This window comes from Beta vulgaris, chromosome 7 (assembly GCF_026745355.1).
Source record: "Beta vulgaris subsp. vulgaris cultivar EL10 chromosome 7, EL10.2, whole genome shotgun sequence".
In the NCBI taxonomy this organism is placed as follows: domain Eukaryota; kingdom Viridiplantae; phylum Streptophyta; class Magnoliopsida; order Caryophyllales; family Amaranthaceae; genus Beta; species Beta vulgaris.
In genome coordinates, this window is record NC_079208.1 from 58,276,096 (window position 1) to 58,348,184 (window position 72,089).

Consider the following 72,089-nt stretch of genomic DNA (forward strand, 5'->3'; position numbering starts at 1 on the left):
AGCGAAATTAATTCCGAAACAGGGGAGGCGAGGCCACAATCATGGAAGGCATGTAGAATATTTTCCTAGAAGGAGTCACATAAATTACAATTCGAGTTACACACAATCTTCTGATAGAAGAGCAGGTTTTGGGTGGGGATTCTGCCATGCTGTAGGAGCCAAAGGAAGAATTTCAGCTTTGGGTGATGGTGTGTAACACCCCGCAATTTCGCTCCTAAATTTTCGAGTTATTTTACCCTTCATTATTATTTTATGTTAAAATTAGAATGTTTTTGCTTAAAAAATATTTTATTGTATGCATTATTTGTTTTTCAACTTTAAATTGTTATATTTATATTATTTACTTTGATTAGAGATTATAGATTTTCTAGTATTTAGAAATACGCGTTGGAGCAAGTAATTTTATTTGTCGATTTTAACACGTTTAGACAGTGCACACTACTTTTTAATGTGACGTTTTGAGCTCCTAAAAGCTGTCCGCAAAATCATAATATCGGAAGCAATGGAGATGCTTTTGAACAACTTGTAACCCCAACTTTAATTCCAAATTTAAGAGCTCGTTTGGCTACCGTTGGAACTTAATTTCCATGGGAAGTCTTATTTTATGGGAATGGGAAGTCTTATTTTATGGGAAGTAAATTCCTTTGTCTATTTCCTAGGAAATGACTTTTGGTGTTTGGTTGAGCATAAGAATTTGTAATTGACACATAAATTTCTAATCACCAAGGAGGGGTTGGTGATTAATTTCCTACACTTCATAAGAATTTTCATTTCCTTGAAAATTCTATTTCCCATGAATTTCCTATTTCATGCATACCAATAACCAAACAACTATCCTATTTTGTACTTCCTAGGAAATCCAAATTCGAGTGAAAGTTGAGGTGAACCAAACGACCTCTAAGTCACATTACTGTAGCTCTTTTAGCCTCCTTTTATAACCTATTTGCTGCTGGAAAACTAATCAGAAAAATTAGTCCAACTCTATATTCTATTCTACCATTTGAAGAGAGAAAGGGAGAGGAAAGCTCATCCCGATTTTTCCTGCCTCACTTTCACAGAAATGACGAAATATGGAGATCTAATTGTTGGATCGTCCTGAAATTTGGACAACACGTTGAGGACGTATGGAATGTTACTTGGACTGGAACGATTTGGCATCCGAGTTTCAAATCTTCGGGAATCGTGGTCAGAACGGAACAATACATAATTGGAATGCAAGCAATTGGAGGTCTTCAAAGATAACTAAAGATATATTTTTCTCCATTTTAAAATCCTTCTTTCTAAGAGCATTTATAATGGTACATGACTCTCCAGCTAGCTCTCTGCTCTTTCTCATCTCTTCTCTCTCTTCAAGCTACTCTCAGTCTCTCATGAGCTATATCTAAAAATACCTAATAATAATAAAATTCTTTAAAGAGCTCTACATTCAACTTTTCATTGTTTGGTGGTCCTCGTATCAATAATAAATATTATTTAATATCAAAATCAAAGTTATATAAATAAAGTTATTCATGTAAATTAAATATAATTACAAAAAATTATCTTTTTCATAATTTATGTAATGTGGAATTTTTTTAAAAAAATATTTAACTTTTGAATGCTAATTTTTAACTTCATAAACTAAAAAAATAGTAGATTTTGTATATGACATATATTCACTATTAGGTTCATTTTATAGATAAAGAAAAATTATAATTGTTGGGATAATAATTATTAGCATCTTGTTTAAGAAAAGATCATTAAATTGCTGCAAGAAGAAAAGAAAACTTAAGTAATTGCAATAGTATGTGGGCCCCACACAATAGAGACTCATCTCGTTCAACTCAATGGTATCTCACCCAAGAGTCACTTTACAAAGTGTTTCCATGGAAAAACACCAAAAACACACCCAAAAGCCCCATTGTTGGATAAGAGATGGCTCTTCATTTTCTCTATCTTTGAAGAGTTAATTAGATAGCCCCATTATACCTGCTCTGAGACTATGTTTCTACAAGACATAGAAAATCATTTGACATGAGGGTTTACTTTTAAAATTTTAAAGTAATATACTTTATTACTTTTTTGTTAAGAACTTGAGTTAATAAATTTTGATTTACTTGAAATCATTTGTCACTTCTGATGTCTTAAAGTAAATTATGGCTAATTATGAAGGTTGTATTAAAGTCAACTTCTCCACTAATCTCTTCTGGTATGATATGAAAGGGGTGGGGTCCTCCAGAACTTCGGCTTTGGCACAGGCGCGCAGTTAAGGGTAAGTTTATTGCAAGACTTTAAGAATATATTCAGACTTTGTCACATTAGATTTTCACTAACTTAGACCCATTTCAAATTCTCTTTACTTTAAGGGGTCGTTTGGTTCAAAATAAGGAATGGAAAGAAAATGGAATGGGATGAAAGGATGGAATGGAAATAGAATGTGTTACTTTAGACACTTGTTTGTTTTGATGTAGGAATGGAATCATTGGCCTAATGACTCCCTTACTTTTTGTTTCCTATGGTGTGAGGAGGGTTTCAAGATGGGGGAATCAAAATTGGGCTAGTAAGGGAGTGAAAAAAATGGATAACCCAACCAAACATAAAATAAGGGAGTGTGTTACCTCAATCCGTTTCCAAGCCTAAAATATTTCCAACCAAACGGACCCTAATACTTTATCCTTATTCCCTCCCTAGACTATTATCAAGACTCACTTTTTTTTTTTTTACTAATCAGATTTTTTTTAATTTGGGCTAATATTTAAAAAAAACAATTCCAATAGAATTGAGACATGTGACAAGGGGAGTCTTGAGTTGAGTTTGGAAATCAAAACTCACTTTAAAACTCTATGGAGCCTTAAAATTGTTTATTGCACAAGATCCACAAAAGTCTCAAGTCAAGACTTACAATAAACTTACCCTAAAGTTTGGATTAGGAACTAGGAAGAAGGGGCAATTCAAGCAAAAATGTATAAGTTTTGTTCTATTACCTTCAAGTTTATATAATAAAATCTTAACTATTAAATTAAATGATATTTGATGATAGCAGTTTAAAGTAAATTAATAATAATAATAATAATTATAAGTATTCGGAGAATAACCCGATTCTACAAACTAATTGTGCATTAGTAATTTAGTATGACGTGAAAATCAAATGATGCAATTGGCTGTGCGTGAAAAGAATAATGGTTTTTTGTTTTTGTATTAGTCCTGCAAAAATGGGCCATGAGAATCGGCAGCATGGACATATCTTATGTGGCATATCACGTCTGGACACAAGGTCACGTAAGCAGCCACATTTGTGGGCTGGACATGATCTGCTAAGTGGGTTGACATGCTTTAGAGCAATCCTCGCAGTAACAATTTGGCATGGAATATTTTTGGGCTGGATTTATCTCTCTTATTCTGCAAAGCACAAATAAGTCATTTGTAGGAATCTTGTTATAAATAGTGGGATTGTATCAGCAAAATTAGATAAATTTTGGCATGAATAATTAAGGATTATTGTTAGCATTGGAGCAAGTAGTATTGTTAACAATAGATAATTAGATATATACTTTCTTCATTTAGAAATAGTTGCACCGTTTTATGTTTTCACGCTTGCAGATGCATGATTTTAAAAGTTAATATTTTCAATCATCAATGAGTCAAAATTATAAAAAGTTAATATTAAGAAAATATACATTGAGACGAATTTAACAATATCTCATATGACTATATTTTTCCTAAAATATAAATCACCAATAATAAAAGTGTAAGATTTGAATAGTAAACACTATGCAAATGGTGCAACTATTTCTAATCGGAGTAAGTATATGCTATGGCCTATGGGCTATGGGGAGAATAATAGATTTAGAGAAATTTGTGGAGTCATGATATAACTTGTTAATGTTGAACTCGGGTAAAGGCCCTAAACAATTATTATAGTATTTATTTTGGCGTCTTATTTTTACTTCAATAACAATAGGTTTAATTTAGATGAGTTCAATACATCCAGCTTAAGAGAATGAACTATTATTATGCAAATTGTAACCTTATCAATATAGCATTAATCATTGACAAGTATGAGAACTCTTATCCTCAATTCCTCATCCTCCCCTCCCTATTCATTTTCTTATCTTTCCTTAATTTTTGCGTAATTTGCTTACCTTAAGTTCAACATGAGGCATAACAAGTATATTATGATTACATCACAAGTTGTTTGGATCTAACCAATAGTAGTGATGCACTTGAACTTTCCCCAAATGTGCATCATTTGAATTTGGAACTACTTTCATGGATCTTTTTCTGTTTTGCATGTCTTGATTTTCCTAACTAATGAATAGAAAAAATTCTAACCTAGAATGCAAACATGAGAAAAAGGAGGTAAATAAAAATAGTTTACGCTAAAGCTCATCAATCATAGGATAAATGAAATCTGATATATATTTTTTTGGTTACAAAATTATTTTTAGACTTTTTCAGCTCAGCTAGACTCAATTGTATCCACTTCGATAGTAATTTTCGATTCAAGTTTATAAATTGGCTCAATCCAACGCTTTATATAAATCATTTCTTTGCTGAACCCCAACTCATATAACCAACTCTAATTTTTATATTTTGTTGTTTGATGCAATTACTAGGCAGTTGACATGATCAAGTGAATTAGTTCTCAAACAAATCTTATGAAGATTAGTTGGGTAAGGGTCTGTTCTCCCCAACTTATTTTCAGTTCAGTTCAATTCAATTCAATCCAGTTCTGTTCAGCTCTAGACAATACTTTTGCTCTCACATATCACTATTCAGTTTAGTTAAATTCAGTTCAATGCCCTAAGTAACTGAATCCCTATGCTAAGTTCTCATGGTCCAACTGTCCAACACCCCAAGTCACTCCAATTCTTTGTACATTACATAGCAAATTATCCCTCAATTGATGTTTTGCTTGACAAAATCTTGACTAGTAGAAAAACTCCCAAGTTCCAACCCCGCCACTCAAAAAAAGAACTTAATTTTCCACTGAAAGTTATCGGCAGGCCTTATTCTATGTTTGGTAGAGCACCATTATTTAGCCTTTGTTCTTCTCATGTGATGATGATGTTTTTGCACTTGAAGACATTTTCTGGTGGAAAAATATTTTTAGTAGCTTCTTGCTCTAATTTAGCACGGGTGTGTCTTTAACATGGACTTTTTTAACCATATCTATACATATTTTTATCCTTTTGTGATCAAACATGCCTATGAAAACCTTATGACAAGACACCATAACATAATATCTATTATCCCATTAATTATTATACTAGATAGTGGTAAACCATTGTGATATCATCTTAGCAAAAAAAATTATACTATACATATATTAATCTTGCTTTTATGATCAAATCTTATTAAGTTTTTTTTACCGTACATATATTATGATAATCTTATAAAATATTTCTCAATATCCAAAAATAGATTATTAATTCAACAAGTCATGACATGCTATAATTTTTCGCATATCTAAATTTAGTCACTTGTAACCATTAAATACTACCAAGAATAACAGATTCATCCATTCATCTTTTCATTTTGCAACAAAAACATAGAATTTATTTATTTAGGATCCGTTCGATATTATTGTGGTTGGCTATTATTTGGTTTTCTTATTTTCAAAGTCATAATGATATATGTCATGTAATGAAAAAAAATTAGTCAAATTTATTGAGAATATGATGATTTTGAAAATTGACAACTGAAAAGTGAAAACCACTTCTTTTGGTTTTTAGTTTTTGGTTTTCAAAAAAACAGAAATCTGAAAACAAAAAACAATAACAAACGAGCACTTAGAAACTGATTTTGATTTGGAGCGATGGATGGGACATTCTGGCTAGATGTTCCGTCCTTTAAAAAAAATTGACAATTTTGGGACCATAAGCCGAACATCCTGGCCAGGACGTTCTGCCCATCAATTAAAAATTTTATGGTAGGTGGTGGTAAGGTGGGGATAAAGGAGGTGGTAGTTTAGGAAAAGAAAAAAGAGAAAAGATAAAATTGAAAATGTTTAATAAAATTGAGGTGATTCTAAAAAAATTTCAGGTGATATTTAACATTTCAATATATGCTCAAATTCCTGATCCAAGTATGATAAAGTGGGGTTGGCCTTCTTGAAATGATTGAATTGAATTAGCTTGCTTGTTGGGCCTAGATTGACGTTTTATCGTTCAAAACTTCAAATACATTTTTATAATGTGTTCAACGCTTTCCATGTAATTCCAATCAATTACGATACTTATTCTTCTACGTACACATGTGAATTTAAAATATGAGAGAATAATCAAAGTGAAAGTATTGGGTCAGACCGTCTGACCTAACATTTTCCGTCGGACGAAGCCGCGAGAACGGCACCGCTGCTCCTTCTTCATCTTCTTCCTCCGTCGCCGCCGGTGAAAAACCATTATTCCATATTTGTGTATAGAGGGAGTGAAAATTTGATACAGACGTAAAAATACGGCACTTGTGAATGTCGGGAGTATATTTTGGGAAGACGACACATTTTGAGTTTTTTTTTTTGGCCGATTGTTTTGGTGCAGATTATAAACTTATGAGTGAGCTTGAGATAACCATTATTCCATATGCTTTACTGTGCTATCAACCAATCCATTAATTTTAATATGTCCATCCGCAGGTTACTTATAATTGTAGGTGTGATTCTGTTGGTGAGCTCAACAAAGTTGGTGCGTTTCCTTCCAGGGAAAGCGAAGCGTTCTGGGCGAGGTGGGTTGGACAAGAGCACAACCATTCATCATCATCCATTTTCATTCATCTTCCATCACACTCAAAATTCTTACACATACATACATACAATTTTTCCATAAAATATAAACTTCATTTAGGAGAGAGAAAAAACAATGCCATGGTTGTTTTTATCAATTCGAAGGATGGTTGTTTTCAGGTTAGTTTTCTTTTCAATTGAATTTTCTTTTCTTTCAGTTGGACTTTGTTTTCTTTCAGTTAGACTTTGTGTTCTTTTAGTTGGACTTTCTTTTCTTTCAGTTGAACTTTCTTTTCTTTCAGTTGGACTTTGTTTTCTTTCAGTTAGACTTTGTGTTCTTTCAGTTGGACTTTCTTTTCTTTCAGTTGGACTTTCTTTTCTTTCAGTTAGACTTTCTTTTCTTTCAGTTAGACCAACTGAAAGAAATAATGGGCCAACTGAAAGAAATAATGGACTAACTGAAACAAAATGAAGACTACCTGAAGAAAAATATAGACTACCTGAAAAAGAATAAAGACCAACTGAAACCCAAGTAAATCTAACTGAAGCACAAAAACCCACTGAAAAACAAAGAAGACTAACTGAAAAAAAATGAAGACTACCTGAAAAAAAATTGGAACCACCTGAAAAAAAATGAAGACTACCTGAAAAAAAATTGGAACCACCTGAAAGTCGTCCGACCAAGATTATGGTCGGACGAGTCCGACACAATACGTTCTCTTAATCAAAAGGTTTGACCCCGAAATTGAGCTCTAGAAAACTTGAGCGTAAATATAATTTTTCGTCAAATGATGCTATATTATCTAGAAACAAAACTTCCTCCAATCAGAAATTAAGTATAGATCACGATTTTCAACTTGAAATTGACTTATCAGCTAAATACACCTATAATAAGAAAACAGTTTAGCTATTAAGCTACTCATTTAGAAAGGTGACCGAAAAAACGAAAGAGGATTACTATCTTGTCTCTTGCAGTGAAATGAATATTACTTTCTTTGTTGTTCATACTTTACTTATTTTAATTAATCAAATAAGATGATGTCAATGTGGATGTGATAACCTTATACTTCCTTTTTTTTATTACTTCTAACATTAGAATATGGCACAATAATTTAGGAGATAAGAGAGTAAAACGAAGGATTACTTGTGTCGGGAAAGAGAAAGAAAGAGTATATTTCAAATGAAAAAACTCGTATGAACCTAGTGCATACTAATTAGTGTGTACCCAGTAGAAGTTATATAAGTTGTAATGATTAGAACTTCTATTATTTTGTTTTTCTCTCTTCTTAGATTTCCTTGCCTTTTCTGTTTCTCTCTCATAAGTACTTCATTTTCTCCCTCTTCAAGTCCTTACTCTTTCAGTTTTTGTGATATATTTGATTGTACAATTGAACCCGTTATAGAAGATCGGGATTATATTGTCGGTTTTGATATAGTGTGTTTCTTTATCCGATAGTGTATTTATTTGTGATAGTGTTTCTTTGTGTTATAGTATGTTTTTGTGATATAGTGTATTTCTTTTTTATATAGTGTATCTGTTAGTGATATAGTGTGTTTCCGTGTATTATAGTTGATTGTATAATTGAACATGTTATACAAGATTAGGATAATATTGTCAGTTTCGATATAGTGTGTTAATATGTGGTATAGTGTGCTTTTCTGTGTTATTAGTGTTTTTTTTTTTTTTGCAAGAGCCATAGTTTTTTTTTGTGTTATAGTGTATTTGTTTGTGATAAAATGTATTTAATTCTATCTTTTATAGGTATTTGTCCGTGATATGAAAATCTGTGTTATAGTAATGTGTGTCCCAATTCACGTGCGTGTGCTTGGTGCACACTAATTTTACTGTAAACCAAGTCCACCCAAGTCGGATTATATTCCAAAAAATATGAAATTTCCTATACTGAGAAATGTTGCAAATAAAAAAATGGACGGAAATATTTGAAAGATAATTTGACATTTTAAAACCGTCTAATCTATTTATATATTTGAAACCGTTTCAATAGTAGAAATGTCTACTCAAAATATAGTCAATTTATGAGTAAATATTTCGAATTCTCAATATATATATAGAGAGATTATTCAAGCAAATCAATAGATCTTAATTATGAGATCATTTATATTTACAACAAAATTTATAATAATTATGGTGACATTATGATGACTTTTTTTTGTTTTTTTTTTGTTTGAAGTGAGTTTACTGATTTTGTTTTTTAATAAGTGACTCATCTAAAATTTACTTTACTATTGTTTATTTTAGGGAGAAAAAAAAAACAGAACTAAAGTGGTTGGGTGTGTATGTAAAATGACAAATGGTGGCTAACTGGCCTATGGTTTAGCCGTATGAGATATGACCTTTTATTTTCGGTCAAAAGTCAAAACTACGAAAGATTGAATGTTTACTCAGTGGCTGACAATTTGGCATTCTTAGACCACATATACAAATTATCTTAGAGACTTCTTCCCAACTTTGCACCCTCTTTAATCTGATTACAGGTTTTTCCTTTAATTAGTCAATCATTATTATCACCTTCATGGCAAGCATGTGTATATAATATTTTTTTTGCCATTTCCATATTCCTTGTTCGATACGTAATTTTGGTCAAATTTTCCAACTTACCACCCTTGAAAAAAAAAAAATCTATACTTACTCTATTCTTTAAAGGTTGCAATAGTTTCACTTGTGTACTACTTATTAGACCCGGATTCTGCCCCGAAATAAGAAAAAATTTCATTTATTAATATAATACTTTATGATAATAGCACTAAATACAACTTAGTCTAGTGATTAGAACTTTAGTATATGTACTTGAGGTCTTGGGGTCAAACCATATACTATGCAATTTCTCAATTTTTTTTATTGAACATGGATTGCATGAACTAAAACTCCCTAGGGAGAGTACCACGTGGCACAGTTTCTTGTTTTCGCATGCCTTTTAATATATTTGTATAGATTACTTATATATTAGCATTTAATCGGGATATTTTGTCCAATATACACAATATTAATAAAATTAAATATGTAAAATATTGTTGGATTTGTTTTAATACATAAACATTTATATAAGTAGTCAAATTAATATTTATGATATTGATGGTTAGTATAATACATGAACGTTGGCAAGCATGGTTTGGTTGTAATGGGAATTATTTTCACACAATAATTTACAATTTGTGGGAATTAATTGGGAGATTTCTAGGTTTTAATCTAAATTATTTGGTATTTTTGAGAAAAGTTGTTCTTCATAGGGTTTTACGTAGGAATAATTGTAAGTGAGCAAGGGGAAGGTAGGTAAATGAATTCCTACATTTTGTGGGAATTTCAAAATTACATGAATTTTCATTGCCTCTATTTTTCCCACTTCCTGTCAATAACTACCCAAATAAGAAAATCATTAAAATTTAATTTCTAGTGCCTACATAATTTCCTTTATAAGTCAAAATATCATAACCTTTAAATAATAGAAGAACTATCTTTGTATAATTTTTACTACTATGCATGATTGCATGGTTTGAACATTATACACCTTATTATCATGCATATATAAATAAATAAAAATTATGCCATTATTTATCTTTTTCAATTTTTGAAATTTTTGAAGGTTTGTATCTATAAAGAGAAATGTCATAATCCGACCACCTTAGAGTGCGTTCTCTTCAACTTATTGGTCCTGAACTGAATTTATTGAACCTGAATTGAACTTATTGAAACTTATTAAACCTGATTAGACCTGATTCAACTTATTGGACCTGATTGAAACTTATTGGACTTGATTGAAACTTATTGACCTTATTGGACTTGGTTGAAACTTATTAGACCTTATTAACTTTTAGCAATTGGAACTTATTGGACCTTATTAACTTTTAGCAATTTGACCTTATTAGACCTGATTGGAACTTATTGCATCTGATTGGAACTTATTAGACCTGATTGGACCTGATTGCAACTAGTCTGAACTTATTTGACCTAAAACTTAATTTTTTAAGTTGAAGAGAACGCACCCTTAATAGACAAAGCCTTTTAGCCTTTTAGGAGTAAAGGAGAAAACAAAGGAAATCTTCACTAAAGTGACCAATTTAAAGAGCACATTGTTGCATTATTGAATGAACTCTAAATATAGATGATGCCATACTTTTTTTTACTGAAAACTTTGTAAATGATTGTTCCTAAATGTTATTTTAGATTATCATATCTAATTACCTAAGCTATTTATATGCTTTCACACGCATTACACGCAAATAAGGCTAGGTTGAACTTATTGAAACTTATAGTAATATGTTCTTACTTTATCGATCTCCTTTCTTTTCTTTGGTCATCATTTTCCTTTTTGTTTCCATCATTTTCTTTCTTTTCTCTTTCTGTTTTTTAGCTGTTTAATTTTATTGGAACATATTTGCAATTATTTATCTAAAATTATCTGAAATTATTAAATTTGAAATTTTATCTTTTTTAAGAAAAAAAACATTCTCCATCTCATCAACATCAAACCTTAGTAAACCAAACTTTGTTTGGTAAGTCACCCTTTTACATATTGTGCTGCAAAGAGTGGAGGGAATCTGGATCTGATCTGCAGACACAAATAACAATATGCTAACGGCCATTATTCATTCAAAATATTTTGCAAGTCAATAAATCCAAATATTTTAATGTCAGTAAATAAATCCAAAGATTTTGCAAGTTGCTTACAAGTCGCATGATGTCTTTCCTTTAATCCTCTAAAAAGGTTCTTTTCAACAATTGACATTAGTGATTAGTCTATATACTCCATTGTTAACTTTAAAACAGGAGGCATTTATTCTCTTCAATTAATGAATTTTGGATATAAAATATAGATTCAATAATTCAAGCTAAGTTTACAAACTTTAGTATGAAATAAATAAGTTATTGCCACTTGCTGTGCATGCGTTCTTCTAATACATATATGAAGGAACTTGTTCTATTTTGCAATTGCATTATTGAAAGTTTCTTCCTTTCACCTAAACTAAGTAAATTTATATCTAGATTTTTCAAATTTTATCCGATCAACTTTTTTTTTTTTTAATTCACAAAAAATACTCCTATAATAAGTAATGAGCTTCTATACGAACTTTGAACTATTTTAAACTTGTAAAATTGAAGATGAGACTTTAATGAAAGATAACAGCCTAATATGTAATTCTTGACTGAAAGAAAGGACACAATAAACATTTATTATTATAACTCTTAAACTATGCCTTGAATTATTTATATGGCGTTAGGATTAACCTATCACTTTTCGGTATATGTTATTTAATATATTGGATTTGTTTTGGTTTCGGGTTCATGCCCACATATTTAGGTTAATTAGTAGGTACTATATAAACCCTATTATTAATCTCTGCCTCAAAACTATTCTCCAATACGTACACTCTCCTAAACCTAATATTGTTTATCCCCTGCATGTGGACGTAACTAACACATTGTTACTGAACCACGTTAATTATTGTGTCGATTGTTCATTACTATTTGTTTCGTTAATTGCATCCGTCACAACAATAACACCACTGACTACATAATCTAAGTAATTAATCTTGTGATGGATGGAATACATCCATTGTTCCTGTATCATATTTTCTTAAGTAGGTAAGTTCAAATTTTCTATAAGTATCGAGAATATATCTTATAAAAGGTGAGACTCGATCCTAAAACATATCAAAAGTAACATCAATGCCATTAGATCGTCGCCTGTTGTTCCCTCTCATACCGTACATATATAACCGAGCAAAAATGAGAGAAAACCACATTATATAAAGTTCTTTGTTTGACTTTACTGGGCTTTGGTGATAAATTATGAAAAGGATATTAAGCCAAGATGCATTGACCGTATAAAGATCAGATCTGTGAACAAAAAAGCTGATAAATAATATTATAAGATAACATATGCATTCACGTGACATGGATATATGATGGAATCGATTCCACCTAAAATTTTTGGGAGGACATAATTATAAATATAGTGCTGTATGTATATATAAAGGTTTTCAATTGTCATTTGTGATTATCGATTTTGCTTGAGGGAAAGATGCTCTATTCTTTTAAATAGATATTTATATGCACTAATGAACATGTCAACTGATAAATGTAATTCATGAGATATTTTATTTAATGAAGGTTGTTGAAGATGTGGTTTTTTTTTTGACATCATAAGATGTGGCTGTTTGTGCTATGGATGCCTCCTACTTCTTCAACCTAAAACACACCTTCAATATATGAGTCCAAAATTTTTGCTCTATTTTATAGTATTATAACTATCACTAGTATTATTGGTTGATATTATTAAATTTCAACAAACTTTATATTTTTAAAAATAACAATTAAAGTAAAAAATAATTGACATCAAATTAGATTGCACTTGATTGTCTATGGCTCTATTGCGTGTGCTCGAGGTAGAAGTTTTGTATAAATGTATCGCGATATATAGAATCACTAGATAATGATATAAATGACTGTGCGAGAAGATCTTTTTAATTTGCTCATTATCTATATAAGCGAATATACTTAGTATATACGAGGGAAAAGTTGTAATGTTTTTTCAGAAAATATAAGCTCTGTTTGGCAATTAGAAGATAAATGAGCAGATTTGTTGCCCTAGTTGTGTAAAATGATTTAAGAACATCAAAATAATTTATTATTTTACTTTTTATTGTTTATGTTTTATTTTCAATAACTTTAGAATATAATTGTAAGTTAGCCTTCCATTCTCAAGCCTCTTATAAGAATTGAGATTGGCTCAAGTAGTGAGCTTTTCCATTTTTCTTAGAAAGATATGACTTGTAATAGACCTCTGGGTGAAGGTCATGTGCGAGAGCAACCCAAATGATATCTTCTTACCAATTTTTAAAAATAAAAAAAGAAAAAGAAACCTCAAGCTTCTAATGTCAAACCGTTGCTCACCTTTAACTTTTGCGAAAGAAGTGCCTAATTAGTTATTTTACACCTCTAATTATCAAATACTCTTAAGATTTTGAAGCCTTTCCACAAGTATTTATGTTATGACTACCATCGGAAACAAAGAAATGAAAAGGTAAAAAGAAAAAACATAGAGGTGGGTGAACCCGAGAATATTATGGAGGTGGGTCAACCGCAATGGATTATGGAGATGGTGGCTGAGGAAGGTTCTCCACTTACAACTTACAAGGGTAATGCATGATGAACAGCTCCATGATGATAGCTTTGAATTCTCTAATTCGAGACTACTAGTATTATATAATAGGAGGAATATTTTTAGTTTTAAGTTTCCATATCTTCTATCTTCCTGTCTATGGGTCTTTTCGATAAAGTAGTTGTTAGTTGTAAACTTTTAATTGGAGAAGTATATGTTAGTTTTTAGCTGTGAAATTAGCGGTTTTAAATAGAAGTATTCGGTCATCATAGTTGTTGACAAAATTTTAATGTGTAAATAATATGTAAAAATGGTAACTTTAGACAAAAGCTACTAAAAAGCTATAAGTTATCTAAAAGCTACTTCCACAAAGTACTACAGTAAATATTACAATAACTTTTTCAAAAGTTTAAAGCTACTTTTAAAGCTACGTTGAACCAGCCTTATATTCAAGTATAAACTATATATCCCTCTATTCCAAAAAAAAGAAAGAATTCAATGTCCATCTCAATCTTTTCCTTTTCATTAGCTTTCTTACATAATGTATTAATATTCTTAAATAGTTAAATATACATTAATATTGCATCCGTTCCTTTTTTTACTTTATACTTTGTATTTTGGCATTATTTAAATACGTTACTTTGATTGTAATTTGTAATTATATGATACATAAAATATAATTATATGTGAACATGTTAGACTGCTCATGACATATATTTTCCAAATATCAACTTTTTATAATTTTGACTAGTTCGTAATTAATCATAATAGTCAAAATTCTTTGTTGACAAGTGAGAAGGTCAAATCATGTAGATTAAAAAAGAAACAGATGCAACACATGTGAACATCATCTCTCGTTTATGTTACTTCTTTAGGCTAGAGTCCGTTTGATTCAACTTATTTTGTCTTATCTTATCGTTTCTTATTTGATTTTCTCTTATCTTATTTTTCTGAAATGAGTGAAGATAAGTTAACAGAATATCTTATCTTATCTTATCTTATCCGAACTTATCTTATCTTATCTTATCATATATTGACCTTGTTTGGCAAATAGAGTTTAGAGTTTAGCTGTTAGAGTGTATAGTTTGCTGTTAGAGTTTTAACTTTTTGTTAAGCAAATTTGACTGTTGATTTTACAACATCTTTTTATAAATGTTTTTGGTAACAATTAACTGATTGCTAAAAGCTTATTGTCATTTGTTTGTGTGAAATGACATTTATAGATAATTTAATACACATTGATAGTAATATTATTAGAGGCGTAAAAGTCATTGAACATATTTTTACCTAATCCTCTAAAGAAAAAGCTCCTATTATGAGCTTTTTTTATTTCGAGAGTTTTTATATTCCAAAACTCTCTCTAACACTCTTTTTTACCAAACACCTTTTTTAGAGTTTTTGACTAGTCAAAACCCTAAAAGTAGTCCAAAATTCTAATTGTCAAACACTCTCATTATCTTTTCTGAAATAAGTTGAACAAAACAGAGCCTTAGTCATTTCGTGTACCATCATTTTCCTTGCCCCAATTTTAATTTGCAGATGTCTCTAAAAGATTGTCCCAAACTAAAAATAATCATAAGGGACTGTTACTTACTCTCATATGCACTCTATTTGTTCTACCTATTTTTTGTCGTTTATAGTGAAGAGTGTGTGTGAGTGTGTCTTGAACGAATTTAATCTCAAATCTTGAAAATGATAACGCGCGAATTTTTTTTTGACGAGCTCAAAATCCTTTTATTTCTTATAATTTTCTAATACTCATATCAAGTAGGATTAAATTTTATAGCTTAAATTCACAAATGATGACCCTATGCCTATAGTCAATTTTGTGTGAGTGTGACCAACACATCTTGAATAGTATCCGACGTGCATCGCTTCGCCGCCCGATATTTTGGGACATGATATTACTCGCGACGTTACCACCGATATGAATCATTGAATTGCAAAGGGAACTTATTAGAAATATAGACCTTCAAGAGTTGAAGTCAACAAAAGAGATATAAAAATAAATAAAGATACTATTGATGAAGCTTAATGGTGTGAACAATAATGAAGTGCCAGACGTAAGTTAAACAATCGCTTTAGTACCAAAAAATCATCAAAGGAGTTGTACTACTACTACCCATCTAACGCCGATTATGGCACGCCTTCCCATGGTATATTTATGAGAGAGTTTAGAGCTCTTTGACTTTCTCACACAGTCCTTTTGTTAATTCAAATAAATAGAAGCAATACACTAAAATAAAAACAGCTTTTATTGTCAAAAATAATTTATCACCCTTTTGAAAATTGGTTTAATTTCTAACATTAGATTGAAAAAATAAAAAAACTCGTATGAACTCAGTATATACTAATTAGTGCACACCTAATAGATGTTATGTTGATGGTAATGATTACAACTTCTACTATTTCATCTTTCTCTTTCCTCAAATTTACTTAGCTTTTCAGTTTTTCTTTCTTCAATTTCTTACACTGTTTTTCATTTTTTGTGATATAGTTGATTGTTCAATTTAACTTGTTATAAATGATTAAGATTATATTGTCAGTTTCGATATAGTGTGTGTGTGTGGTATATAGTATGTTTCTCGATGCTATAGTATATTTACTTTTGATGGTGTTTCTTCTTACTATAGTGTATTTCTTTCTGATATTTCCTCCGTTATACAATAAGTTAAACATAGGGAAAGTGGGGGGAGTTACCAAGGAATTTAGAGAGAGAAAGTTAGGACCACAATAAAGTAGAGTGAAAAAGTACTGAATTTGTGGTATCCTCTTACTTTTTGGTGGTATATTTGTAATAAGAGGAAACTTTTTTTTTACCATTTGGAGTTTGGTTTCACTTATTATGATTATTCCAAATAAGGAAAGTGTTCCACTTATTGTGAAACGGAGGAAGTATATTGTATCTATTTGTGATATAGTGTGTTTCTAATTGTACAATTTAATTTGTTATACAAGATTAGGAGTATATTGTCAGTTTCGATATAGTGTGTTAGTATGTGGTATAATGTGTTTCTCTATGCTATAATGTTTTTTTTTTTTTTGGCAAAAGCTATAGTGTTTATTTGTGATAGTGTTTCTTTGTGTTATAGTGTATTTGTTTGTGATATATGTATTCCTCTCTTATATAGTGTATTTGTTTGTGATATGGTGGTTTTTGTGTATTATAATAGTGTGTCTTGATTCATGTGCGTGAGTCTGGTGCACACTAAAATCACCATATCACAAAGAGATACACTATATAAGAGAGGAATACACTATATCAAAATTAGCGTTTCTGCAAACCTCAACTACAAAAACAAAATTTAAAAATCAAAATACATAAATCACTATTCCTTAATTCAAATAATGAATTCATTGCACACACACTTAAATCAGCTAAACTATCAAACACAATAACATTTAAAACAAGGAAAGTACAAATCCAGAATCAACAAAAAAAAAGGAGAGAGAAAGTTGCGAAAAATTATCCGTTCTTGAAGAAAAGCGAGAGCAGAACTGACATCGAGATCAGATTGACGAAGGTAAGTCTGAACATCCTCGACAAATGTCGCTGCCGGAATTCCTCTCCTTTCTCTAACCTCCAACGACGACGATGTCTCCGCCATTTATTACAACCAGTATAACTGTTTCAGAAACAGGTTCTCTACTCAATAATGTTGAAATTGAACATTCTCACGCTGACGCCGACATCACTGGCATAACTTCGTCGCCAACCGACAACCCCTTGAGCCGCTCCTCTGTCTCTTTCCCTACATCGGCATCACGCCTTCATCTCTTTCCCCCACATCGGCATCACGCCTTCATCTCTTTCCCCAGCTCAACGTTGAAATTGGACGGTCTCACGTCAAGATTGACGTGAGACCTTCTTTTATAAAACTGTGTGTTTGATAAGTACTTTCTCTATTTCTGTTATCCTTCTCATTTCATATGCATCTTGACACTATTCATTCTTAGAGATAATCTTCTCAATTTTTTTTCAATTTATATGAAAAAATATAGTTATGTAGGGTCTTGTTTGATTCGTCTCAATTAGTATTTTATTAATATTTAATCGTTATAATTTTTACTAATATATAATAGAAAAGATTTAAGTTCAAATATGTGAAATGAGGGACGCACACATAAAAGTGCGTGAAAAGCATAAAAAAAACAAAGAGAGTATCACGGTAAGTTTTCCTTCTTTTGGTAATTAATAGTTAAACTCATAAGGTATTCACTCATGAAGATGTATATAATTAATTAAAACTTATGAGAAGGTGTCAAATTAGTGTATTCGCCCACGCAGATCAAAAATGAAGATTTTGTTGTCGTTTTCCAAACAGGGCGCATATGTTGCACGTATACTGCTGTATGAACACAATTTTCAGTGCTCAATTCCTCGATGCATGTTATACACGTATCAAGCATTTCTTATCAAGTTTTTTTTATTAAATTTCACCCCAATTTGTTAAAATATAAATGCATTGTAACCGTTTTCATTTTTAGAATAATTTTAATATAAATTTATTAATTATGAGTACAACTACTCCCTCCGTTTTCTTTTGTTGTTCCTATTTGAAATCGGGGAAGAAACCAATGAAACTCAAGAATGGACAAGATTCCACTATTTTTTTAAAAAAATAACGAAAAATAAAGGTTCTTACCCTTTGTAGTAATTCTATGTCAGACAATCAATGATACAAAAAGTTTGAGAGGTAAAAGAGTAAAGTAACTACAAACTAGTGTGAACGCATTTATTGCTCTTTGAGCTGCTTTATGTTATACATCCAATTAGGCAAAAGTTTGAAGAGTTAAAAGGTAAAAAATGACTACTAATTAGTGTGAACATATTTAGTGCAACATAAAACAATGAGAAATTTAATTCATAAAGACCTCATTTAGCTGATCATTCGTGTTATCAGTAACCATGTTTTCATTTTCATGAATATGGATACATTTTTCTTCGACATGTCCTAGTTTACCACACTTGTAGCATATCATTTGACACCCTCATATTAGATTCTCCAAACCTTTCCTTTGAGCCATAACTTAGATAAAAGTGGCTTAGATAAATCGATTTCCACACTAAGCCACGTGAATTGACCCCAATCAGCATTAGCAGTTGATTTATCTACTCTCGATACTTTTCCAATCTTTGTAACAACCTTTTTCAAAAAACTAGTGTCAAAGTATTCAGCTGGGAGATTGGGGATTCTAACCCAAGTGGTGAGGATATTGATTAACGCTTCCTCTGGGATGAAATTAGGACTCCATACCTCCTAATTGTAAGATAAGTGTCATCGATTAACCATAATCCTTAGGTTAGCACATGATCATAATCCTCCACATTATTGAATCTTGCAATGAAGTACTTGCACCCTATATCAGGAGTGCAGGTTAACATTTTAGTTGCCATTTCTTTTTCAGCCTCTTCATTAATCTCATGTAACCTAGACTGCCATCAAACATGCGAAAAATTAGTGTGGTTTTTCAAGGTCTTATGATGACCTTCTTTTTCCCTTATGAGAAGAATGATAGGGCGACAACATTCTCAATCTTCAAATATCTATGGTTCTATATCATCATCATTGGAAGTCTCATCTTCGTCATCTAACTCAAAGTGCTCATGCGCAAAGTTGCTGTTCAAGGGTTGTGAGTCCTTGACTAGACCTCTTACTGACACTCTAGGACCCTGATTGTGGGATTGAGAAAGCCCCCTTGCTTCAGTGATGCAACCACCTTGTTGTGCTTCAGCAGTACTCCCTCCGTCTTTTATTAGTTTACCCCTTTTGACTTTTGACACTATTCACATACATGACTTTGACTATCTCTTGTAATTTGTATTTAAGAAAAAATATAGTCATGTGAGATCTTGTTGGATTCGTCTCAATGTGTATTATCCAAATATCAACTTTTTGTAATTTTTGCTTATCGAAAATTAGATCGAGATAATAAGGTTCAAATTAGTATCTCGGCAAATGTGCCCCAAAGAAAGGGGTAAACTAATAAGAGACGGAGGGAGTATTTGGGATATTGTCAAGATCCATATGTTGATCATGCAATGGCCGGGGATATCTTGGTTGAAGATCAGATGATTAATTTTACGTTTTGGTTTCTTGTTTGAAGAAGATATTTGTTTTTTTTGGCTCTAGGGAAGGGGGGGGGGGCGAAGGAGAGAAAATCTCCATAATTATGATTCACTAGTACAAAATCATCGATTTGCGTTGGACTTGGAACCATCATTTGCGTCGGACAATGGTCCGACGGCACAGGTCTCGACGCAAATCGAGAGACATGATCTGCGTCGGATGAGGAAACGACACAGATGAAGAGCTATTTGCGTCGGACTTAAGCGATGTCCGACGCACATGACCCGTGAACCCAACCACTTTTAAGTGGTTTTGCATCGCAAGAATCACTATGTGCGACGCAAATCAGGTATTTTTTGTCAAAAAAAAATGAATTCGCGTTGCATCCGTCACTATGTGCGACGCAAATCATGTCTTTTTTATTTTAATTTTTTTTTGCATCCTTAAACAGAATGAAAAACATAATTTTATAGTATTGCAAAAATGAATCTACGTTGTGTCCAAACAAAAGTTGTATTGCAAAAAAATCCAAATCATTCGTTTACAAAAAAAACTTTTTAAAAAAATACATGATTTACAGAAAATTACAGAAAATCAAAAAAGAAAAGTACAGACAATGCGAAAAGTGTTGAAAATCAAAAAACTGATGTCTTCTTCCTGTTTGGTTATCAATTGCTGCTCGTGACTCATTCTCGAGCACAATACGGAAATTGCTAAAATGAGAAAAGATAAAAAAAATCTAATCCTAATTCAAGATGAGCACTAAACTGATGTAATTCATCAACTATGATAACGACAAAATAAAATTAGTAGAAGACTTATTTTTCTTACAAAAATCGAGAAAAAAATAAAATCAGAACCCTAACCATTCGTATTTTGCTTCGCCATGGATGTCAGCGCGTTTCTCGTTGAACGAAGATGGAGCGTGTTGCTTCGCCATGGCGGTGAGGATGAAAGAGATGACAGATCGAGAGAGGTCGAAGGATCGAGAGGGTCTGGAAAATTGCTTGTGAATTTTCGAGTTGCCTGAGATGGGGAGATGAGAGGGTCGAAGGAACGAATGGATCGGAGACAGGGAATTTTCAGATTGATGAATTTCGACGAGTGAAGGAGACAGGGAGGGAGGGAGAGAGAGAGAAGAAGAAGTGGCATTCATAGAGGGAGTTTTAGGTTAAGAGGGAGATGGGGAGTTGGTGTTTTAGGTTAAGAGGGAGAGGGTGAGATGGATATTTGTTAGGGCTCGAAAATAAGGACGGCCCAATTGATGTGCGTCGGAATAGGCTTGGGGTTCGACGCAAACCAATAATTTGTAACGCACCTTAACGACGTGCGACGCAGATAGGGCCTCGATAGTCTTAAAATTTGACAACGATGTGCGTCAGATGGGCCTCAGGGTCCGACGCACATGAGCGACATGCGTGGCACGTCATATGGATCCGATGCATATGACTCGTATCTGGTGCTTGTGAGCAGTTGTTTTGCATCGCACTCTGGCTCCCATACGACGCAAATTATGTTTTTGCGTCGTTTTCGTTGTAGTGCGACGCACTTGGGGGGTACTATGCAGATTTATTACATACTTGACCACTTCATGTAGATATAAGCTGTAACCAGGGGCCTAGATTGGATGTGATCATGGGCCGGGTCGCACCTAAAAAAGATTGCATTGATCGGGTCGGGCCGAGCCAAAATTCGGTGCCCAAAGCTAGCTATTCCAGACAGAAATGAATGGGTTTTTCAGGCCAAAATCGGACCGGGTCATAGAAAGGTCATTTGATCACCTTCTATTGCTAGATAAAGGACCATGATAAATGTGAAAAGTCAAAACGGGTAAACTAATAACGAACGGAGGGAGCTATACTTTTTGGCTACATGGACAATCCTTGTGGTTGACATAGTAATGGTTGTAGTTGAAAAATTAATGAGAAACAACTAAGCTATATATATAAAAAAAATGTAAAACCCATTCAAAAACAAGTTATTCCTATATGTTCGTATTTCTAATTTAAATCCAATATGGTATTGAACAACGTTGAAAATGTCATTATTTAACGGAGGTATCTCTTTCCTTCTGTACTTATGAATTCTTTGTCCTTAATTAATCAAGTGCACTAATAGTTTGTCCAAAAAAATATACATGAAAAACTAATGAAAAAGTTGACCAAAAATCATAATGAAGCAAGACATCATAATAAAGAAAAACAATAGGTAAAGCGGGTTGAATTGAATAATTAGGAGAATAGCGAGGGTGCGTGGCTTTAGGGGAATAGCTAGTCAACGCCAACCTAACCAATCTGCTATCCTCGATCAAATGGAAGTATCCCACACTTCACATTATAATGTGCACCCAGCAAAACTTATGTCATACCACCCAAAATTATTATATTACTATAAAATTTGAAAAAACAAAAAACAAGAAATTTTTTTGACGACGAAATAACTCCAAACAAAAAAACAAAAGAAAAAGAAAAAAAAGAAAAGACGAAGCATCCACATTCCACCCCCTATAATTCAAAACTCTCTCTCTTTTTACTCAAAAGTCAACTCTCCTTCAATTTCACCCTTCACTCTCCTTTCTTCCACGCCTCTTTCTCCCTCTCTCTCTCTCTCTCCTTCAACTACCTCTTCTTTCTCTCTCCTCCATTTTTCTCATTTCATCTTTCCTTCATTCTTCAGCTATGAAAATCGGAGTATAATCTAAACTTATCTAATCTTAAATCTCCATTTTTTTTCATCACCATCTTCATAACTGTATAATACCCACTTCAATATAAACACCCCCCAATAAAAGAAACCCATTTTTTTTTTCTCTTTCCTCTGATTTTTTTTTTTTTTAAGTTTATAAAGAAATGGGTAATGGAATTGGGAAAATCGGCGTCTGTTTCACGGGCTCCGGCGATGGTCGTCGGGCCCATAAGCATGAATCCGGGATGTACATGGACCAGTACGACGAGGGATTGGGCCATTCCTTCTGTTACGTTCGGCCCGATCCGGCCCGACTGTCTAACCCGACGGGCCCGGCGTCGTCTAAGATCCATTCCGAGGAGTATGCCGCCGGAGTTTCGATATTCCGGTCGATCTCCGGCGCTTCTGTGTCGGCGAACACCTCGACTCCGCTGTCCACCGCCTTCGTGGCGGACCCCACCGCCACGTCAGCCACCGCCGCCTTCTTCGAGAGCTCCACCTCCTTCGCCTCCGTACCACTCCAGCCCATCCCACGCGGGTCGTCCTCAATAAACTCAGGCCCGCTTTCCGGCCCGGTATTCGTCGATCGCGGGTTCATGTCCGGGCCCATCGAGCGAGCCGGGTTCCTATCCGGCCCGCTCGATCGGGCTGGTCCGGCCCTCTTCTCCGGCCCGCTGGACCGGAGCTTGTCAGTTCAGGGTACCTGGGCTGGGCTAAAGCCCAAGAAGAGGCCCGGGTCTCTGATCCGTGGGCTACGACATGCGATCTCTAAGACGTTCGGGCAGAGCTCGGTTGCCCCGGTCAAGGGAAACGGCGGCGTCGGGCATGATAATTGGGTTGTGGGTGGGCCTGGGCCTGTGGTCGGGCCTGAGGTGAGTGGGAGCTTGAACATGAGCTCAGAGATGAGCTTGGGTGAGAGTGATTCATGGGAAAGTCAGAATCTTCAGTGGGCACAGGGGAAAGCAGGGGAAGATCGAGTACATGTGGTTGTATCAGAAGAACATGGTTGGGTTTTTGTTGGGATTTATGATGGATTTAACGGTCCTGATGCAACTGATTTCCTTCTATCAAATTTATACACTAATGTTCAGAAAGAGCTCAAAGGTTTATTATGGGATGATAATAGTAAGTTTGATTTATCTTCTTCATCATCAACTCTTCCAATTCATAGTTGTTGTTGTTCTTCTGAGAGTAGCAGTAACAGTAGTAGAAGTAGTATCAGTAGCTCAGATATTGAGACTTATGACTTTTTTGAGAGAGAAACTTATGCTGAAAGTAGTGCCAAATCGAATAGTAATAGTACTAAAAGAGGAAAGAATTCGTCGAAAACTAATTTTAAAGGGGCAACCAAGAAATGGGAAGAGAATCAAAGGAGATGGAAGTGTGAGTGGGATAGAGAAAGAGTTGAGCTTGATCGGAGGTTAAAAGAGCAATGGAATAGGAACGATTCCGAGGGTAAAACTATTAATCATTCTGATGTATTAAAGGCATTATCGCGTGCTTTGAAGAAGACGGAGGAATCATACTTGGATATTGCAGATAAGATGGTGGATGAAAATCCGGAGTTAGCTTTAATGGGTTCTTGTGTTCTTGGTATGTTGATGAAAGGGGAGGATGTTTATTTGATGAACGTAGGCGATAGTAGGGCGGTTTTGGCTCAAAATAAAGAGCCTGATCTTAGACTTGGCAAGGTTGATCAAGACTTGGAAAGGATCAATGAAGAATCAATGTATGACTTTGAAGTATCAGATGGTGTCAAACCTAGTCTTAGATCGTCTCAACTTACTATTGATCATAGTACTTCTGTTGAAGAGGTAAAGAGACTAATCTTTTACCTGTTCCATTTGATTTTATATTACAATACCTGGTCTTGTTGTTTATTCTTTTAAATGTAGATTGTCAATTGATTATGATAGGTGCAATTGAGTTAATCCTTAGTTGTCGCGAATTATTTCATGCATCCAAGAGTATACAGAACGATCATCCATGCCACACTTGCGTAAATGAGTTTCGAGTGTTGTGTATGTAGTGTACTGGAAGCATTGTTTGGGTACTCCTGGGTGTCCTATGTAAATTTTGCTCATTGCTTAATATATGATTTGTTTCAGGAAGTACAAAGAATAAGAGATGAACACCGAGATGATGCCTTTGCTGTTGTTAATGATCGCGTCAAAGGTTCATTAAAGGTCACTCGGGCCTTTGGTGCTGGTTTTCTCAAACAGGTAATTACATTTCGTGATCAGTACTTAACGCTAAATCAAAAGCACATTCGAGTACGTGTATTCATTATCATCGTTACGTTCTACATTTGACAACCATTTGTGATCTCCATTCATTATACACACCAGAGTTGGATTTTAGAAAAAATTGACATGAAATCGTTTGGTCGTAAACAAGTTTAATCCTGGTTAGTTGTTGGTTGATGGTTGGAAGAAGCTAACTATCTATAGCTAATTGCCTAGTTCATGAAGTAGAAAGCTACCAAAAACGATGTAGTAGTACTTTTTTTCATTAATTACTTTTAGTTGGGGGGATGATGAACACCTGACTCAAATGCAACCACCTTTGTCAATTTATTGCAGTCAATGAAGTCAGCCTAATTAACCTTCTCAGGTTACCTAATTTATCACATTTGTTTCTTTTTCTATTTTCGTCACTGGTTCTGTCCTTCCCTTTGCTGTAATTAGAATTATGAACTTGTGGTCTACATTTACCTAACTAAAATGGAAACTTTAACAATTAAAATGTCTGAATGTTAATGGATGGTCTGAGATTGAATATTTTTGATCTGATTAAAGATGTAGTGTATAATGTTTTTGTATGATTGCAGCCTAAATGGAACGATGCGCTTTTGGAGATGTTCAGAATCGACTACGTTGGGACTTCACCATATATCAGTTGCCTCCCTTTCATGTATCACCACAGATTAGGCCCAAAGGATCAGTTCTTGATATTATCCTCTGACGGTCTTTACCAATACTTCACGAACGAGGAAGTCGTTGCTGAAGTGGAGCTCTTCATCTCATTGTACCCGGAAGGTGACCCTGCTCAACATTTAGTTGAGGAAGTTCTGTTGCGTGCAGCAAAGAAAGCTGGTAAAATTTCTAATTATTGTTTTCCAAAATGCTTTGCGCGTCTAAAATACATGCTTAGATCAACCAAACTAACACAAACTGGTAATGTCCACCCATCGTGCAGGTCTAGATTTCTATGAGTTGCTAGAAATACCTCAAGGAGATCGACGCAGGTACCATGACGACGTCTCAATCATCATCATTTCTTTTGAAGGCAGGATATGGAGATCATGTGTATAAGATTCTACAAATGGTACAAGATGTAGAGAAAAGCTAGGAGAAAATAGCAAAAAGAAAAAAAAAGGCCATTGAATCAGTTTTATCCTTGTCACCCACATAACAGTCCAGCAAAACCTTTAGAAAAGGGCTAAATATGGTCAGTTATATTATTGGCAAGGTGATAATAGGAAATGTATAGACATAAAAGAGGTAGGTTATTGCTGAGGGAAACCATTATCTTGATAATTTTTTTAAAAAAGGTGTAATTGCTGAATAAATTTGGTTCAAATATATAAAAATTTTGTTCATTATCTTCTATGTAGCATGAGTACTTTTTCTAGATCACGTATTCGTACCCGCACCCGTACCCGTACCCGATACGATACATATCATTATCCTGTATGGGTATGCGTATCCTTTCCTAAAAATTCAAAATCTTACCGTTTTATGTCCCCGTATCCGAATCTGCACTCGTCTATGTGCAACCTAGATTATTTTGACCATATTTAATGGCTTTTGGTCAGTGGAATCATTTGAATTAAAACATATGCAAAAAAGAAGGCATAATTTTATGAATATAATGTGTATACTTTTGGGATGCCATATCTAAAATCTGACCCAGAAGCATCATTATGATTTATGAGGTTCTTTCTTAGTGCCCAGATTTTCAGGTTGACCTAAAATGAAAGTTAGATACAGTGGTCCTGTTTTTTTTTTTTTTTTTTGGAGTTGAAAAACCATTAAACCCCACTGAAAAGATCAACATTCTCTTGAATTTTCTTCGATTCTTGCTATACCATTCAAACCAAAATTAGAAATATGGTCCATGTCTTTTATTTTCTTTTCTTTATCCCTCTTTTTCTGGGTATACTTTTTGTTATGTCAAACTGTAGATTTCATCTTTACACAAACACACACAAATCACAATATTTCAGCTCCTGTTGCTGTCCTACAGTTTTTGTAAATTTGGAAAATCTTCTTTTTAGTCTTAGTAGGAAATTAATTCTTAGGAGGTCATATTAAATGTGGCCACATAATAAGTAGATTGAGAATCAATGGTTGGAGCTTAATGGTTGGATCTCCCACCTCCTAATCTTATGGTCGGGAATTTGACTCTCATCATCCTCATATTTGAGGTATTTGTGTGGATATTTGCTTCTAGGGTATAAATTTTCAATTTTCAGTCTCTAGAAGTTTTCTTATGGGTTAGGATCCCCTTCTTACCCCCTAACTCATGAGGACTGAGCCTGTTTGGACCAGTAAATTATCGAATAATAAAAAAGAATTAGAATAAGCAAATTTCTCCATCGTTTCAGAATTTAAAAAGTGGATCTATAATCTTTTTGAATTGCTTCAAATTCCTTGGTCATACTAAACATGAGATTTGACCCAAATCAAATTAATTAATTTATTTTGGTGAACAAGAAATCAAATTATTTGATCAGACCCAAATTTAGCTAGGAGTAATGTTTGGATTTTATTTTTGATCCAAATTGAAATTGACCGATTTTGAACCAAAACAACTTGAATAGAAAAAAATGATTAATATCGATTTTTTTTTTCAAAAAATGATTAATATCGATTTTTTTTTTCTTACATATCGAAATCATAAATAGACCTAAAATATAATCCACCCAATTAATGGTAGACTGTACAAATCATCATTTCGATTATGATACCACGTAGCATATTTGCCACCTTTTAAGTGAAGTTTTTTTTTTTTTTTTTTTTTTAATCCATATGAGCCACGAAGGCGGTACAAAGTACAAAGAAGGGGAGGGGGAATCGAACCTGTGACCTATCGTTCACAGCACCTCAATCTTAACCACTAGGCCAAGACATCCTTGGTTTTTAAGTGAAGTTTTTGGTAGTACACAAAGTTTGACATTTTTTGCCTTTGCTTCTTTCGTAAAGAAATTAAAATGGAACTAACTATACAAATGGATTAATAAGCGTAGTTAACAACTTTAAGGGGCAACTAATAGTGCAAAACAAGTCATTACCAAAAGAGTTTAAGGTCGTTTTAGTACTACTTAATTGTATATAGTCAAAGTCTTCATAATTATCTTCTTCTTTGTCACTAATTAAAATTTAATCACCCTTTTTTTTTTCTTAATTACCATGCCTGTACTGACCCTACTCCATAATTGCTTATGCCTTTTGTTTTGTCTGAAAACTGAAAAGGACAGCATAAAAATTGTTATTTTTTTAGCATTAGTTAGGTCATCTATGAAGTGCTATGATGAAAAATCAATAGTTTCCCACTATTTTCTTTCTTGTTAACTTAATGTTTGTTGACTTTTTTTATTCTTTACATAATGTAACCTACTGTTTATATTTTTCTTTGCTAAAGTAACGTACGTAAAAAGAAAAAAAAAACTATCAAAGGAATTATTGAGTGTCGAGAAAGATCTTCCAATAGTTAGCTTCCTATTGGCGATTAGTATGCATTACTTCACTAGTCAATTTTTAACTATCGTTGTTTTATTGGGTCAACCTTTTTTTGTTTGCTAAATTGCTAATAAGGTTTTTTTTTTTTTTTTGGGACATTTAACAACTAACAACTACATCATACACTTTTCTTTGAGGGGGTGTAACAAGTAACAATTACTCTACATCATTGGAGTAAGTGTCTAAGCCTATTTCATTATGCCTAGATATGGAAAGAATTGCCAATTTTTTATAAGAAGATTTAGAATTACAAGATATTGCGGTATAAAAATTATTAAAAGAGACGGTCTAATTTTAATATAAAGTAGACCTAGTCACTAAATGAATTAAACTAGTCACCGAAAGATTAACCTAAGCTAGTCACTATTGGGCTAATTCTCTTTTTAATATTGGACTTACCTCAAACGTAATTCACTCGCGGAGTCTTTTTGCTCCTGGACTATGGGAAAGATCGCAAAGAAGACAATTGCCTAATTTTAATTTAAAAGTAGGCGGTCTTTTACAAGACAGATTCATTATATTATTAAAAGAGACGGTCTAATTTTAATATAAAAGTAGACTTAGTAACTAAATGGATTAAGCTAGTCACTGAATGAAATTAATCTATTCACTATTGAGCTAATTCTCTTTTTGAATATTGGGCTTATCATTGCCTAATTTTAATTTAAAAGTAGGCGGTCTCTTACAAGACAAACTCTATAGTATTACCTACATATTTTGCATTTCATGAATTACAACTTTTTTTTTTAATTTAAATTTCTTTCCTTATAAAACGGATTATCTTTATAAGATATAAATATGTCGATGTCTAACTATTGGATACTCTTATAAGACTTGTCACATTTTAAAAGTGTTGTGTTTTTTAAGGTGTGTTATCTTCTTCTCATTATTCTTCAATAATAGGCACCTATTATATGCTTTCGATGTTATAGCATGACTCGTGATTCTCTTATATGTATTACTCCTTAACAAATAGTTAACCGAAAATATAACTAAAAATCAATTTTCTTACAATATATAAGTAATGATTATTGATTAACATAAAAAAAAAGTAAGGGAAATCAATATCACTAAAAGTAACCTTTAAATTGATACTCTAGTATTCTGGAGTAGGACTACAATTTAAATGCAATGATAGTAGGTATCTATCTATACTAATATATTAAAAGACATGTCTAAGTCAAAAACGGTGCCACGTGACGTTCTCCTTAAGGGAGTTTTACTCCATGTAATCCACAACAATAAAAAAATTAGAAATTGCATAGTGAAAGGTTTGATCCCAGAACCTCAAGAACATACACTAAAGTATTAACCACTAAACCAAATAATATTTAGTGTTATCATCTTAAATTATAATATTAATAAATGAAAACCCGAGGCGTAGCGCGGGGCTAATAACTAGTTTTTGAAAGAAAAAGATGGAATAAGTGAATTACATGCAATAAAGAGAGAAACCTCCATCCATTTGCTGTGCAACTACTAACTACCTTTGAATTGATAGTACTGTAGTAAATAAATGAGTCATGAGTGTATAGCAGTTGCAGAGGTCATCCAAATGCCATATTTATGGTATATGTCCATTTATATTTTGTAACGAAAATATTTCAGTGGAGCAAAAATGACCCAAGACCATAATTTACGCCAATGCAGAAAATTTCCTTACATGGGAGGTTGATAGCTAATGCATATCACTATATCAGTTATCAGTATATCATACAGTTGAGAGTGGAGGGACCCTTTTGTTTAAGGGTATACACATTTTTTATTTGTTATTTTATTAATGTTTATCATGTTATTTATCTATCACTTTTTTTTTGATAATTTGGATAATTTCATTCATAATGGCTGGAAAGCCCAAGACATTACAAAATTTCAGAAGTAACAATTCAAGGGAATTTATTAAAACAGTCAAAATTAAAGGTTAATATACGCTTTCGGACTTTCCCGAGGTTGGAGCTCCGAATGCCACGGGATGCCTCGTATGGGGCATGGAAGGTCATTAGAAAGGACTCATGTGGCTTGGAACGAATATGTGGATTCCTTTATGTTTATTTCGGGGCAGTTTTAGATTTCACGAGAAATGAACAAATTGGGGGTTTAGAAGCTTTTCGAGGCAACGCAAATGGCGTGAAACACCCGCGCATGTTACAAGTCACGTCGGCTTTCCTAGGAACGTTTCGGGAGAAAGTATGACCAGGCCTGGACAAGTCCAAAAATGTCCCAGGTGTTTGGCACCATTTGAATTGCCCCAGAACGCCATCAAACCACCCATTTAGGATCTTGTGGTGTACCCACCGAATGGCCCCGAAACGATCGTTAAATTTGTTCTTATACCCGTTCAAAGTCGTGGAAGTCCTTAATATACCATCCCATGTCGCCTCGAGGCATCCCACGACCATTAATTTGGTGCACGACTTCCAGGGACGTCTAAAACCGTGACATATAGGCTTCAATTTTGACCGTTTTAGGACTCCTCCGGCCTTGGTCATATTTTTCACCGAAAATCTTCCTATAGGGTGCGACACGACTTTTAATGCATCCTTGGTACTTCGCACTATCTGAATTGCCCCATAATACCATCAAATCAACCATTTATGATTTTGTATTGCAACCACGGAATGGCCCCGAAACGGTCGTAATATTCTTTCTTATGCTTGTTCAAAGTCGTGGAAGCCCCTAATAAACCATTCCATGTCCCCTTGAGGCATCCCACGACCTTTGATGAACGGGTCACGGGGACGTCTAAAAATGTGACTTATAACCTTCAATTTTGATCGTTTTAAGGATCTTCCGGGCCCGATCATTTTTTCGCCGAAAAACCTTCCTACGAGGTGTTGCACGACTTATAATGCATACCGGGTGCTTCGCACCATCTGAATTACCGCAGAATGCCATCAAACCACCTTTTTATGATTTTGTGTTCCTGCCACGGAATGGCCCGAAACGGTCTTAAAAGTTGTACTTATATCCTTTAAAAGTCGTAGAAGTCCTTAATATACCATCCTATGTCCCCTCCAGACATCCCACGTCATTTGGTGCACCGGTCCCCCGGACGTCTAAAACAGTGACTTAAACCTTTAATTTTGACCGTTTTAAGACTCCTCCGGGACCAATCATATTTTTTGCCTAAAACCCTCCTATGGGGTGTGACACGACTAATAATACATCTTGGGTGCTTCGCACCATCTGAATTGCCCCAAAATGCCACCAAACGACCAACTTATTATTCTTTCATATAGCTACGGAATAACCCCGAAACGGTCGTAAAAGGTGTTCTTATTCCCGTTCAAAGTCGTCGAAGTCATTAATATACCATCCCATGTCCCCTCGACGCATCCCACAACATTCGGTGCCTGGGACCCGCGAACGTCTGAAACCGTGACATATAGCCTTCAATTTTGACCATTTTAGGCCTCCTTTGGGGCTGGTCATATTTTTCGCCAAAAACCTTCTTGTGGGGTGCGACACGACTTATAGTGCATCTCAAGTGTTTCGCACCATCTGAATTGCCCCAGAATGCCACCAAACTACCCATTTATTATTTTGTAGTTTATTAGCCACAGAATGGACCCGAAACAGCCGTAAAAGTTGTTCTTATGCCCGTTCAAAGTCGAGGAAGTCCTAAATATAGCATAACATATCCCCTTGAGATATCCCACGTGATTCGGTGCACGGGTCCCGGGGACGTCTAAAATCGTGACTTATATAACCTTTAATTTTGACCTTTTTGAGCTCCTCGGGCCAGGTCATATATTTCGTCGAAAACCTTCCTATGGGGTGCGGTAAGACTTATAATCCATCCCTGGTGTTTCGCACCATTTGATTTGGCCCTAAATGCCATCAAATCACCCATTTATGATTTTGTTGTGCAACCACGGAATGGCCGAAACGGTCATAAAAGTTGCTCTTATGCCCGTTCAAAGTCGTGGAAGTCATTAATATACCATCCCATGTCGACTCGAGGTATCCCATGGCATTCGGTGCACGGGTCCCGTGTACGTCTAAAAGCGTGACTTATAGCCTTCAATTTTGACCGTTTTAGGGCTCATCCGGGTCCGGTCAAATTTTTTGCCGGAAACCTTCCTATGGGTGCGGTACGACTTATTATGCATCCCGGACCATTCGCACCATCTGAATTTAGACTCGTGTACTGAATGTCGTGTGATGGTATATTAAGGACTCGCACGACTTTGAAAAGGCATAAGAACAGCTTTTACGACCATTTCGGGGTTATTCCGTGGCTGTACGACAAAATAATAAATTGGTTGTTTGGTGGCATTCTGGGGCAATTGAGATGGTGCAAAACCCGATCAATTTAATTTTGAATGTACGTCTTAACACCCACCCATCATCCATATTATCAATCACACATATTTATTTACTTACTTTATTAATATTTTTAGTTGAAAATTTTAAAAAATATGTATCTTATGGCATAATTTTTTGTAAAAATTCTTATTATCTCCCAACCCGATCACCATTCAATCCACCCTTTCACCCGGCGGAGGACGGATGGATGGATTCGGGTGATGGTTTATGCGTGTGATGGATGGATGCGGGTGGAGTGGATGGATGCGGGTGAAACTCCACCCTCCTCGAACCTAATCCATTTCCATCCCTAAGCAGGGATGCTATATACATCCAACTATCGAAGCAAGAAAATTTGAGCTATGGTGATTGGTGAAGACCTTATTTAGCTAAGGAATCAATTACAGCATTTGAGGCACGATTTTTATCTATCACTGATTGGCAGAGAACTAATAAAGCTCAGTGATAGAGTTTCTACTACCTTACAACTACGGGATTGGGGGTAGGGGTGTAAATGCGAAGAGACAACTCGTGAGCTACTCGAGATGGACTCGGTCAAAGCTCGACTCGAGATGTTGGCGAGTTGAATTGAGCAACTCGATACTCGACTAGGAAACTCGTGAGAAACTCGAGTACCCAATTATCAATAGTAAAATACCTAATTCAACATTTTTCTATCTAAGGGTTGCTTTGAACACGAAACACTTGCAAGTTACAAGCTACTTGAAATCTACTCAGTCAAAGCTCGATTCGGTTAAAACTCGAGCTCGACTCAAAATGCTTACGAGTCAAGTCCAGCTAGCTCAAACTCGAACTCGGCACGCACCATTTACACCCCTAATTGGGAGTTTCGATTTTTAACCACCAACGTTTAAAGTCTCTATAGTGCTCCTTACATTTTTTGCACATTTTATATTTTGCTCAATTGAGAGAAATGCGCAAAATAATATAATGTGTTTAAGAATATATAGTTCTAGGTGTTCTACACCTAAGAATTTGGAGCCAAAGTTGGGGTTATATGATGGCTAATGGTCTCATTTAAGTACAACTGCTACTTATTGAGGTTTCTGGTAAGATGAGATTCTCTTACCTCCTCCATCTTGAAAGAGATGTACTACATGTGACAATTTAAGTCCCCAACTAAAAGAATTTGTTTTTTCATCATATATGATGATTAATCATCTTTTGGCGTTTTATGTATCACTATTATTATAGGAAATTGTGTATTGTTGTAGCTTGTGCTATAAACCCCGGCCATTAATTGCTATGTTTTGGTTCTTTCAAATTTTGATTGGCACATTTTATTTAGGTCAAGGTTTCTAATTTGAACACTGGATTCTAGGGCCCACCATATCTACTTGTCCAATGGCTTACTATAAGGTTCAAGTACTTTGTGTTCCAGAAATAATGTTCAAATACATTAGGCTTGTGGGGGCTTAGATATTGGGCTGAGCTTGTGTTCTCCTGGACCCATGGGCCCCCAGGTTCATGAATTTGATTCATTTGCACCCAAAAAAAAATTCGATTACTTAATATAGCTCATACTTATTACTTAATATCTTACTAGACATGAAAAATTGAAGTATATTTTTGTAGGGCAAAGAGAAGGTATATCTTATTTTTAAGACAAACTTACTCGCAAACATAAATTACACGTTCTAATGCATAGGAATGCATCAATAACACACATTTGACGAGAAAATTAAGGTGACGTGTTTATCACACACATATATATAGTATGATTATACATAGGATCAATCTAGAATAATATATTCTAGAGTCTGAATCTCATAAATGTTAAGTCTTCAACCTACTCATCTAAACATTTACAAAAAAAAGTAGACTACCAGAAGCAAAACAAAATGCTGATAATCATCATTACTCTTCATTTCTTAAGTATTTGTCTTTTACCCTATGACTCTATTATATCAAATATTCTTAAGATATAGAGAATTTCTTAACATATTAGAAGCAGTTTTCATATTGAAGTAAAGTTTATAGCACCATGTAATAGCAAAACTTTGACTTTGAACTAGGCACCCCATACTTTCAAACTCAAAAGTCAAAACATAAGAAAATAAGAAACACTTTTCATATTTGACTCACAACATTAATTTTTCCAAAAATCTCTCCATCCCTTTAGGCTTAGACTATGGACTAATACACACTATTCCAAACCATTGCAATTTCTTCCACAAAATAAAATTCCTTTTTCTTGACCCATAGAATTTCGGAAATAAAAAAAATAAAAAATTCGAAAAAAGCGAAAAAAAAATAAAATTTGGAAATCATCATCCATTAGGTAAGATCCCTTTATTTTTACTACCAAACATAATAAAGTAGAGGTTATCCTCTTTCCCCCCACCAAAAAAAAAAAACCAATCCATCTTTATGGATTAGTTGCAATAATAAATATACATCAAGATCTTCATTGCTTATGTCAATTGTAGGTGCTACTACACCATAACTAATCCACTCACATTTTCATTTATCATCTATTTTGTAAGTTTGTTACATGTTTTCATTCTTATGTCATATTAGTTTTATATTATAGTGTAACAATTGTATTTATTTCAATTGTTTCAATAATCTTTTAGATAAACATGTCAATCATAGGCTTTGATACAGCCATATTCCATAACAACAAAAATATGAGCAAACATTCTTTCATTGAATTCAAAAAACAAGCCTCTTTCTTCATCAAGGAGAAGATTAAAACTGCTAGATTGGTTCTTACAGATGTCACACCTGCTCAGTTGTATGATCTTACAAACTTTTTTTTTTTTTTGGGAATTTTTTCTAGATTGTGATCTTTAATTTGATTCTTAAGGAATTTATACAGGATGACAGAAGAAGCAACAAATGCTGATCCATGGTCACCTGATACTCGAACTCTTGGGTTAATATCAAGATCTGCTTTCGAAATCGATGATTATTGGAGAATTGTGGACATTCTGCATAACAAGTTTGTCCCTTTTTCTTGTTTCTATACTTATAACATTTTTATGCCTTCATCCCTTTTTTTGAAAAATATATTACATATTACATAATGCGGATAAACTCATAGTTGTGTTGTTACATATAAGTCTAATTTCGTATTTTTGGTGAGGTAATTATAATTCTTTAAAGGCTTATGATGGTGGAATATAATTATGTTGTTACTAGTGATTACTGATACTTGAAAGTAAATATTAACATGAACATGTTAATTATGTCCCCTCTTTTTCAAGTAGTCATATTTTTGATTAACTCGGAATAGTAACTTTAGAGTTTAGACATATCGTTCCAAAGTCTTATAGTCGAAAAGGGTAGAGAAAAACAATAGCAATACTCAAGATAGAAAATTTATCTTTCATGTTTAAAACTTGTAACTTGTAAGTCATAGTGGACTACTTCGTAAGCCACTCATTAAGTTCGGATTATTCCAACGTACTTATAGTTGAAACTTAATCAAGAAAGGTGGCATAGTTGGAAATGTTAGTGTCGATATTTCTAAAATCAACCTATCAACCTTCACATGATTATGATCCTAAATATTTCTCTCATGGAAATACTTTGATTTGTGGTCAGAATATCAAAATTTGACAGGAAAAATTGGAGGGAATCCTACAATGCTTTGATAGTATTAGAACACTTACTGACTCATGGACCAGAAAGTGTAGCAGAGGAGTTTCAAACAGAGAAATTAACCATCAATAACATGGAAACTTTTCAGCATGTTGATGAAAAAGGGTAAACAAAATAACCTCATAAAGTTTCATGTCACTATTATATGCTATCCACATTTATAATATATGGTCTAGCAATATTCATTATACAGATTTAACTGGGGACTTGCTATGAGGGAAAAATCAAAGAGAATACTAAAGCTTCTTGAAAAGGGACCTCTCCTCAAAGAAGAAAGAGAGCATGCTAGAAAACTAACAAGAGAGATTAAAGGATTTGGAAGTTTTCCTGGAAGATCAACTTCTTCACATACAGATTCACCAGCTACATATGGAAGGAGCAATTCCCACTTCAATGAGCATCGAAACGAGGCGCCCCGTTTAATCCTTCTAGGGGATGATGTTAAAGCTGAAAAACCCAGAAGTATACAAAGGTTTATGAAGGAAAATAAGGCACCAAGAAATGATATAAAGAAAGAAGATTTGCAAGTTTGGAACAATAGTGTAGAGGAGATAGATATGCTCCTAGATGAAAAAGATTGTGGAATGTTGATAGAAGAGGAAAATCATCCTTTTAATTATACTGAGGAACACAGCAGATTTTCATTGCTGGCTGCTGCAAAAGAGGATTAAGAAAAGATGAATCTGGTTTCTGTATTATAGTTACAGGTTTTTGCATGAAACTGGCAGGTTGTTATATTAGACACAGAACTCGTCAGGCTGTCTAAAATGTTACTTCCTCCGTAACATAAAGAATGCAACGATTGAATATTTTATACCTCACAAATAATACCCAATTGTTGCATTCTTTCTGTTACGGAGGAAGTAAAACTTTTGGTTATCAGAGATCTTATACATGACACATGAGAATCAGAATGTTGTAGAATTTAAAAACAAGAGAGATTGGAATTGTTCTCTATACATTTACCTTAGATTGGACATATTTGAACAAATTGTGTTGTAATAGGAGTAGCTAGGGGTGTAAATGATACGCTCGAGCTGAGAATTACCTGTTTATGTTCGAACTTATTTGTTCGAGCCTAGTTTTTTTTGGAATAAAATTGAGTACGAGTTGGCTAGTTGTGAATTGAACTGCACTCATAGAAAACGTAAATAAGCTCATATGAGTTTTGTTATTTTTTAGTTTGTTTAACTATATTAAGACAGATCAAAGGTATAATTCAAGTTTGAAATTTGAACCGACCATTTTAGATGAAAAACTAAATGAGTCTTAAATAGAAATTATACATGATATTTAATGAGATTTTTGTTCGTGAATGTGCTGTTTATATGTCAGCAGTAAGCATGAAGTATGAATAAACATCCATTCCTATGTTCATTTGACGCTCGCAGAGCTCATATCTATATATAAACAAACAAGAGCTACTCGCGTAGAAGGCTGAACTCATAGTTTTCACTGAGAGTGTGCAGATAAGAAGAAGATATACTCCCTCCGTTTCATTTTAAATGCAACAAACGAATATTTTATATCTCACAAATAATACCCCTTTGTTGCATTTAAAACGAAATGGAGGAAATATGAAGTTGATGCTTTGTTTTAGGGCCACTCTGATGCTTTACACGCCCTTATCTAATGATTGCAACAGAAGTTAAATGTGCCAAAAGAAAAATCAAACTGTTCTTGGACATAAATAAAAACAGTAGGATAATGCCAAATGGTATATCATCACATATCAAGTTTGAACCTCACTGTCAGCAGATAGTGCTCATCCTATACACAGTATATAATCTACCTAGCTTAATATTTCTTGAATTTGCACAAGGGAAAATGGTACAGAAAATGTATCTTATTACTTCATATTCCGTACAATTTTTCTTACACACTATTATCTTACATAATCCTGGTCCATCAGGGACAATTTTCTCATATACAGAGGGTGTTTACTTTAACACACCATCTACAACACTGGAAGAAACACCTAGTCAGTAATTCATCTGTACAAAAGTTATGAGCAAGGATTAACTGTATCTGTACGTGGTGATTCAATATTTGCACAGCCATTCATGAATTGAAAGCCTCAAGGAAATGTTTGGAGTAAGATAGAGATGGTCTAATCTCAAATTGGTCATAGGAGAAGTTTCCCGACCATTTTCTAACCACTCGCGAATGGCTTCTCCCTCATAAGTAAACCCATCAGCTGCTACTTGAGGGTCACACATGATATCCTGAAAAATGGTGAGACTGTTAAATGGAAATATAAGCATGGCAAACATATATACTTCCTCCGTTTCTTTTTACTCGCTACACTTCTCATTTCACGGACTCCTAGGCAATTTTTGGAGAAGAGAGAGGTAGAGAGTAAAAAGAAAAGGGACCCATGTGGGAGGAGAGAGATAGAGAGAGTTTATTGCCCAAAAAAGAAGTGTAGCAAGTAATATGAAACTTCCCATAATGGAAAGTGTAGCGAGTAAAAAGAAACGGAGGAAGTATACAGTTTCAAGTAATGCAAAATTTGCAGCACAAAGATATCAATGGAAGAATTGAGAGGGAAAGAGAGAGATATAATGCATATAAAGCAAACTTATGTTAGTGTCAGATCGCACAATTAAGGTGGTATTGTGTAATATGTTTTCCTCTGAGTTGATAAACAATGTGAATAAACTCAAAAGAGCGGTTTATCTTAAATCACCTTGAGATGGTAATCACAGAACCTTTTGACAGCTTGGCTATCATATAGGAAAGCGCAGGTATATGGCTGGTTGAAATTGTTGATGTAAATGCTCAAGTTGAGTTGATCAAGTGACAGGACTTGTTGCATATTAATTTATCTCATCCCATCACCTTGGGAAGAGGCTGCTATGAAGTTCAAAGATTATCAGTGGATGATTGTTTCCTTTCTGAGGCAACGGAGTAAAATGAATTCGCTCAAAGATGGCAAGTTATATACAAAATTCTTCTATTCTAGTCTCAGATCGAGGAGACTCCAGAAAAAAATTCCTTAATAGTGGACGTGCATGTATTCTAAAGAAAACTCCTGATGGTTTTCTGAAGTATTACAAGCTTATTCTAGGTTTTGAAAGTCCAGGAAGCTCTTCTGTAAAATCATATAGTATGAGGTTTGACCCTCATGATATGCAAAAACCTCTTTCAGCTCCTTTTTCTGTGAGTCATGTTAAATTAACCCTGTTTTCTATCTCAGGTCCCTGATCCTGATGGACGCAATAGTCAAATCTCTAATGAGGCGTGGGAAATGTTGGTTAAAGATGTAGGCGAGGGTATATTGGATATCTTTGATCCTTCCTATATGCTTACCAAATTGAATTTAACTGCTATCACTCTATTCCAAAAAATGTATCAACCTGCTAGTGCGTAGGATTTCAGACCCATCTCTTGTCTGGGTCTATAAATATATTTTTAAGACTCTGTATGAAAGACTTAACTCTTAGATTGCTTGATCTTATCTCTGAGGATCAGTCTGCATTTGTTCAAGATGCAGATAGTGTATGGTAGAAAGAATGCTCGTTCTGCTTGCCCTCTACAGATTTTATAAGCTGAAACTTATAAAAGAGATTATGGCTGTTCTGAAATTTCCTCAAAAGTTCATTTCCTGGGATTATGACTGGTATTTATCTATTATACTCCTATTCTTAAGTGTTAAATGGAACTCTGATTGGTTATTTTAAAAGGGAAAAAGGAAACAAGGCAAGAGAATCCTTCATCTCCTTTGCTTTTTACGCTGGAAATAGACTATTTACCTTAAATACTTTGGTATGTTAGTGGCTAGTCCTAGGGAACAGTTTGAATTACATCCTATGAGTCATTTTTTAAGGCTGAATCATTTGGTTGATTATCTGTTTCTGTTTTCTGAAGTGGATATGCACCCCATCCTTTACTTGCTTCAGGGACCAGGGTTTAAATTTGTTTTCTGCAGTATTCGAGTTAGTGGGTAATAACTCTTTAAGTGTTGTATTTATTGGTGCAAAACTGATGCTAATATGCAGTATAGAGTTCATAAATTTGAGGTATCCAGGGGTACCTATTTTTGGAAAGAAAAAGTGCCCAAGATTACTCTTGCTTCTTTATAATATTGCAGCCAAGATTGAATTATGGGATTGAAGTATATATCTTACACTGGTAGACTGTAGCTTGTAAATAGTGTCTAATTAACCATGCATACCCTATTGGGCTACCATCTTTTGTAAGTGGTGCTGTCTACAATATTTGGAAAGCTCACAATGGTGCTTTGTGGAATCATCTGCTTCGAAACTCCCAAACCCCATCTGTGGTGATTAAGTGGATTCACAATCATCTCTTGTTAGGATAAGAACGTTAATTTTAGAAAAATGTCAGTTGCTGATACACAATGGTTCTTAAAGTTGTAAGTTGTAATGTGATTTTTAGACTTGGTTCAGTAGTTATATCTGGATATCGTATGGGTTTTCTGTTTGGTTTTTCCTTTGGTGACTGTTTTGGGTCCTTATGAGGTGTTCTCATTAAGAAACCACCCCATGTTTTGGTACGGGTGCTTTCACCTATTACGGGTTCTTTTCACCTGCAAGGACCTTACACTGATCTATTGTGCTTAACAACATTTTATCACCTATAATTTGACGAGAAAAAAATAGCTAAGTAAAACCATTCCTTCAATCAGAACACTGATATTTGAAGTGAAAATAATTCCTGCAATCAAAGAAAAGGTATTCTGGTAGAAACGCTACTCGGTCTATCCTATATTGAGGACGTTAGCATGAATTTTACTGTTTCCTTTTCCAGTCTTCAAAGGGAAGTTTTGGCTCCACCCTTGTGGAAATCAGCAACTTTCCAATGAGAAAGAGACCAAATAAAACTACTTACTCGCTATGTTTCCTTACATTTTCTAGCCATCACGCATCTTAATTCAATACCTTCTCTAGCTATTAGTCACATAGTAAAAGAAATTCAAGATGAAAATTAAGTAGTGACAGATGTAGGCAATTAGCTCACTGACCTGACGAATAGGACACAGAAAGAACGAAGGCATTGACCGCTCTTTTATAATATGGAGCTGTTGAAGCTCCTTCACCAGAGAAGGTGTCAGCTCTGGCCTATCCCGACTGTTTGGTTCGCAGAACCTCAAAGCAACATCTGCCAATTTTTTTGCCACAGATGGACCCCATTCCCCTGCAGATGAATCCAGGAATGAATCTAACTTTCCAACCGAAACTGCTCTACGGACACTGGCTATCAGTCCTACTGGAGGCTGTCCAGTTAGTAGCTGTAATATAATCACACCAAATGAGTAAATATCGGACTTCGGCGACAATTTGCCTGTTCTATGAAATTCTGGATCTCTATATGGGAAGGCACCCTGGGGTTCCGGATAATGGCGAAAATTAGGTAAACTTAGGGTGTCTGCTGACATTAATCTAGAGAACCCAAAATCACAAATTTTGCAGTGTAGATCAGAATCCAGAAGGATGCAATCAGGTTTCAGATCACCATGGATTATCCTTTCAGGATGTGAAGTATGGAGGAATAAAAGGGCAGTTGAAATCTGTGAGATGATTCTAGCTCGGATCTTCCAAGAAAGAGGTGGAACGTTGCTTTTCGGGAAAAGACGCCACCGGAGGCACCCATTAGGTACATAGTCATATACAAGAGACCATGCCTCCGGACATGCACCATATAAAGCCACCAAATGAGGGTGCCGTAGTTTTCCAAGAACCTGAACCTGCAAATGTAATCAGTAACTAAGTTCGTTGTTCCTCTTTATACTATAAGCTAAAATTTATGAAATAAAGAATGTAAAGAAAATGATGTTCTTAGAAAGCGAGTATTTTCTCTGAATTGAGTTAATTTTCCCACACTAGAGCATCTGAATTTTAGCACCATAAGTGCCTGTGATATTGAATCTTGAGGTAATTCAGAATCAAGCCACAATGGAGATCACAAAAACCAGAGATGAGCCGAAACAATATTGGCCATTATCATACTCTGCTACAGAACACAGAGCAAAGAGATCATGACTAATCAATGGTCATAATTTTATGACAGAAGTAGAGAACAAAATGCATTGCTTATGAGATTCATATTGAGAAGTACAGAACAATGGTCATAATTTTATGACAGAAGTACAGAACAACATGCATTGCTTATGAGATTCATATTGAGAAAGAGATTGATTGTATGAGTTGAAATCTTGCCTCAAAATGATAAAATGCATGCGTAAACATTCAAAAAAAAACAAATACGAAAGCAAAGGAGGGAAAAACCTGTTTCTGAAACTGTGATGGACCTTGAATGTTGTGTGCATGCAATCTTTGTATGACAACGGTCCTACTCTGCAGTTCTCCCTTGTAGATGCTACCATAACCCCCTTCACCAAGCTTAAAGCTATCTGAAAAATTGCATGTTGCGGCTTGCAAATCCAATAGAGAAAATTCCACTAACTCAGGCACATCATCTAAAACCCCCCCATATCCAAGGCGGTTCATACCACCAGTCTGCCTGCGACTTCTCCAATTCTCAAGCCAACGTTCAGCTTCCATTTTCTGTCTTCCAATACTCTGGCTTTCTTGTCGTAGACTTGAAATACAGACTTGGATAAGATCCAACTCCTCAGCTAATACATTAGATCGGCCGTTAGCCACCTGGACACGACTATCAAGAGCAGCTATATTCCTCATAGTTTTCTGCAGCTCTCCTGTAACTTCTTGTCTCTCCTTTAAAAGGCTTTGTCGTTCATGCATCAAGTTATTCAGATAATCTTCAGCTTCCTTTCTAAACTCAGCTTCACGAGTTTGAGCAGATTCAATGTCCTTCACCTAAAGAGAACCACACACAAAATTTGAGATGCCTCAAAAATAAGTGCAGCAAACAGATGATGATATGAGATCTTGAGGTTGATGACTAAAGTCTGCATAAAAAAAAGCCAATATCCCTAATCAGCAACCAGATTGTGGTCAAAACTCAGAAAATCACCTTTCTCATTGCCTCCATTGCTTCAGCTTCCAATTTTTCGCGCTTCAATAATTCCAAAAATGCTTCATTCCTTGATGTTTCAACTTCTGCTTTTGCTTCCAAAAGCTGACCATACAAATATTCTTCCTCCAATCTATGACCAGAATCTGGGGAAATTATTTTTTCTGTGGATGTACTTGATGCAGAATCATTGCTGGTAGAGCTCTGAGCATATGCAGGGTCGTAAGGGTTATTTGAAATAGGTGGTAGCAAATCCTCATTGATGGATTCATTATGATTCCGATCTTTCATACTAGAGCACTGCATGCTCAGATGAGAAGATCTAGAATGAAGTTTAACTGGACTGTATAGGGGCTCACTCTTTTCAAACTGGAATGATTTTGACCTCAAACTCTCTGTCCTCAGCTCATCACCTTGACAAGGTGTAGGTGTTGTAACTTTCTCGAATGCTTCTCTTGTCCATACATGTTTCCCCTTATGGATAAACCATATCTCACAAAATGGAGGAGCACTTTTGGCAGCATATTTTGCTTTACGAGAACGCTTTTTCACCTTCATACAACTGTACCATATAATATGAGCACAATTGGGTAAATATTAAAATGTCAATGACAAATTCAGACGTACAAAGATGATTCAACCCCCACGCAAAATTTAAGAAAAAGAGAAGGGAAGAAAGGATGGAAATGAGAAAGATCAAAGCAGTATGGAGGTTAGACATGTAGTTGATAAATTACTGGAAACTGCATGAAACATACTTCTCATACACCCATTAAGATAGCAGGCAATTAATGAGAACACATAGATTCAAGGGACTCACCCCATAACAAGTTTTTGGATGCCATGTTCCATCACTAGATTCATAAGTCCCTTGTCAACTTCCTCATCTTCAGTGATTATACTGCTTGCTTTTATCTGCAAAAAACCAGTCACCAGTTACCAGTGAAACAATGCATCAACGCATCAAATAAACAACATTGGAGTGGGACATTTAAGACAAACATCTGACTTAATGGAATGGAAAGGACATGATGATAAATTCAACAGAAGCGAAAATGCCTAAGAGAAAATTACAAAGTCAGAACTGAAAGGGGAATGGCAAGTGGGAGGGATGAGGGAAAAATTTGCTCCTTGCTATGTGCACTCTAGAAACAAAGGAGGAAGTACTATTAGTTGAATTTTAAACAAAACCAGTAGCTGGAAGTTATTCTACCAATAAGTATAGCAAGAAGCCATTTGTTCCTTAGAGGATCAAGCTTTGATTTTGCAGGTTATGGTAAATCTTATGCAATCACATAATCACATCAATTGAATGAAGGGGGAATTGGTTGCGTAACAGAACATGCCAGTCCATGTCCAGTTTTAATCATTTGAAAGAGAGGGTTTACAGTAAATCAATGCAGTAAAGACAATCTAAACTTGAGCCTATTGTTATCCTCTACCAAGCCCCAAAGCATTATACTCAGGTTGCAAACTTTCCACTAATTGCCATAAGAGAGCTTACCTTTGCTTTATAGCAAACGTCCAAGTAAGCACGTAGGAGTTTCTTCATAATTTCTCTCTCCTCTTTCCTATATGCAGCCACTACAGTTGCATTTGCTTGGGTTGCCAGTAGTTTTCCCACTGCATCAGACACAAATCCAACAAGGATGCCAACAACATAGTCAAATTACGAAAAACTTTATTTGGCTGACAATTCTGTAACAAATGGAAGGTGCAATAACCATTCCTTACTGGCTCCAGCAAAGAGAGAGACAGAATGGATTATGAGTCTTATGACGTACAACAGTACACGGAAAGGGAAATTGGGTATTTGCACCTCTTGTTTGCTACCAAATCATTATTAAGATTGCTCAACTCATAAGATATTTTACTTTCATCATGAGTTATGCTCATGAGTCATGACACAGTACAACTTCCTATAACTATTCATGAAATTTAAATAGCAATGCATGAAATATTTCAAACTTTACTACAACATCACATAGGAATTAGTATGTGTTTAGTTTGGAAAGAAAATATATCGAACAAGCTCCATTTTAGTAGAAATATACTTTAATAGAAAACAGCTTTCATAAACTCATTTTCAGTTGCTCCTAGCCAGAAAAATTAAGGGGAAGGGAAGAGAGAAAATGGAGGGAAGGAGAAAGGCAACGCACGAGCCGAAAACGTAGCCTACTTACCTCAAATAACTAATATCTTCCACCATTAAGAATACTAATTCCACCCTAAGAAAATTACTCTCTATTTAGTCCATACAAACCAAACTTGGAAAATATGAAAACTACTTTCTTGGAAGGAATAACCAGACATAGCATTAGTCCTTGTATTGATCATAAATAGCAATTAATCATAAAAGAAGCAAAGAGAATTCACTTAGCATAAACTAAAGTAGAAGAAATTCCGATTTTCGAACACCATATTGTAGAATCATACACACATATAATATTGCATAACATTTAAAAAACGTTCCAATCAAATAATCAATCACAACTTAACAGACATTGTAACAGCAGGCAATATCTCATTATTGCATAATTTTTTCACAGATCATCAATTATGAAACAAAAATTATCTAAAATGACAAACTAATAACAAATTAACTAACTACACATTCACTAAACATAATTCAAAATGATGAAATTTCGTACTTCCAACTCAAAATTCCAAACAAAAAGAAGAAATAAACAAAAGCAAATTCATAAACATATCAACAGCAGAGAATTAAAAGTGAGAGAAATTCTGATTTTTGGTCATCATATTGTAAGATTATACACACATGAAACATTACATAATATAAGTGTTCCAATCAATCACAACTTAACATTGTAATAGCAGGCAATATCTCATTATTGCATCATTTGTTCACAAATCATCAATTATAATACAAAATATCATCTAAAATGACAAAGTAATAACAAATTAACTAGTTTAAGCATTCACTAAACATAATTCAAAATGATCAAATTTCGTACTTCCAACTCAAAATTTCACAAAAAAAGAGTAGACAAACAAAATCAACATCAGAAAATTCAAAGTTAGAGAAATTACATAGCGTAGGAATAAAAGGAGAAGGCTGATGAACATGAACAAGACAAATATCTGAACTCTGGAAATTACGAAACGTCCATTGAAGCAAAGAAACAGTCTTCTGCGCTGATTTTCCCACCGCAACATACACTTTCTCTCTCCTCCTTCCTTCTTCTTCTTCAATATTCGCCAATTCCGAGTTCAACTCAGTGCGACTCGTCTGAACATCCAACTCAACGCCGGAACTCGCCATTGTAGGAGAAGAAGAAGATAACCGGGAGAACCGGTCAACGGTTGGGGTAAGTATGGGGAATGGTGTTAGAATTTTCATTTTTCGGCATGGAATTCGATGATTACCGGCATTAGTGCCGGTTGTAGGTTTGATTTATTGAAAAGAAGAGGGGGACTTTTGGAGGGTATGAAGGAAAACGATGACTAAAATGTGTGAAGAGGTTTAAAGTTTAAAAAGAGATTAGTGAAGAGCTAATAGTAATAGAAGTATCATGGTTTTTATTTTTTAATAAGGGTTTGTTCTTTTCTGCATAAAACAGTTGAATTGAACTAAATTGAATAGAGATATGTGAGAGTAAAAGTATTGTCCAAGACTGAACTGAAATGAACAGAATTGAATTGAATTGAACTGAACTAGACTGAAAATAAGCGGGGAAGAAGAAACCTAATAATGTATGATTAAAATATAGCTTGTAAATTTATGTAACAACCGAATCAATGTGGGAGCATGGAAAATATTCCTTGTCCTTTGTTGTTTGTTTATGGTATGACTATAATATGTATGGTGATTGGTGAAGTGTCATTTCTTGAAGACTTCCCATTTAGGTGGAAGGAGAGGCATAATTTCCTCCCTCTTTCTTAACTATCTAGCTTGTACATCCTAGGAGATTTAGAGTACGTAATACGGTAATAGTTATGGATTTATGGTGTTGTGGACGTGTCATATTTCACATGAATGATATTGATAAGGTATATAACAAAATAGAGGATATTGGAGGTGACGGGTGAGGTTTTCCTTACCATTTTTCGTTATTTTAATGAATTTAATCTGTATTAATGGTTGGATATAGTTCTGAGAGTTAATAATTTGGTAGATTTTTGTATTCTTATACACTTAAAATAGAAGAGGTATGCTATGGTAAATTGAGTATACATGGATAGTATGCATGTGGTATTTGCAAGAGCATCAAATGCTACCAAAGTGTAAATTTTTTTAGCTTTTTTAGGAGGTTTATATGTATACTTGATAGAACTTGACCAAATTCAGAATGGACCAAAAACTATTGGAATTTGAGCACGAGTTTTATGACCGGCCTAAAAGCGACCCGAAATATAACATGAGTTTATGACTTGGAACTCAAAAACGACTAAATTTGGACAGTTCAAGAGGAAAGCGGGTTGGAACCAACCTGGCCGAAATTCGATTGATCGTATTGTTTTGTTTTTCGCACTATGCAAAGTCATGCTAATAGGAGAGTAAAGTACTAGTGACATGAACCTCTTGAAGTGCAAAAGAAAATTAAAAAAAAATCGTTATGCATTTTAATTTTGGTTCAGAAATTTCCAAGTTGTAACGTACTTTCGCTATTTCACAATACTTCCAATTATTTGACTTCACGATCGTCGATACACATTTTTTAGTGTTAGTATCTCTAAATATCAATTATTAAAAATAATAAAAAGTTGATATCTAAAAAGTACTTATTGAGATTAATCCAATAACATCTTACTTAATAATTTATATTGCACTCCCCTGTTTTTTTTTTTTTTTGTTCTTCCTACTTTAACTGCGCGCATTTGCCAATTCACGTCTTTGACAATATCTTTCATTATATATTAGTAAAAATTATAACGATTGAATATTAATAAAGTAATCATTTAGACGAATAAAATAATATCCCATATGACTATATTTTTTCCTATAAATTAAGAAGAATAATTTAGAAGATCTTCTCTAACAGTTAACAGCGTCAAGATTACAAATAAGAAAAACAAAAAAAAAAAACAAAGGGAATATATATAATAAAACAAGTTATAGTTAAATTTAATAGATGAATAATGTAAAAGTTTGACGTCGCAAGTATATAAAAAAACACTGAAAGCATAATGCGCTTTTAATTAATGAATTTTAATTTGCATTGATCATCTTAATACAAAAAATAAGTGAAAACAAAATTACAAATTAAATTTTTATATAATTGTTTTAGGGTCATAAACTTGGTGAGATAACAATCCTCACATGCTCCCCTTTCACCAACATTAATGATATGATACATGGGTCAAAGAAATCAAAACTGAGATAATAATATGTATAACCCTTTAATTTATGTTCCTAAACTCTTACTAATCAAAGGAATATTCGATTATTTATTCCACTATCAAAAGTTGACAATGTTGTGAGCAACGCATTGGATTATGGCATGATTGGCATCTTATTATTATAGTCACCATATTGACCTTATACTAGCGAGTAGCGACAAGTTATGACGTCTAACTACAAGTCTACAAACGATTAACGTCCTTGTTCAATCTGATATTTGTCAAATTACTTTAACAACTCACCGGCTAAATGCAATTATCGCAAGAATAATTACTTCATTACTCATTAGTTGTTAACACAAACATAAATTCATTAAGGCTCCGTTTGGTAGGGCGTAAAACGTTTTCCCGGAAAACTGTTTTCCTCTATTTTCAGTTTTACATTGTTTGGTTGGTAAAAGAGTGTAAAACCATTTTCCCTTGGGGTAAAATTACTCTCCCAATGATGGAAAACCATTTTCCTTTCAAAATGAAGGGAAAACTATTTTCCTTATCTCTCTTGTACACTCCTCTCACTAGCTCCTTAATTTCCCTTTCATTTTCCTTTCATTTCATCATTTTTCTTACATCGAACCAAACAACGGAAAACTAATTTTGGAATTGTGTTTTCCATTGTAAATCGTTTTCCATGAAAATCATTTTACACTGAAAATGTTTTACGCCCTACCAAACGGAGCCTAACATTCGCATGATCGCATTTCAAACATTATACACTCGTGTGTACCATGTACGTATGTCCAAGATTTTGTTTTGTTTATTCGGAGCTATACCTATTATGTAAGTATGCTCATTTGGAGGTTTTAAATAAGCAATGAGCAAAATAGCCTTGGGTGTATGATACAATTGGGTGTGTGATAAAAATTCCCTTGCATTTACATTGGACCAAAAAATTATGTGTTTTATCAATGTAAAAAAAAGCACATGTTTCAAATATATTTTCTAATTACTTTTTATTTACACTTCCTCCATCAGGATTGATAGTTCTCCTCAAAAACTATCATAGTACCTTTTATTGACATTTGAATATTTGACAACAACTTTCTCATGCAAAAAGAACAATCTTCATTGTGGATTGATAGTCACAAGTCGATTACATTTTTGAGTACTCAACAAATTATGGATTTAAGTACTATTACATTCTATATTCTATTTAATTGTATTTAAATCCATAATAGTACTTTAATTGCATAATAGTACTTTAATTATTGTATTTAAATACATAATAGTACTTAAACCTAAAAAGAACAATTAAATGCATAATAGTACTTAAATTTAAATACAATTTAAGTACTAAATTTCAGTTATATACTACTTCTATATTCTTACACATTAACCTAAATTTCAGAACCAAAATTGTTTAATTATAATAATACCTCAAGAATTAAGTTAATATGTATATATATATATATATATATATATATTGAATTGAATAAAATTGCAAACAAAAACAACCACAAAATAATAAAACAATACTCTTTGTAATTAAATGCAAAGTTCACATATTAAAGTAACACAAAAAAATAAGAACAATTTGATAAAGCCTAGCTATCTAAAGATAAGTACTTAAGTGTTCCTTACTTCCAATCCATCTAAAACTTTCTCTTCACCTCATCAATTGCATGTCGCGCATCTCGAGTATCAAGATTTTGTCCTTTCATAAGACCTTCCTCCAAGTTGTAAAATTCCCAATGAATTTTTTTCAACTCTCTCAAAACTCTAGCTAATTCTCCATATTTCTCACTTTCATCACCCACCCAACGTGACCAAGACTTTGTAGTTAATGATATACTCCCTCCGTTTCAAAATATAAGTCGTTTAAGATTTTTGCACATAGATTAAGAATTTAGTTAAATTTGCATGGATAATAAGAATTGACATTAAATATTATATTGATAATATCAAATAACCTATAAGCTTATCTTGATAATATAAAATTGCATTTAATCTTACATTGGTATTGTAGAATGCCTTATATTTTGAAACAAATTTTTCTAGCTAAAATGCCTTATAATTTGAAACAGAGGGAGTATCATCGAAGAAATTATATGGTTTTATTTGGATCAAATTGTTAACATTATTCTCCCATAACACTTTTTTGTCATCAACTATTAAAATAACCCTTTCGTGTGATATCACTAGATCAAGCCCTTTCTTCAAAGTTTGAGTCTTGGGACAATCCTCTATTGTGATTATTTGAGAATGTGTAAAATACAATCCCTCAGAATCAAGTATATCCAGCATTTGTCTTGCATATGTGCGAGTTCCGTGTGTAAAAATAGACAAATCAAATAATGTACTAGCTTCTTTGAGGAACGCTTCGACATTGGGCCGTAATTTTATCATCCATCCGTTGACCTATAATTGAAAGAGAAAGAAATTATGTTAATTTAACTAATAATTAAATTAGATATATGTATATTTTTTTTCCTCATATATAACTGACTAAATACAATTTTTTATAGTTTATAACATGTATATGTAAATACTTGTTGTACTAATGCTTGTATTAGTAATGCAAATATATTTCTAGATAAATCAATGGTAACAAATTTATGTCATCAAACAAGTTTTATTAGTCAAAATTGTAAAATTCAAAACTTTTCACGTGGTTAAAAAATACAAGGGATATCATCAAATAATAGTCGAATTATTAATGACAAAAAGATCGATTAGTGTTTAAAAATTGGGTAATACGGAAGTTGTTTTTATGAGCAAAAATTACCCTTTACTAACAATAACTAGGCTTGCGAATAAATACATACTTGAAAGATGCGATTATTAGTTTTGATCGCAATATTTTCAAAATATAAAGCATTCATGTTTTACAAAAATTTGATTTGACCAAAAATATCTCTCATAATATATGACAAACAAAAATTATAAAAATTATACAGTTGGATTCGTCTTGAAAAATACTATAATAACATTATCTTTCAAAAAATTTATCAACATAAAAATTAGAGCAATTAACCGTTGAAGTTCAACCTCCAACATAGTACGTGTCTTGTATTTTGAAACAGAAGGAGTAACTGTAACATACTAGCAGGCCCGTCTCGAACTATATAGAGGCCCTGTGCGATCTCGTATGTGAAGAATTCAATAATGTAATAGTTCATCCATACTTCACATAATCATATTATGAAAAAAAAAATCCAAATAAGTAGATAAACTTTTTTTTTTTACTACTTGAACTTTCTCTATTTTGGGGCCCTCACAATCAAGGGTCCCTGTTCCATGGAACATGTTGAACATGCTAAAAGTTGCCCCTGCGATACTAGGGATTATTGCATAAAGTTAGACTTAATTACCTCGTGTAGTTTTCCTTCATTGAACAGTACTTGCACTCTAGGACGCTTTAGATGTTGCTGATCATGAGGAGTAAGCTTTGTAGTCTCTCTTGAATCAAGAAGCGTGTTATCTAAATCGAGAACGAGGTGTAGTTTTTTGCGTACTATCAAGCTTTTCAAGTTTTCATCACGAACACCATCAAGCAAATTAGCATTGATGGGATTGATTGTCCAGGGAAGGAAAGATTTGGGAAGTTGAACGTTTTGGTAATGTAAAGGAGCACCACGATTTAATCTTACTGCTTCCATCTTATTATGTTTTTTCTTTCGTCTACTTTGGACGTGTGGATATGAATATGCTAGATTATGTTTTTGCAATATGGTTTTTTTATACATATATATAGGAGAATATCGTTTTCCATCCATCAATAGATATCGGAATAAACATCCTAATCGGATTATACTTTGTTTCTATTGAGATAATTATAAGGTGTGAGTTTCCTACTAAGACTAAAAATATTGTAATAGTATACAACTATTATTACTATCAGATAAAAAATTAGAAATTCTATTGGATTTTTTTTAAAAAAAATAATTACGATTGTGGTAGACATTTTTTTTTTTCAAAAAAGAGACAGGCTAATTTTAATATAAAAGTAGACCTAGTCACTAAATGGATTAAACTAGTCACCAAAATAAATTAACTTAATCACTATTGGACTAATTTTCTTTTTAATATTAAATTACCATTACCTAATTTTAATTTAAAAGTAGACGGTCTCTTATCAGACAAACTTTTTTTTTCTTGTAATCACAATCATCATAAAGTAAAAGCTTAGCTCAAACATAGCAAACTAGAAATTGGAATTACAAAGAATAGCAATTTCCTGTTTATGCTGCATGTTCAATTCCTATGTATGATTGATAATTATTCATTGATAAATTTATTTTTCTAGTGCATGCAATTGAAAAAACAACTTTCAAATTATCTCCCCTTACCTTAATTTACTGTTGCAAGTTTAATTTCATCTATGTTGACTCCTTGAGTGATCCGGACTTCTAGAGTTGGAGAAAGAGGATTGTAGGAAATGATATGAATTATACAAGAATCTTCTAGATACTTTGGGTTTGAGTTTGCTCTTGGGCATGGAATTGGAAAGTAGGTTGGTGAATGATTCTTTTCCTCCGTTTTTCTTCACAAATACTTCCTCCGTTTTTTTATAGATGCTACATTTCCCTTAAATGGAAATGTCATAATAGATGCTACATACCATAAATGGATTCCTTCTCACCATAAAAATCTTAAAATACTATTAAAAAGTTGATGGTCCCCCACCTTCTCTTTTAAAATACTCATACTTTTTCCTTAACAAATGGTTTTTTATTCAAAAAGTGGTGGTCCCCTACTTTCTCTCTCTACCTTTCTTAAAAACCCCCCACTTTCTCTATGTAGCAAGAATAAAAACACGGAGGAAGTAGGAGTCGGTCACATACTCACATTGCAAATTGCAAACGCGACCCAAAAATTTTCTCTAGCGAAACCCTAGGTACCAGTCCAACCGACACTAACCCTGTTTCGTCTGAAGCTCGCCGGTGGCCAGGGACTCCGCCCTGCTATCTTCGGCCACCGGCGAGCTTCCACTCTCTCTCCATCAAAGTCTCTTCTGTGTTTTCGCCCCTTTTCCCCTGATGCATCGAGGATTCGCTCTCCCTCGTTTCTCCCGCGACTGTTTCTCTGCCGAGGCACTCCCATCCATAGCTTCTGCACGACGCTAGTGGAGTCTAGCACAGGGAGTCCAAGTAGAGCGGTGAAGCACAGGTTTATAGGTTTACCTTTCCGACGTTGGTATACTTCTGTTTACTGTGTGTTCAGTGTTGTCTCTGTTTTATTTCGGTTGCTTTGTCTTTCAAGTAGTAGTTCTTTCTTCCTGATTTAAGTTAGTTCTAGTTTTAATGGTTCGCTTTGAGGTTATGGAGGAGGATCCGAGTTTAGGTTTATTCTTGTTACACCACCTGGATTTTCTGGATGAGGAGGAGGATTACGTGATTGAGGAGTTGTTTGAGAAAACTTGTGGTCCTAATGAGGCCATTCAATAGGTAACCTCATTGAAAGAGAATGGAAACTCTCTTTCAAAGTTACTGAATTTGGCAGAGCTTATGAGATATATCGGAATGCTATGAAGTGTCTTTGTGTTACCATTTCTGCTATTTATGAAGAGTGCTCTGCTTATAATATTGATCCTGACATTAGAAAGCTAGTAATTTCTCTGCAATTGAACATTGCAGCGTGTGAATCAAACTTCTTCTGTTTAAGGAAGCCATTAGTTCATGTTCCTTGGTGTTAGGGGATGATAAAAGTAATGTGAAAGTTCTTTTTAGGCGAGGCGTGTCTTTTACAAAAAATGGAAGCTTTGAAGATGGTTATGCTGATTTTAGGATGGCTAAGGAATTGAGCCAAACAATAAGGCGGTTGCTCAAGAGCTTGCAAGTCCTCTTGCAATTTCCTAGGGTTGATGTTGGTGTATATCAAGCCCTGGTGTTTAGCGGTGTAGCCCCACATGATGCTACAGGTACCACATTGTTGAACCCTGGACTCAATGCAATGGATTTGGATGTCCAGGAAGAAGTCAAAAGTAATTTCTCTTCGGTAAACAGCAAAGAAGATGAGATTATGGCTAATCAGGACACGAAGTGGGAAGAGGAGGCCCCCTCGGATTGCTCGCAGTGTACAGGGCCTCGTTCTGCACAAAATATTAGAAAGATCCCTTTCGTCAACAAAAGAAAGCCATCCTCGTGCCTCATGATTTCACAAACAGATTTAGACAAGTTAAGCAAAGGCAAAGTAATCCAATTCACTCTTTGTCAATTTTGAAGGTTCGCACCTTCACTTCAAAAACTGAAAATTTGAAGGAGGCCCCCCGCGATTCTAAATTGCGGCTCGCACAGGTCTCTGATTCGGCTCTCATTGAGGATGAGGGTCATTCGGGTGTTATCTCCCATCTGTCATCGAGTCTGAAGGTACAATCGGACTTCCTTGACTCTTCAGGATATGCTAGAGGTGATCATAGGACGGGCTGGGTTCGGGTCGGGCCGCAGCCAAAAAAAATTTGCCCAATGGTCGGGGCGGGCCTAAATTTGGGCCGAATTTTTGTGTCCAAAGCCCGCTATTTCGGGCCAAAATTAGCGAGCTTTTGCGGGCCAAAACGGGTCGGGCCAAAAAATAGACTAAAAAGTCGTTTTAGGCTTGCCCAAAGCCCGCCCAAAGACAAAAAAAGTTCGAGCGGGCCCGGCCCGGCCCGCGGGCCCAAAAAGTGTGCCCAAAACCCGGCCAAAAAGCGGGCCGGGCTCGCGGGCCGGGCCAAAATGATCACCTCTAGGATATGCAGCAACACCGTGAGGTAATTAAAGGTAACTTAACTAACACAATTTTGAGTGCAGGTATCCACGTGCAAGACAATCTCCGCTACCTGGATCCCTCACTTAAGCAAGACATCACAAAAGCACAATTTACGAGTCAAAAGACAAGAAGATCAGTTGAAAGGCGACGACGATCAATTGGACAAGTTGTTCTCGTGGCTAAACCTTGTTTTGGAAGAAAGTTTCGGAAAAAGATCAACAAAGGTGTCATCTCTCATATTGGATCGAAACGGAAAAGCGATGCTCCAATCTCATCGGACCTCCCTTATCATGTTAGGAAAAACCAAGTTCTTTTTATATGTTCTTGTTGCAATGTTTGTACTTGTCAGTGTCTCAGGCAAGTTGTGGGATCTCACGGTCTAGCTAGTGTTGCTAGCAAAGCTGCAATGATCCCTGATTGTCCTTAGGTTGTATTTCGAATTTTTTACGTAATGCACATTTTCTCGATGTCAAAAAAAACAAAAACATACTCATTGCTGTGGCAACACACTGGTGTTATATCACAAAAAGTGCCTCGAATACAAGTTCAACAAGCTCATAATTTTGCTATCTATTTATGTAGTATGTAAGGATGTGCATGGATATCCATTTTGGTCAATTCGATTCGGTAAATTGAATATCAGGTCTGATTTTTTAATTTTCGAAATATTCTACATTCTCTCAATAATATATAAATTATTAAAAAATATTATCCTTTCATTCTTGTTAGCATCATTTCAATATATAATCTTAACTTTTTACAAATTTCACCAATTTTAATTAAGGATATTAATAGTCAATGTTGGACATTAACAAGTTATAACTAATAAAGTGAAGGTAGTATAAGAAGTATATGAAATAACACCTAATGATGGTGGAAATCATACTGGTAAATGGAATTAAGCTAGAGCCAGTTTAAGCCTTAATGCAAAGTGCTACATAAAAGAGAAAAAGAAGAGCAGCAAAACAAAATAAAATGTGCAGAAAGTTTGATGATTCAAGAACCAACAACAATTTCTTTGTATGAAAGTATATATAGAAAGATAACTACATAAACTATAAAGCAATCAAGGGAATACAACATCGTTATATATTTCATGAATAAAGAAAGTGAAATTTTTAATAGTAACAAAATGGACAAAAGTTAGTATATCACAGATTACTCTTCAATTATAATTGAACAAGAAATTCAACTAAATAAAACAAAATAATGAACGAATTTAATTTTTAACTTCTTTTTCTTTTTTCCCTGTCCAGTCTCAACTCTCAATAGGCCAAGTCTAGACAGTGGACAACAATGACAATAAACTTGTAAAATATAATACTTCAAAAGAACTCGGTCATATAAAAAAAAAATCTGCAAGCCGTAATTTGTTTGCCCCAATGGGAAGATTATTCTTCTTCCACCTCTATAATCCAACAGAAAGAATTTAGAAGCACTTGCGGTGAACAATTGATGGACCAGATTCGTCATATTCTGCCTTTGCAATCCACATCTGTAATACATATTAAACACAATAGTTGGTCATACCATTGAATGATGATGCAATATCAACAGCTTAAGCAAGTAATTACATAGCAAAGAGTTATAAAAAGTTCAAATAAGTCCTCTTCACCTAAATTTCAATAATCCGAACTCATTAGCCCTAAACTTAACTTAACGTGGACTTATTGGCGCAAAACATAACTTCTGTGAGCTTAATATAGTTGTTTGTTGAACATGTATATCATTATTGGCCCTGACTTATATCATAATTCGGATTAGCCCTGAACTTAACTCATGAAAATTCATTAACCTTAACTTATAGGAGCTTATTAACTCCGAAGTCTGACCTTAACTTATCAGAACTTATTAGCCCTAATTACTAATGCAAACTCATTTGTCGTACAATAAGTGAAACTAAGGCAAGGAGAGAAGAGCCAAAGTTTGTGCAAGTTCAACAAAATTCAGATAAGGGGTATTGATCATCTTACCTGCTGGAATGTGCTGAGAGATGCTAAGATGGACCCTCCAATCCAGACACTGTATTTCCTTTCAGGTGGGGCTACAACCTTGATCTTCATGCTGCTTGGAGCCAAAGCAGTGATTTCTTTGCTCATTCTATCAGCAATTCCCGGGAACATTGTGGTTCCTCCACTGAGAACAATGTTTCCGTACAGATCTTTCCTGATATCGACATCACACTTCATGATGGAGTTGTAAGTGGTTTCGTGAATACCTGCAGCTTCCATACCGATCATGGATGGCTGGAAAAGGACTTCAGGGCATCGGAAACGCTCACCACCGATGGTAATAACCTGCCCATCGGGCAATTCATAGTTCTTCTCAACTGCAGAGCTAGTCTTGGCAGTCTCCATCTCCTGCTCATAGTCAAGAGCAATGTATGACAGCTTCTCCTTTATATCCCTTACAATTTCTCTCTCAGCAGTGGTGGTGAAAGAGTACCCTCTCTCAGTTAGAATCTTCATGAGGTGGTCAGTGAGATCACGTCCAGCCAAATCCAGACGCAAAATAGCGTGTGGGAGGGCATAACCCTCGTAGATGGGAACAGTGTGACTCACACCATCACCAGAGTCCAAAACAATACCTGTGAATTTATATAACACCCTTGTAAAACATCAGAGGTTTCCACAAAAGTGATCTCGGTATATGAAATACCAGGTTCAAGGTTGCTCACTAAATATGCAAACTCTCTTACTAAGTACGTCATTTGTCTCAGAGTGATGGAATATCAATTTGCTTATGCATGTAAACACATCTTAACAGCCATGTTTCAGCCTTTGATACTGGCTTAATAAAATTTCAAATAATTGAACAAAACTTTTCTCTAATTTATTAGCATGCAGCGTTATCCATAACCTTGATGACTCACAAGCATCATATTAGATGGCCAAGAGAATGATATAAAGACTTTCTCTCTAATAGAAGAACAAGATTCAAAGTCAGTAATCCTCTGTAATTAACTTACCAGTAGTACGACCACTAGCATATAGGGAGAGAACAGCCTGGATGGCGACATACATAGCAGGAGCATTAAAAGTTTCGAACATGATCTGGGTCATCTTCTCACGATTGGCCTTTGGGTTAAGGGGTGCTTCTGTAAGCAAGACTGGGTGCTCCTCAGGAGCAACTCGAAGCTCATTGTAGAAGGTATGATGCCAGATCTTTTCCATGTCATCCCAGTTGGTGACAATTCCGTGCTCAATAGGGTATTTCAAGGTCAAGATACCTCGTTTTGATTGGGCTTCGTCTCCAACATATGCGTCCTTCTGGCCCATACCAACCATGACACCAGTGTGACGAGGACGACCTACAATACTGGGGAACACAGCCCTCGGAGCATCATCTCCAGCAAATCCAGCCTTAATTTTGCAAACAGCACACATGATTACATAACTTCATAAGATACAAGTATACAACAGAAGAAAAACTCTATTGAAAAGAAGCTTGTAACATACCTTAACCATTCCAGTTCCATTGTCACAAACAAGTGGTTGAACATCCTCTACGTCTGCCATCTTATATGACTAGCTGTAATAGAAGACCCCAATCTTTAGTAAAAGAGACCAAATGACAAGCAGGAAACACCACTAGATAGAAAATAATAAAAATTGGCCACAGGGCATAAAACCATGCAGTACATGGCATCAACTGCGGACATATTTAAAGGATCAATAGCAACGCTTTCTCACCAAGTCACCACTCAATAAGCAGAGTTAAATTCAAATAAAAGGTTTCCATAAGTTGACATCCTAGCTAACAGAAGAAGGATATCATAGGATTTGTGCAGTTATATAGATGGTGACATCCCAGCTAACACAAGAAGGCTATCATAATAAAATTAGTAGCTACTTATATCATATATGCATCAATGCCACCCAATCACATTGCATAAAAGCTATTCGTTTTCAGGATTAGGAACTCATGATGAAGACAGTCAAGACACATGAAAATTTGACAAACTTAGTTTGATTTGATCGTTCCATCAATTCCTAGATTGTTTTGACCCACACATGATACACCGATGCATGGAAACATTGCTAGGACTAAATGCAATAGTATCAAATGAAGGTTCTTCTAGAGAATCAATATCATTATGTAATAGATCAAAGGGAGAAAATCTGGTCAATGCTTTCATTATACTCAAAACTAATTATAAGTTTCGCTTAATTCGTACTACTAGTACAAGTTTCCTTGACCAAAAATCAATTACACCAAACCATTAATCCATAATTAGTACTAATTGCCATTGTTTACTCACTAGCTTAATTTAAAAACGCCAGATATATAAGCTAGTTTCAAAGACACGTGTTTTTGAAGCTGACATTTTCGATGAAACGACATTGATTCTCATCCGAAAAAACTAAAATTAATTATCACATTTAGAACCGATTGCAAGAAGTCCTAAAAACAGAAGAAAATCACGAGCATAATAATCATCACAATTACACGTAATTAGAGGCTTAATTTTATCGATTTTCATCGAATTTTAAAGTATTTAATAAACAGGCATTGTATATTCGTATAAAACTCGCCGAAACACAACATTACAACGTTTATAATGAATAATTCAATTCACACATAAAAAAACGATAAGTTTTGACGGTCAGAAATATGATCGTAGCAGATTATCTTCAATACCGCACTTATTTACACCAGATCCAACCAGAACCTTATACTTCTGGAAAAACAATCAAAATTCAGAGCATGCATTGCATTCTAAAGATTTCAAACAATCGAAATCACGAAAAAAACGAATTAAACAGATCTAACAATCATTATTCCTCGATCATCAACCAATAAAAACATGAAAAATCAAACAAAATTACAACTCACATATCAATCATAATTCAAATAATCAAATTCCAAACGTCAAAAAAAAATGAAAACAATTCGATGAAATAAAATGCACTTACAATTCGATGAAGAATGCAGCGATAAAAGAGGAGAGAGAAAATGAGAAAACTCTTGAGAATCAATTGAATGAGCGTCTTTGTTTTTGGAAGGAGAAAGAAAATGGTAAGGAAGAAGAGAAAGAGAAGGGAGAGGGTTACAAAAATAGGGAGGGAGAGTGTTAAAAAAAAATCGTGGTTGTCCACGTCTTTTCAATTTAAAATTTAAAATATACCAAATGTTTTTTTTCTTTTTATATAATTTGGGGTGTTTTAGCTCAAAAATAAAAACAACCTTTCCAAAAGAAGCGGGCGAAAGATCAAAGGATGTGGGTTTTTGCTGATCTGGTCTTCCTCTCCTCCTTCAACTCTCTTAATTTCTCTCTCTTTTGTTCTTTTTTTAAAAATGAAATAAACTATGTTCCACGATAACTTATTGCGCACCGAAAATATCATATGATATAGTCCGTTTTCGTATGACATAATCACTTTTTATATAGTTAGTTTCCGTCTGATATACTTTTTCCATTCTGTTCAAAATGAAACATTGAGTGAAATGACACTATTCATTGATCAACTTTGACTCTAATTTATCGCGATTATATAAAGAAAAACATAGTCCCCTTCAAAAATAAAAAATAAAGAAAAACATAATCAAGTGGAATCTTGTTAGATTCGTCTTCATGCATACTATCAAATTATAACTTTTTTTATATCTTTTACGTGTGCACAACTAAATATAATAATGATCAAAGAAACGCGTTGGATTGCCTGAGAAATCAAACGTTTCATTTAAAACAGAACTAAGGAAGTACTGAGTTTTCGTATGATATACTTCCTCCGTTTTTAAATAAGTGCAACACTTCTTGTTTTTACGTTTGCCAATGCATTATTTTAACCATTAATATCTTCAATTATCAATAAATAAAAATTATAAAAAGTTGATATTAAAAAAATTCACATTCAGACGACAGATCCCACATGACTATGTTTTTCCTAAAATGAAGTCACCAAAGCTAATTAAAGTTTAAACTGTGAACACTATGTAAATGTTGCACTTATTTAGAAACGGTTGAAATATTAGTTAATTTTGTTGTTCATTATGAATTCCCGGCAATTTCAGCACTAATAAAACCAGCTGTCGGAGCTGCACGTTGTCACGCATCATGGGTCCCCATAATGGAGGGAGGGGGGAGGATTTAAGATTAAAGGCCCCCCACTAATTAATTTGGGTTGTCTTTTTGTGATATGGGCTTAAATCTATTTTGGGCGCCAATTTTTGTAATATTGTATAATCTGTAACTACTCTACATTGATGAGGGCCTTGGCCCACAATAATGGACTAGGCTGGTCCAACTCTAAAGTGTTTATGGGGAGATGATTAGATGCACAGGGGTTGAGCTCAAATGGAGATGAGAATTCCAACCCTTTTTTTCTTTAGAAATAGGAATGACAGGTGGATGGGATTAGATATACTATGCACTTTTTTTTTTTAGGTTGGTGTGAGGGTAAAAAATATATGGTAAGATTAAAATCTTCATAGTGGTCATGGATAATAGGTATTTTTTTTTTCATAAAACTCATAAAAAGAGAGCTTACTTCAATAAATCGGAACGAGTACCATTAAATACATAATAAGGGAAATCACTATGTCATATTACGAGCTCAAAGGATGTTTCATAAAAAACCAATTGTTAATAATATATGAGTAGCTCCTCAAGCTTATAATGTGATGTATTCTCTCCTCTTTATTCGATGTTGGACAACTCACATGTGCACAATAAAGAAGGGATTCAAGCTTCAACAAAATGTCAAAATGTGTATGTATTCCAAAAAAAATTAAGCTCCGATACGTTTCAATAAATTTATATAAGTTCAATGACTAATACATTTAATAGTATCAAAAGTTAAATAAAAGTTCCAATGATGATGTTGTTATTATTGTTCATACTACTACTTTTATCATCTATATCTATTATATAAGACAAGGGGAAGCAATAGTGTCCCCAATGAAATGTCTTTTTTATCCTTAGCTAAATATATTTACTTAATTAGATATTCAGATTTTGTACAATTATATCCTTTTCTAATCTAAAGATGGGTCAAATTTTCCAATAATAGACTAAATAAGCATTAACAAAGTAATTTGACATAATGAGAAAAATGGTTACTCAATAAAAAAAATTACAAATTTAATTTGACTACAAAACTTTATATCTAAATGTTTATATCAATTTCTAAAAACTTTATAAATTACAGTAGTTTGTATAACAATAATTATAAATCACACTTCTATAATTATATTTTGATGAAATGTATTAAAAATAGACCCAAACAATGGATGCACGCATCGCATGCATAGAAGACTAGTACAAATATATTGAAAGGCATGCGAAAGAAAGCTTATGTGTCACGTGGCATTCTCCTCAAACTTCTAATGCAAATGTTTTATGTCTATGTGTACTCATTTTAAAAAAAACGTGTAAGTGCAAGGGATCAAACACGTGTATAAAAAAAACTCATAGTTCCCCTCGTAAGAGACTCAGTAAGGAATACTAAACTTGGGGGGTGTGCACACTTTAGGCAAGGTACCTAGGCAAGGAAAATGAGTTTTTATTAAAGTTATATACTTTATATTATACAAGTATTATCAAGTATTCAGAAAGATTTTTCGAAATTAAATATTTCAAATGTTTAATATTCCATATATACATGTACTCAGTATTTTTACTGACACACTTTTATTTGTTTTGTTTTGTTTTACGGTTGTGTCCCTTTGCTGACCCTATTTTGGCAAGCAGAATTTACAGGTTGATATGATGCATACTTCATATGGGGAGCTAGTGAGCAATCATAATTAATCAAGGAGTTGTTATTTTATTTTCTTTATTTTCATTGTTATATAGTTGTACAATAAAGTTTATATTAATAAAGAAAAGTTATTTAAGTTATTTCTGCTGCATTAGTTTAAGTTCAGTTAGTAGTTAGTATTGAAGCCTTTAACGTTATCACGTGGCGGTAATACTCTCAAGTTTTTCAAGGAGTTTTATATTAAAATGTATTTTCCAAAAGAGAGAAATTTGGGGGTGTTACACTCTATTCGCGGCAACTTGTTGTGTTCAAGCTTGGTGGCCCCCATAAATTACGGAAAGTAAAGCTGCTCTTCTAGCTATCAAGCTTGCCAAGCGCCATAGTTTTGACAATAAAATATTGGAGTCGGATAGTCAAGTGCTTGTGAGCCGTCTTTCTGAAGCTTTAGTTTATTATTCTGATTTTGATAGTGTCTTAGAAGATATTTTGTCTTGTAGCTGTTATTTTAATTATTTAGCTTGGTCTCATGACAAAAGAGGTAGGAATATTGTTGCCAATCATCTTGCAAAATTATTTCTTTTTGATGTTGAACAGGTTTAGGGAAATCACTGTCCTTCGAAAATTTCCCTTATGTACTTTCGGACATTTTCTCTCTTGGTTAATGGTTAATGCTTGTTTCCCTTTAAAGAAAAATTGGTGGATGTTTTGCCAATCTGGATATTCATATGCTCATATAAAAAAGTTAACAATCAAATATGTTTTGTAAATAGGATTTTACTTTGCGTAAATAAATACCAACACCAACCAACCATTAGAGCAATTTTTCGAATTCAACAACAAAAACACAATTATAGGAGCACTTTACTCATCATTAAGGTTTTAACAAAATTACAATTGATATATATAGCGGATCAAATGACAATATGTCAAAAAAAAAAAATGACGAGATTCTTAAATTGAGAAGGATTTTTACATTTTAACCAAATGTGCATATTATTTAAACAATATGCGCAACTATTTTATCATGTATATTTTTTCTTAACTGAATATGAACTTTATTTTTCAAAAGCATATATTTACCGTTCGAAAACTGTAATATGCATATTTAGTACAAAAAATATGCTCATACAGTTCAACTAATTAATATGCATATAAATCCATCCCACCCTTCTCAATTCAATATCCTTCTCTCTTATTGAAGGTCGACAGAGGAATCATGCTCACGATACACCTATATATGTATATGATAAAAGTTGTAGGAAGATACACTAGAGTTATTAATAACAATTTGATTGACCAATAATTATGCTAGATGCTAGTTACTTTGAGGTCTTTGGTGGGTATCCAAGAAAATGGTTTAAAATTGTTCTTATATATGTAATTACTACTAAGATTCTCACAAGAATAAAAGATGGTCAAAACTCTACTGCCATAGTGCCATTAAATAAATATGGCTATGATCAGAGCATATATTGATCTATGATCTAGTTGCTAATTTTCTTATTGGTTACAGACCATAGTTATTAAGATTAGTGACGATGTAAACAGAAAGTTGATACAAACTATTCCAAAGTACTAGATTCACTCATTATTGATTTTATGTTGTTTGACAATTTGTTGGAAGGCCAATGGATGCTTCTCATGCTTGCATGTATCAAAAGTTCAAAATAAGTGGCAGTAGTTGTACGAGAGCGTGTTAGGGTTGCCATGATTAACGTATAACTAGATTTTTTTTTTCGTTTGTCATGACTGAGTAGAGATCGAGTCTCGCGTTGTTCCTCGGTACCTCAGTGGTAGAGCGGTCGGCTGTTAACTGATTAGTCGTAGGTTCGAATCTTACTTGGAGAAATTGAATTCATTCTTCATTTTTTAATGAACATGCAAATTTATTTATTTTTAAGGATGCAAGGGATATGTTTAATAATATTAACTAATTACAACACATGTTTGTAATTTTGTGGAAACATAGATCACTAAGAGATGTTAATTAGATGAGATGGTGATTCTTTGAAAATCCTTACATAAGGTTAGGGGTTCGAGCCCGACCTTCAGCATATCTATACAAATATATTAAAAGGCGTGCATAAACAAGAAACGGTGTCACGTGGCGCTCTCCCTAAGGAGTTTTAGTTCATGTAATTCATGTACAATAAAATTTTAGATATTGTGTAGTATAGGGTTTGATCTCGAGACCTCAAGTACATATACTAAAGTTTTAACCACTAGGCTAAGTTGTATTTAGTGTTATTATCATAAAGTATTATATTAATAAATGAAATGTTTTCTTACCCGGGGCATAGTTCGGGCCTAATAACTAGTTTATTTTTTAAATGATGACCACTTGACTTTGTTGATTAACAGACACGTGGCAAAATTCTGGTGGCAGGAGGAGGATGGCGCATCAACGTTGTTACGCATGCCTTTTAATATATTTGTATAGATAAAATGAAGGAGCTCGCTTTGACCGTTATAAGTAAAATCATGCAATATCATGGATGATGCTTCATGCATGTATAGTGCAATAAGTACGAGAGTAGTGTAATGAAGGGATAACTCATGCTTTGCATCTGGAAAGAACAAAATAGTATTATGGACAAAAGAAAAAACAAAACAAAAAAGAAGCTAACGAAAGAAAGTAGATACTTGGCAAGGTACTTAAGAATTGTGAAACAAGTCACAACGAGACAAGATAGAGCATTGAAGAAGAAGGATGTACAGACATTTTTTTTTTTTTGGTTAAAAAAGCTAATTAGAAGTTGCTAAAACATTATCAAAAGCAAATATTTGGTTTGATAGCTTTCATAACTTGCTTTTGCATGGGCCATGAGGCAATGACCTGCTTGCCTATGTTAGAATGGACTTATTATTAAGTTTCACTTCGAGCTTTATTTCGTTTAGTCATATATGTATGCTGTTTTCTATGTTACCCTAGTTTTATGTACAAAATTTTGGAATTGTATATATCCTTGCTTTGTAGATGAAAGCCTTAACTTTATTGGATATTACTCTTATTTTATTTACATTTTGTGCCAGATTTTTACAGCCTATTCATGCTAAAATCAAATTGAGAATATATATGTTTGTAATTGATAAAGTAAATTAATTATAACATAAATTTGGGCAGTTTTCTCTCGATCAAGACTGAATTCTGTTAATTTGTCTATAGAATAAAGGAGATGTCTTGGTATCGCAACCATAAAGTGATTAAGCGAAGTTAATAGTCAGTTGAACAAAGGATGGGAGTTAGCTCAAGTGGTAGAGCGCTCCCCCTTGGCCCTTGAGGTCAGGGGTTCGATCCTTACCCCCAGCATATGTTGGGGTATTTCCTTAGCATGCTATGCATGCCTTACCAGCCAATGTGTTGGTGTTTCCTACAGGCTAGTAGCCTTGTAGGGGTTAGCTCTTGGGCTAACTTAATTTCCTAATCAAAAAAAAAAAAAAAAAAAAAAAAAATAGTCAGTTGAACAATAAGCCTCTCTAGAGATATTACGGGACACATAAGAATGGAATTGTCGGAAAAGATACTAGGCAACATCAATAAGGAACTAAATTTTCTGCAAATACTAGAGCTAATCATATAGTAAATTAGTGAAGGATAAGAAGATTGACAACCTTAATAAAGAGATTTGTGATAGCTATGAGCTAGTAGTAGTTGACTCATTCTCTCAACAATAAGAGATGATCTATTAAGGTGTTTAGCAATTGGTTATTAGTTGTTGGTTCTTTGTTGTTTTGCTTGGTTAGTTCGATCGGTTATTTATACCGGCTATTTATATTATATTGTCTCTTATATTAGTTGTATGATTATTGGCTTTTATGAAAGTGTACATAATCATTTGTTAATAATGAACCTAATATATTTTACTTGACTTATTTGATCTATGATAATCAAACTAATAACATCAGCAACTATCCGATTTCAATTGTAAAGCACTAAAGCCAAATATTATATACTTCCTCCGTTTAGAAATAGTTGCATCATTTGCATAGTGTTTACTATTCACATCTTACACTTTGATTATCTTTGGTGATTTATATTTTACGAAAAACATAATCATATAGGATCTTGTTAAATTCGTCTTCATGTATATTTTTTTATATTAACTTTTACAATTTTTACTCATTGACAATTGAAAATATTAACGTCTGAAACCATACATCAGCAAACGTAAAAACATGCGACGGTGCAACTATTTCTAAACAGAGGAAGTACTCACTTAATTCTATATGTAAGAATATATAAATTAGCATACATTTCTCTACATTTTTTATATACCAAAAAGTGCCAAAAGTTCATAGATGATGAGTGTAGTATTCTACACTAGTGAAGAACTCTAATTGAAGAATGGAAAAAGTTGTGAAGGGAGCAAACAACCAAAACAATGAAAGCTGAGGGACCAAAGGGGAAAAAGGTGCCGAAAATTGTTGGCACACCCTTTATGATGGTGAAATCCAAGCAATCCAATTGGGTCCCTCTCATTTTCGACTACACTGCAACTTTCATATAATTAGCGTGAATGTCAAACTATCGTTTTTGCTATACATTTTACTATTTATTTATTATAATTATTACTATTGTTAGATGAGATTAGTTGAGTACGTTACAAGGTAAGAGCATCCAAAGCCTTTTTCTCCTCCTACTTCTACTACACTACTGATTTTAAGTGTTTACCAGAAACTTTTAACAAACCTAAACTCCTACCATAATTTACGCGGGAATCCGATGCCACTATACTAGCTAGACAAGTAATTTTGCATGTCATACAATTCATCCATGTGTTTTCGTTTTTACTACTAGTCTTATATATATGCGATGCGTGTGAAAACAAATAAAAGATCAATTGCGTAATAATATATAAGGAAAATTGTTCATAAAGTTTATTGTATATTTTTTCTTTTGTTTTCTGAAAGCCAATAAATCAATGATGATGTAAATATTTTATTGATTATGAGGATATAATGGTAAAAAATAGTAAATTTGTATTTTATATTTAAGGGTATAAAATGATTTACCATTTTTGGTCTCCCCTCCTCTTTCCTTATATAGTAGAGATACAAATTATAATTTTGAAATACTTAACAATTGTTTTTTTTATATTTTATAATTGATTTTGTGTATTGATATATATAAGATGAGATGGATAAAATTTTATGATTCTTTAAAATGAGAGGGTTGTTGAATGAAATAAATAAATTAGTATATCCAATAAGATAGCTTATCGCGCTCTATCATAATATAAATCACTCGAATAAAATATTATCGGCATACGTATTATATATCTACATATTTTGATTTATACATCTCTATTTATTGGTACATTTCATGAGAAGAAAAATGCTAAGGTGTTGTTTGGTTGGAAGCTATTTTCCTTGGAAATACAAATTCCTAGGAAATACATTATGGGTGTTGTGTTTGGTTGGAGGGAAATGAGAGAAACATAGGAAATACAAATTCCAAGGGAAATAGAATTTCCCATGAAACATGGGAAATCACTCACCAAGCCCCCCCTTGGTGAGTAATTTCCTAGGAAATGCAATTTCCTATGGTGGCAACCAAACAATTTTGTCTAATTCCTAGGAAATTAACATGGGAAAGAATTTCCCATGAAATGTAAATTCCCATGGGAAATTACTTCCCATGTGAACCAAACGAGGCCTTGAATATATATTTTAATAGAAGTAATAAGGCTTCTAGACTATTATTATCCATTTACAATAATGAATTTGCAACTAAAATGTAAACTCCTTGATGAACCACCAAATTTCGATCATTTGTACAACACTTAAAAATATAAAAAGATTTTAATAAACTAAATCACACAAGTTAGGTGATTCTAAATTTCCTCGATCGTGAATCTTTGACTTTTTAACTCATATCCCCCAATAAGCTTAAGAAAGTGCTTAATTTCATGCTGTATTTGTAAACCTAATCATACCGGGGGTTGAACCAAATTTGTGTTTGCCAATATGTCACGCCACGTCAAAGATACAAAATTATTAATCATGTCATCTTATAGGCCGGCAAACTTATAGCCAACTCCTAGATCATAATATTCCTTATACATCCAAAATTTGAGTGATAATGCTCCTATCTATATCTATATATATGTGTAAACATTGATATCCATAAAGATTTATTTAGATGGAATGCAATTTTATGCTTTTATGTGAGTTTTAGACTTACAAGTAATTATAGTAAAATGTAAAAAATAAAAAATGAACACTAATTCATAAAAAGTAATATTGTATACAAGATTTTATTTTCTTTTAAATTTAGAGCGATTAATCTTGTATATACATGTGTCTATGAAAAGTAATTTTAGAATAATGTTTATCGGCCCGTTATTGTAATATAATGTTTTTAAGTTTTTTTATAATAGCATATTACCGAAAAGACAATCCTAAAATTTGAGTCCAAGGATATGTAACACCAGATTTAAAATTTTTGGACTTTTCACTCCAAAAAAACTTTAATAATTTTGTTTTGATTCTCTAAATATTTCTCTAAATCCGTCATTGTATGACACGCCACCATCTTCCCGTACACCTCCCTCCAAATATAATAGAGTATAAAACTATTCTTGAGATTCAACAATCAGGTTAAAATTTTTTGGTCCTCTGACATGGTATCAGAGCTAACGTGACAGAAAGGTAACAAGTTCAGATCTTATCCACCCGTACATTTGCTACATCCATACTTCAAACTCTATGGACTCTTACGTGATAAAGTATAAAAATATTCTTGTTACTCTAACCATCGACCTAAACTTTTATCTAAAGTTTCTATCATGATATATCATCCTAATTCCTATAGCAATAATCACCTGGCCTAGCTAGAGATGGAAATGGATCGGGTTCGGGGCGGGTGGACCATCACCCGCATCCATCACCCGCCTAGCCCTAACTCTCCAATTTTCATCCAAAAAGGTAACGGAATCTTTTCTATACAATACCCAAACAATAACGATAACAAAATTAATTACAAAGCAGTAGTTATTAATTTTACCATAAACTCCAAAGATTTCCTTTCAATTTCACCATATTCATAACCACGTGTATTTATGCCTCAAAGTGCGTAGAATAACGCAAGAACCTAAAGCGATCGTGACTTGTTATATTCCTCCCCTTCCTTTTCTTTTTTTTACCCACCATTTTTCTCTCTCTCTCCTACAAATACATCTTCTTCTCAAATAAGAAGAAAGAAAAAATAAAAACAGAGTGAATGTGTTTTTATGTTAATATAAGTCATGTCGTTTGCATCGGATCCTTCGCCAAAGTTGGTACTATGAATACCAAATCCACTCTTCTTTAAAAATTCTCTCTCCTCTTTTCTTCTCTCTTCACAAAATTTCTTTAGTTTCTGGAAATTAAATCATGGGAAATTCAGATGATAATAATAATAATAATAATAAAACCCAAGATTATTATTTTCATTATCATCATTATTCAACAAAACCTGTTGAAGAAGACGACAAACAAGAAGATCAAGAATCAGAAGGGTGTTTTGGTAAATTACATGAAGTAAATATCATCAAGTTAGAATCTTTCGATCATCATCATCATGATCATGATCATCATGATAACCATGATCATGATGAAGGGATGATGATGATGATGGATGGTGATGATGGGTTTAAAACACCGACGGAAACAAAACATCGTATTACAGTAAACCTTACATGTCCACCACCTGCACCAATGAAGCCAAAACCACACCTTATGAAACGACGTCGTCCTTCTCGCCGACCACTTTTTCAGGTTTCTTCTAAAGATTTTGAATTACTATTTCCTCCTCGTTCAGTTGTGTTGAATGAAAACGACAATCACAACGATAAACATCAACAACAACATCAACAACAACAACAACAACAACAACAACAACAACAGCGTGGTAATAGTATTTCTTCGCCTGATGATATCAAGAAAGTCAACAATAATAATAAGGCTAATTTGACTACTCTTATGTCTCTTAGGTGATATATTATCAAACATTATCTTCATCTTTATTTTCCACTAGTTTTAATCCTCAAATTCATGTACTTTATCGTGATCGTATATTATTTTTTTCTTGTTAAGAAGAATACCACGATTTAGTAGACTTTAAGGTAATTTTATTTACTTCTATTCTTATTATCAGACTAGCTAGTCAGGCTTGGTTGTGGCGAGGGTCAGTTTAATATATAACCATTGGTGCTGCAGGGGACATGATCCTTTCAGGTCAGGTCCCAACATAGCTTCGCCCCTGAGACTGGCCTATCTGTCACACGAAACGACAAGATTGTTTCGTGTATGAAGGAAAAGAATACCACGATTTAGTAGACTTTAAGGTAATTTTATTTACTTCTATTCTTATTATCAGACTAGTCAGGCTTGGTTGTGGCGAGAATCAGTTTGAAATATAACCATTGGTGCTGTAGGGGACATGATCCTTTCAGGTCAGGTTCCAACATAGCTTCGCCCCTGAGACTGGCCTATCCGTTACACGAAACAACCAACAAGGTTGTTTTGTGTAGGAAGGAAAACGTTTCGGAAACGGGGAAACCTAACACGAATTATTACATGAAACAAGAAATCATAGGGGGACGAAGGTGGGTGATGTACAAATTAACATAAAAGAGGTAGGTGGGTCTAAGATGGATGGTAAGATTAAAAAAAAAAGTGTAGATCTGAGAATTACATGAATCATGTGTGTTATGATGTTGCTTCTAAAACAAGAGTAGACTTCTCCCCACATTATTCATGGTACTTTACACTTCTACATCATACCTGTTTGTTCATAAATTTTCCTGCTTTTTTTTTTCTTACTCACTTTTTCTTTTTTCATTGAAGGTTAAAATATAAAATTAAAATTGCACTTGACTTTAAGGTGGTAAATTTCGAAATGGATTGGATTGACTTTTTTTTAATTGGTTCTCAGAGATAGAGGCACAAACATGCTCTTCTACTGCCTGCTGTAATTTCTTTTTTTAAAAGAAAGAAATCCCAAAGTTAGGGTGGCGTGCAGTGATCATGCATATGGCAGGGATTATAATTTGTTATTACTGATTTTAATTGATTTTTAGTCAGAGTAATTATTAGTAATTACCATGGTTTTCTATAATCTCAAGCAAATACAATATCTAACA

General features: G+C 34.0%; 4 protein-coding genes across 6 annotated transcripts; 2 read left to right on the forward strand and 2 right to left on the reverse strand.

The window, feature by feature from the left end:
• The first annotated feature begins 22,271 nt into the window (after positions 1-22,271).
• Positions 22,272-26,188, forward strand: LOC104900119 (probable protein phosphatase 2C 23). Its single transcript, XM_010687464.4, has 4 exons — positions 22,272-24,391; positions 24,686-24,799; positions 25,408-25,672; positions 25,776-26,188. The coding sequence occupies exons 1-4, from the start codon at positions 22,742-22,744 to the stop codon at positions 25,889-25,891; spliced, it is 2,145 nt and encodes a 714-aa protein (XP_010685766.2). The 5' UTR covers positions 22,272-22,741; the 3' UTR covers positions 25,892-26,188.
• An 8,254-nt stretch (positions 26,189-34,442) lies between these two features.
• On the forward strand, positions 34,443-37,386 carry LOC104900120 (uncharacterized). Of its 2 annotated transcripts, XM_010687467.4 has the most exons (5): positions 34,443-35,131; positions 35,227-35,387; positions 35,472-35,594; positions 36,200-36,361; positions 36,450-37,386. In XM_010687467.4, the coding sequence occupies exons 2-5, from the start codon at positions 35,233-35,235 to the stop codon at positions 36,925-36,927; spliced, it is 918 nt and encodes a 305-aa protein (XP_010685769.2). In that variant the 5' UTR covers positions 34,443-35,131; positions 35,227-35,232; the 3' UTR covers positions 36,928-37,386. The 2 variants fall into 2 exon arrangements, with proteins under 2 accessions (XP_010685769.2, XP_010685771.2); XM_010687469.4 differs by lacking the exon at positions 35,227-35,387.
• A 557-nt stretch (positions 37,387-37,943) lies between these two features.
• On the reverse strand, positions 37,944-46,714 carry LOC104900121 (U-box domain-containing protein 33). 2 transcript variants are annotated; one of them, XM_010687470.4, is made up of 7 exons: positions 46,268-46,713; positions 44,721-44,839; positions 44,037-44,131; positions 43,217-43,778; positions 42,508-43,059; positions 41,244-41,966; positions 37,944-38,481 (listed from the first exon to the last, which is right to left on the reverse strand). In XM_010687470.4, exons 1-7 carry the CDS (start codon positions 46,575-46,577, stop codon positions 38,299-38,301), a joined length of 2,544 nt encoding a protein of 847 aa, XP_010685772.2. In that variant the 5' UTR covers positions 46,578-46,713; the 3' UTR covers positions 37,944-38,298. The 2 variants fall into 2 exon arrangements, with proteins under 2 accessions (XP_010685772.2, XP_057252189.1); XM_057396206.1 differs by having other exon boundaries at positions 38,322-38,497; positions 46,268-46,714.
• A 9,618-nt stretch (positions 46,715-56,332) lies between these two features.
• On the reverse strand, positions 56,333-60,390 carry LOC104900122 (actin-66). The gene is made up of 5 exons (XM_010687471.4): positions 60,178-60,390; positions 58,720-58,792; positions 58,230-58,623; positions 57,235-57,848; positions 56,333-56,756 (listed from the first exon to the last, which is right to left on the reverse strand). The coding sequence occupies exons 2-5, from the start codon at positions 58,777-58,779 to the stop codon at positions 56,691-56,693; spliced, it is 1,134 nt and encodes a 377-aa protein (XP_010685773.1). The 5' UTR covers positions 58,780-58,792; positions 60,178-60,390; the 3' UTR covers positions 56,333-56,690.
• Between the last annotated feature and the right edge of the window lie 11,699 nt (positions 60,391-72,089).

Coding starts and splice junctions, on each gene's coding strand:
- LOC104900119 (XM_010687464.4), top strand. CDS start 22,742: ATGGGTAATGGAATTGGGAAAATCGGCGTCTGTTTCACGGGCTCCGGC. Junction 24,392..24,685: donor ATAGTACTTCTGTTGAAGAG/GTAAAGAGACTA, acceptor GATTTGTTTCAG/GAAGTACAAAGAATAAGAGA. Junction 25,673..25,775: donor GCGTGCAGCAAAGAAAGCTG/GTAAAATTTCTA, acceptor CCCATCGTGCAG/GTCTAGATTTCTATGAGTTG.
- LOC104900122 (XM_010687471.4), bottom strand. CDS start 58,779: ATGGCAGACGTAGAGGATGTTCAACCACTTGTTTGTGACAATGGAACT. Junction 58,624..58,719: donor ATGGAACTGGAATGGTTAAG/GTATGTTACAAG, acceptor TGCAAAATTAAG/GCTGGATTTGCTGGAGATGA. Junction 57,849..58,229: donor TGCTAGTGGTCGTACTACTG/GTAAGTTAATTA, acceptor ATAAATTCACAG/GTATTGTTTTGGACTCTGGT.
- LOC104900120 (XM_010687467.4), top strand. CDS start 35,233: ATGTCAATCATAGGCTTTGATACAGCCATATTCCATAACAACAAAAAT. Junction 35,388..35,471: donor GATGTCACACCTGCTCAGTT/GTATGATCTTAC, acceptor GAATTTATACAG/GATGACAGAAGAAGCAACAA. Junction 36,362..36,449: donor CAGCATGTTGATGAAAAAGG/GTAAACAAAATA, acceptor TTCATTATACAG/ATTTAACTGGGGACTTGCTA.
- LOC104900121 (XM_010687470.4), bottom strand. CDS start 46,577: ATGAAAATTCTAACACCATTCCCCATACTTACCCCAACCGTTGACCGG. Junction 44,132..44,720: donor ACGTTTGCTATAAAGCAAAG/GTAAGCTCTCTT, acceptor GGTTTTTTGCAG/ATAAAAGCAAGCAGTATAAT. Junction 41,967..42,507: donor CATCACAGTTTCAGAAACAG/GTTTTTCCCTCC, acceptor TTACATTTGCAG/GTTCAGGTTCTTGGAAAACT.